Below are 72089 nucleotides of genomic sequence, written 5' to 3' on the forward strand. Positions count from 1 at the left end.
GCATAGCGTTTGATCGTATTAGTTTATTGCCACTGCTTTCTTCATGTCAAGTATCTATTCCTAAGACCATGAGATCATGCAACTCCCTGACACCGGAGGAATGCCTTGTGTGTATCAAATGTCCCTTCATAACTAAGTGATCATAAAGTTAATCTACAGGTATCTCCGAGGGTGTCTGTTGGGGTGGCATGGATCGAGATTGGGTTTTGTCACTCCGTATGACGAAGAGGTATCTCTAGGCCCTCTCGGTAATACAACATCATAAAAAGCTTGCAAGCAATGTGACTAAGGAGTTAGTCATAGTATCTTGTATTATGGAACGAGTAAAGAGACTTGCCGCTAATGAGATTGAACTAGGTATGGAGATACCAACGATCAAATCTCAGGCAAATAATATACCGCTAGACAAAGGGAACTGCATATGGGATTGATTGAATTAATCATTGGCATCGTGGTTCGACCGATAAATATCTTCATGGAATATGTGGGAACCAATATGGGCATCCAGGTCCCGCTATTGGTTATTGACTGGAGAGGTGTCTCAGTCATGTCCACATGATTCTCGAACCCGTAGGTCAGCATGCTTAACGTTCGGTGACGCTAGAGTAGTATTAGGATATTCATGTTGGTGACGGAATGTTGTTCGGAGTCCTAGATGAGATCCCGGATGTCACGAGGAGCTCCAGAATGGTCCGGAGGTAAAGATATATATATATATATATATATATATATATATATATGGGAAGTCATTGTTTGGCTACCGGAAAAGTTTCGGGTTTTACCGGTATTGTACCAGGAAGCTTCCAGAAGGTTCTAGAAGGTTTTGGAGGAGTCTGGAGGAGTCCGAAAGGATCCCTCCGGCACCTAGCGCGTGCATGGGCTATAGGGGGCGTCCTAGCCTTATTGGGTCAGGCGCACCAGCCCCCTAAGGCCCATCCGCCTAGGGGAAGGGAAACACTAAGGGAGAGGGTCGTCCACTTGGCTTGGAGGGCACTCATCCCCCTTTGGCCACCTCCCCTCCTTGGAGGAGGGGCTAGGGTTGCTCCCCTAGCCCTCCAACACCCCTATATATAGTAGGGAGGAGGCGCAAGGGCTGGAGACAACAATTCCCATGCCTTGCGGCCTCCCCTCTCTCCCGTTCTTCCTCGTTCGTAGTTTCGGAGGCGCTTGGCGAAGCCCTACTGGGATTGCTCCACCACCATCTCCACCATACGGTCGTGTTGGTTGAGATCCCATCTACTTCTCCTCCCTCTCTTGCTGGATTAAGAAGGAGGAGACTTCATCGAGCCGCACGTGTGCTGGACGCGGAGGTGTCGCCCGTTCGGCGCTAGATCGGATTGGATCGCGATTGAATCGTGAAGAGTATGACTACATCAATCGCGTTTCTTAAGGCTTCTTCTTAGCGATCTACAAGGGTATGTAGATCCAATATATCCTCTCGTAGATGGTCATCTCCTAGATTGATCTTAGTGAGCGTAGGAAAATTTTTGTTTCCCATGCAACGTTCCCCTACATTGCCATGAGGCCGCCCGGAACTGTCGATGTCGTGACACTGCTCGGCGCGCGTGACCTGAGATGGTCGGAGTGTGTGCACCGACGTGGGTGTCTTGGATGGCACCGCGTCATCCTTGGAGTTTGCCACACCGCCCGCAGGTAGCACGGTCCGTCCTTGGACCTCGTGGCGTGCGGGTTGCTGTCGTTCCCGCTCCGGATGATGTCGCTCATCTGGCTTGGATCGCCAGAATGTTGAGGAAGTTGGTCGCCGCCTCCGCCTCCTCCGTCACCACCTACGTCGTCGCCTGTCTGTGTTGGCATCGGTAACTTGGACGTAGATGGACCGGCCGCTGTGGCGCCCTTCTTCTTGGGAGCCAAGGCGATGAAGATTATGAAGTTGACGTGATGATTGCTAAATCAGGTTCGCGCAAGTGAACCCCCTGTCTGGCGCACCAAAGATGTCATGTGTATGTCTATGGGACCGACAAGGTCCCATCACAGTTCGACTAGGGAGATCAACGTGCACAAAGAGCAGATGTAGCAATCAACGCAAAGATTTACCTAGGTTCGGGCCGCTGTGAAGCGTAAAACCCTACTCCTTGTTTGTTGTATTGAGTGTATGAAGCTCAAGTATAAGGAGGCAACTTACCCGCAAGGTTGTGTGGGAAGTGCAGCTACGTGTGTAAATGAGCAAAGTTCCGACCTTTGTAAAGATAGCCATGGGCCTCCATTTATAAGGAAAGGGGTCACCACAGTGGCAAAATGGTCTTTACATAAGACGAACAGTGGCTATAGTGCCAAATACATAAATCTAACGGGTTAGGACAAATGCATTGAATGCGCCATGAGGTGTCACGCTGGTGAAGCTCCTAGGGAAGGATCGTCTCTCCTTTTCTGCCGTTCGCCCAACTACCTCGTATTATCTTGACACGCTCCTGGGACGAGTATCATTAAATTTGTATCTTCAGCAACGAGTTGACACGTGCCTATACAAAGCTCACCTAACTACCTGCCCGCTTGACACCTACTTGACAAGTGACAAGTTGGTCATTGAGGTGGAGCAGTGGCAAGGTAGTGGGATCTTGCCGCACAGAGCTTTCCAGGTCTTCATTTGCTTGCCAACAACTGCAACATTCATCTTCTGTACTCATTAGTACTTTTCAACTACCTGCTTGGATGTCTTATTTATGACTTTATCAACTAGTCTTCTGCTTGTCCTCGGCTACTCCCCGGCAAGCCCTGCCGTCGGGAAGGCTACTACTGCCTGTTCACAAGTCTGGGTACTAAAGGACCCAAACTTTAGTACACCGACAGTAACCATAGAAACCAACCATTCCCACGTTGTCCTTCTTCCAAACCAAGTAGTCATCATAGGGTCAGACGTCATAGTACAAACGATCGAAGACAGTCTTGCGCATCCGAAATCGTCAGCGAAAATGGTCAATTGGGAGTACATCCGGGGCAAAGAAGTCAGCCATCAGTGTCAAATGACCACTCGCCCTATTGCGATTGAGCACTTGATGACCCTTGATCAAGCCCTTAATTGAGAACATGCTCCTCTGCACGCTTCGCATCTTCAAGGATCGCCTGCATCATCGCTGTCTCATCCATGTAGTCCTCGTCAGACGAGCCATTGTATAACTCAACATAGTGCTTGTTGGCGAACGTAGTAATTCCAAAAAAATTCCTACGCACACACAAGATCATGGTGATGCATAGCAACGAGAGGGGAGAGTGTCGTCCACGTACCCTCGTAGACTGTAAGCGGAAGCGTTATGAGAACGCGGTTGATGTAGTCGTACGTATTCACGATCCGACCGATCCAAGTACCGAACATACGGCACCTCCGAGTTCAGCACATGTTCGGCTCGGTGACGTCCCACGAACTCCGATCTAGCAGAGCTTCGAGGGAGAGTTCCGTCAGCACGACGGCGTGATGACGGTGATGATGATGCTACCAACGCAGGGCTTCGCCTAAGCACCGCTACAATATGACCGAGGTGGATTATGGTGGAGGGGGGCACCGCACATGGCTAAAAGATCAATTGATTAACTTGTATGTCCATGGGGTGCCCCCTCCCCCGTATATAAAGGAGTGGAGGGGGGCGGCCCTCTACTATGGCGCGCCCTGGGGAGTCCTACTCCCTCCGGGAGTAGGATCCCCCCCTTCCATGTAGTAGGAGTAGGAGAGAAGGGAAGGGAAGAAGGAAGGAGGGGGGCGCCACCCCTCCCCCTAGTCCAATTCGGACTAGGCCTTGGGGGGCGCGCAACCTCCCCTCTCTCTTTCCCCTAAAGCCCAATAAGGCCCATATACTCCCCGGCGAATTCCGTAACTCTCCAGTACTCCGATAAATACCCGAACCACTCAGAACCTTTCCGATGTCCGAATATAGCCTTCCAATATATCAATCTTTACGTCTCGAACATTTAGAGACTCCTCGTCATGTCCCTGATCTCATCCGTGACTCCGAACAACCATCTGTACATCAAAACACATAAACTCATAATATCGATCGTCACTGAACGTTAAGCGTGCGGACCCTACGAGTTCGAGAACTATGTAGACATGACTGAGACTCATCTCCGGTCAATAACCAATAGCGGAACCTGGATGCTCATATTGGCTCATACATATTCTATGAAGATCTTTATCGATCAAACCGCATAACGGTATACGTTGTTCCCTTTGTCATCGGTATGTTACTTGCCCGAGATTCGATCATTGGTATCTCAATACCTAGTTCAATCTCGTTACCGGCATGTCTCTTTACTCGTTCCGTAATGCATCATCCCGCAACTAACTCATTAGTCACATTGCTTGCAAGGCTTATAGTGATGTGCATTACCGAGAGGGCCCAAAGATACCTCTCCAACAATCGGAGTGACAAATCCTAATCTCGATCTATGCCAACTCAAAAAGTACCATCGGAGACACCTGTAGAGCACCTTTATAATCACCTAGTTACATTGTGATGTTTGGTAGCACACAAAGTGTTCCTCCGGTATTTGGGAGTTGCATAATCTCATAGTCAGAGGAACATGTATAAGTCATGAAGGAAGAAGTAGCAACAAACTAAACGATCATCGTGCTAAGCTAACGGAATGGGTCAAGTCAATCACATCATTCTCTAATAATGTGATCCCATTAATCAAATGACAACTCATGTCTATGGCTAGGAAACTTAACCATCTTTGAATCAACGAGCTAGTCAAGTAGAGGCATACTAGTGATACTCTGTTTGTCTATGTATTCACACATGTACTAAGTTTCCGGTTAATACAATTCTAGCATGAATAATAAACTTTTATCATGATATAAGGAAATAAATAATAACTCTATTATTGCCTCTAGGGCATATTTCCTTCAATCTCCCACTTGCACTAGAGTCAATAATCTAGTTCACATCTTTATGTGATTAGTTCACATCTCCATGTGACTAATACCCAAAGGGTTTACTAGAGTCAATAATCTAGTTCACATCGCTATGTGATTAACACCCAAAGAGTGATCATGTTTTGCTTGTGAGAGAGGTTTAGCCTACGGGTCTGCAACATTCAGATCTGTATGTATTTCGCAAATTTCTATGTCTACAATGCTCTGCATGGAGCTACTCTAGCTAATTGCTACCTCTTTCAATATGTATCCAGATCGAGACTTAGAATCATCTAGATCGATGTAAAAAAGCTTGCATCGACGTAACTCTTTACGACGAACTCTTTTATCACCTCCATAACCGAGAAATATTTCCTTAGTCCTCTAAGGATAATTTTGACCGCTGTCCAGTGATCTACTCCTAGATCACTATTGTACTCCCTTGCCAGAAAGATGCTAAGGTATACAATAGGACTATAAACAACATAGCATACTTTATAGAACCTATGACTGAGGCATAGGGAATGACTTTTCGTTCTCTTTCTATTTTCTGCTGTGGTCGGGTTTTGAGTCTTTACTCAACTTCACACCTTGCAACACAGGCAAGAACTCCTTCTTTGAATGTTCCATTTTGAAGTACTTCAAAATCTTGTCAAGGTATGTACTCATTGAAAAAACTAATCAAGCGTCTTGATCTATCTCTATAGATCTTGATGCTCAATGTGTAAGCAACTTCATCGAGGTCTTTCTTTGAAAAACACTCCTTTATGCTTTCCAGAAAATTCTACATTATTTCCGATCAACAATATGTCATTCACATATACTTATCAGAAATGCTGTAGCGCTCCCACTCACTTTCTTGTAAATACAGGCTTCACCGCAAGTCTGTATAAAACCATATGCTTTGATCACTTTATCAAAGCATATATTCCAACTCCGAGATTCTTGCACCATTCCATAGATGGATCGCTGGATCTTGCTCACTTTGTTAGCACCTTTAGGATCGACAAAACCTTCTAGTTGCATCATATACAACTCTTCTTTTAAGAAATCTATGAAGGAATACTGTTTTGACATCCATTTGCCAGATTTCATAAAATGCGGCAACTGCTAACATGATTCGGACAGACTATTAAGCATCGATACGAGCGAGAAAATCTCATCGTAGTCAACACCTTGAACTTGTCGAAAACTTTTTGCGACAATTCGATCTTTGTAGATAGTAACACTACTATCAGCGTCCGTCTTCCTCTTGAAGATCCATTTATTCTTAATGACTCACCGATCATCGGGCAAGTTAATCAACGTCCATACTATGTTCTCATACATGGATCCCATCTCAGATTTCATGGCCTCAAGCCATTTCGCGGAATCTGGGCTCATCATCGCTTCCTCATAGTTCGTAGGTTTGTCATGGTTAAGTAACATGACATCCAGAACAGGACTACCATACCACTCTGGTGCGGATCTTCCTCTGCTTGACCTACGAGGTTTGGTAGTAACTTGATCTGAAGTTACATGATCATCATCATTAGCTTCCTCACTAATTGGTGTAGGAGTCACAGGAACATATTTCTGTGATGAACTACTTCCCAATAAGGGAGCAGGTACAGTTACCTCATCAAGTTCTACTTTCCTCCCACTCACTTCTTTCGAGAGAAACTCCTTCTCTAGAAAGGATCCATTCTTAGCAACGAATGTCTTGCCTTCGGATCTGTGATAGAGGGTGTACCCAACTGTCTCCTTTGGGTATCCTATGAAGACACATTTCTCCGATTTGGGTTCGAGCTTATCAGGATGAAACTTTTTCACATAAGCATCGCAACCCCAAACTTTAAGAAACGACAACTTTGGTTTCTTGCCAAACCACAATTCGTATGGCGTCGTCTCAATAGATTTAGATGGTGCCCTATTTAACGTGAATGCAGCTATCTCTAATGCATAACCCCAAAACGATAGTGGTAAATCGGTAAGAGACATCATAGATTGCACCATATCTAATAAAGTACGGTTACGATGTTCGTACACACCATTATGCTGTGGTGTTCCAGGTGGTGTGAGTTGTGAAACTATTCCGCATTGTTTCAAATGAAGACCAAACTTGTAACTCAAATATTCTCTTCCACGATCAGATCGTAGAAACTTTATTTTCTTGTTATGATGATTTTCCACTTCACTCTGAAATTATTTGAACTTTTCAAATGTTTCAGATTTATATTTCATCAAGAAGATATACCCATATCTTACTCAAATCATCTGTGAAGGTCAGAAAATAACGATACCTGCCACAAGCCTCAGCACTCATCGGACTGCATACATCAGTATGTATTATTTCTAACAAGTCTGTTGCTCGCTCCATTGTTCCGGAGAACGGAGTCTTAGTCATCTTGCCCATGAGGCATGGTTCGCAAGCATCAACTGATTCATAATCAAGTGATTCCAAAAGCCCATCCGCATGGATTTTCTTCATGCACTTTACACCAATATGACCTAAACGGCAGTGCCACAAATAAGTTGCACTATCATTATTAACTTTGCATCTTTTGGCTTCAATATTATGAATATGTGTATCACTAAAGATCGAGATTCAATAAACCATTCACCTTGGGTGTATGACCATTGAAGGTTTTATTCATGTAAACAGAACAACAATTATCCTCTAACTTTAAATGAATAACTGTATTGCAATAAACATGATCAAATCATATTCATGCTTAACGCAAACACCAAATAACATTTATTTAGGTTTAGCACTAATCCCGAAAGTATAGGGAGTGTCCGATGATGATCATATCAATCTTGGAACCACTTCCAACACACATCATCACTTCACCCTTAACTAGTCTCTGTTCATTCTGCAACTCCCGTTTCGAGTTACTAATCTCAGCAACTGAACTAGTATCAAATACTGAGGGGTTGCTATAAACACTAGTAAAGTACACATCAATAACATGTATATCAAATATACCTTTGTTCACTTTGCCATCCTTCTTATCCGCCAAATACTTGGGGCAGTTCTGCTTCCAGTGACCAGTCCCTTTGTAATAGAAGCACTTAGTCTCGGGCTTAGGTCTAGACTTGGGCTTCTTCACTTGAGCAGCAACTTGCTTGCCGTTCTTCTTGAAGTTCCCCTTCTTCCCTTTGCCCTTTTCTTGAAACTAGTGGTCTTGTCAACCATCAACACTTGATGCTTTTCTTGATTTCTACCTTCGTCGATTTCAGCATCACGAAGAGCTTGGGAATCGTTTCCGCTATCCCTTGCATATTATAGTTCATCACGAAGTTCCAGTAACTTGGTGATAGTGACTAGAGAACTCTTTCAATCACTATATTATCTGGAAGATTAACTCCCACTTGATTCAAGTGATTGTAGTACTCAGACATTCTGAGCACATGCTCACTAGCTGAGCTATTCTCCTCCATCTTGTAGGCAAAGTGCTTGTCAAAGGTCTCATACCTTTTGACATGGGCATGAGTCTGAAATACTAATTTTAACTCTTGGAACATCTCATATGCTCTGTGGCATTCAAAATGTCTTTGAAGTCCCGATTCTAAGCCGTAAAGCATGGTGCACTAAACTATCAAGTAGTCATCATATCGAGCTCGCCAAACGTTCATAACATCTGCATCTGCTCCTGCAACCGGTCTGTCACCTAGCGGTGCATCAAGGACATAATTCTTCTATGCAACAATGAGGATAATCCTCAGATCACGGATCCAATCCACATCATTGCTACTAACATCTTTCAACTTGGTTTTTCTCTAGGAACATATCAAAATAAACGGGGAGCTACATCGCGAGCTTTTGATCTACAACATAGTTATGCAAATACTATCAGGACTAAGTTCATGATAAATTAAAGTTCAATTAATCATATTACTCAAGAACTCGCACTTAGATAGACATCCCTCTAGTCATCTAAATGATCACGTGATCCAAATCAACTAAACCATGTCCGATCATCACGTGAGATGGAGTAGTTTTCAATGGTGAACATCCCTATGTTGATCATATCTACTATATGATTCACGCTCGACCTTTCGGTCTCCAGTGTTCCGAGGCCATATCTGCATATGCTAGGCTCGTCAAGTTTAACCCGAGTATTCCGCGTGTGCAAAACTGGCTTGCATCCATTGTATGTGAACGTAGAGCTTATCACACCCGATCATCACGTGGTGTCTCGGCACAACGAACTATCGCAACAGTGCATACTCAGGGACAACACTTATACCTTGAAATTTAGTTGTAACACCCCGGTTATGACTTTCCCAATATGTATTCCAACTCTTGCCGTTTCCGGCCTTAAGTTATTTTATTTTCTCGGGTTAGGGTTTTTGTCTCCGTGTGTTGTTGTCGTTGTCATGCATCTCATATCATGTCATCATGTGAATTGCATTTGCATACGTGTTCGTCTCATGCATTCGAGCATTTTCCCCGTTGTCCGTTTTGCATTCCGGCGCTTCGTTCTCCTCCGGTGGTCATTTCTACCTTTCTTTTCTATGTGGGGATTAAACATTTCCGGGTTGGACCGGGACTTGCCAAGCGGCCTTGGCTTACTACCGGTAGACCGCCTGTCAAGTTTCGTACCATTTGGACTTCGTTTGATGCTCCAACGGTTAACCGAGGGACCGAAAAAGCCTCGTGTGTGTTGCAGCCCAACACCCCTCCAAGTTGGCCCAAAACCCACCATAACCCTCTCCATCATCTAGAGCGTTCAATCATGATCGCGTGGCCGAAAACCGCACCTCATTTGGACTCTCCTAGCTCCCTCTATGCCTATATATACCTCCCCCATTCCAAATCCGGATCTCTCCTCTTCGAAACCCTAAAATCCCAGATCCGCCGCGAACCGGACATGTCCGGCCCGCGCCGGACAGTGTCCGCTCCCTCCGCGCCAATCCGCGCCTGCCACGTGGCACGTCCCCGCCGCCGCCGCTCCGGCCCGGGAGGCCCGTAGCCGGCCCCCGCGGCCCGGGATCCGCCGCCGCCGCCCGTGGTTTCGGCTACCTCCGCCCCGCCGCCTGGTTCTCCACCCCGTCACCTCCGGGAACCCGACGCTGGCGCCGCCACCTCGCCGTCGGAGACCCCGGCCGCCGCGCCGCCGCACGTCCTAGCCAGCCGCCTCCTATCCTCGGTGTCACGCGCCTCGCCTCCGACCGGATCCAGCCGCGGGAGGGCCGGATCCGGCGACCCCCACCTCGCGGGCAAACACCCCTCCAACTTCGGCCGTCAAGAGCTCCGGCGAGCTCGGATCCGCCGCCGCCTCGATCCGTGTGCAACCCTAGATCTGGGAGAGGTTGACTCCATTTTTCCCCCAAGTCTGCAGTCCAACTGCCCTTATTCATCGTGTCGTAACTTTGCATCCGTAGCTCCGTTTCGCGCATATAGCATATCAAAATGTTCGCCTCCGAGAGCACATCATTTCATTCCATTGCATCATTTTCATTTGAGTTCATCTTGATGCCCGAAATGCTGTTAGAAGAGTGCTACTTGAGATAATTGTCAGATCTACTACTCCATTTAGATATTTGTCATTTTTGCCATGATTATTGCGTGCATGTTATGCCCATGAGCTCTACATATGTTTTGTTAAGGGTTTTGCCATCTTTCCAGAGGTGTAACCCATGTATTTTTGTGATGTGTGTGGTGACTAGCACAAGCTTGCAAAGTGAGGCACTTGGTAATGCTGATTTCAGGGACTTAGCATTTCCACTGTCCTTGATCTGTTTATTTCATATGGCCATATGTTCATGTTGTTTTCTAGTGATCCGTGCCTCTTTTGAGGATGATCAGTAAGGATGTTTTGTTAATCTTGTAGTGCTCTATCCATCCATGTCTTTGTTTGCAATTATGGAGCACCCTAGCTTGAGTCAATCGAGCTCTACTTTTGCTACTTCGTAAATCTGGGCAGATTGTCTACTTGTTAGCGATTTTGCCGAGGATGTTGTAGTTGATCCGTGCATGCTATGGTGTTGTTCTTGCCATGTCTATCTTGCATTTTGTGTATTCTTGATGGATGTATGCTTAGATTATCATGACTTGGCCCGTAGTGAGTGCATCGAGCTCGTAACCATGCCTACTTGATATCTGTTTCAGCATGCTCCAGTTTTCACTAAGTCTGAGAACTGATTATGTTTTTGCCATGTTCACATGCTTGCAATTGTATTTTCTGATCCCTTTTGGCTCAAGGTCACTAAGAGACTTTTGTTAAGCTCTTTGAGTAGCTCCATGTCATGCTTTACTTTTCCCTGTTCGGGTCCTGTAGCATATAGTTTTGTTGCTCCGAAGTGTGCTACCTGATCTGAAATTCCAGACAAGTGTTAATTTCACTAAGTCTGAAATCTGTTTACCATATGCATTTTTGCCATGCTTGTTTGAACCTGTTAATGGATGAATTGGCCGTAGCTCAGTGCTAGACTTTTGTTAAGCATCTTGAATGCATCCCTACCATGTATTTTGTTGTCATGTTTGAATGCTTTAGCATGTTCATCTCATTGCATTTAGATGACTACTTGCTGTAAATCGCAGAACGTGGTCATATTTGAATCGCTTGCCATTTTCAAACCGTAACTCCGGTTCCGGTGTGCTTTATATCGTTTTCAAGCGATTTCATCTCATCTTTCCAGTGGAACACTTGGATTTCCAAGTTGAGGCCAGGTTCTTGCATCCCTTGTCAAATCTTGCATATGCATCCCGCATAGCATACCATCATTGCATCATATTGTTTGAGCCTCGCACGTGGTTGATTGTGTTCCGTTTGCTTGTTTGTCTTGTTTGGGTAGAGCCGGGAGACGAGTTCGCTAACGAGGAGCCCGTTGAGTTTGCTTTCGAGGATCCAGTCAACTCTGACAACTTTGCAGGCAAGATGATCATACCCTCGAAATCACTACTATCTTTGCTATGCTAGATTGCTCGCTCTTTTGCTATGCCAATGCTATGATGCCTACCACTTGCTTTTAAGCCTCCAAAATTGCCATGTCAAACCTCTAACCCACCATGTCCTAGCAAACCGTTGATTGGCTATGTTACCGCTTTGCTCAGCCCCTCTTATAGCTATGCTAGTTGCAGGTGAAGATTGGAGACCGTTCCCTGTTGGAACATTATTTACTTGTTGGGATATCATTATATTGCCATGTTATCTTAATGCATCTATATACCTGGTAAAGGGTGGAAGGCTCGGCCTCTCTCCTTGTGTTTTGTTCCACTCTTGCCGCCCTAGTTTCCGTCATATCGGTGTTATGTTCCCGGATTTTGCGTTCCTTACGCGGTTGGGTTATAATGGGAACCCCTTGATAGTTCGCCTTGATTAAAGCTTTTCCAGCAATGACCAACCTTGGTTTTACCATTTGCCACCTAGCCTCTTTTCCCTTGGGTTTCCGGAGCCCGAGGGTCATCTTATTTTAGCCCCCCCCCCCCCGGGCCAGTGCTCCTGTGTTGGTCCAACCGAGCGATGTCCGGGGCTACCAGGGGCAACTCTGGGCTGGCCTACCCGACGTCTTGCTCATCCGGTGTGCCCTGAGAACGAGATATGTGCAGATCCTATCGGGATTTGTTGGCACATCTGGGTGGTGTTGCTGGTCTTGTTTTAACCTGTCGAAGTGTCTTGAAGAACCGAGATACCGAGTCTGATCGGAACGTCTCGGGAGGAGGTCTATTCCTTCGTTGACCGTGAGAGCTTGTCATGGGCTAAGTTGGGACTCCCCTGCAGGGATTTGAACTTTCGAAAGTCGTGCCCGCAGTTATGGGCAGATGGGAATTTGTTAATGTCCGGTTGTAGATAACTTGAACCTTAACTTAATTAAAATGAATCAACAGTGTGAGTTATCGTGATGGTCTCTTCTCGGCGGAGTCCGGGAAGTGAAAACGGTGTTGGAGTAATGTTTGCGCAGGTTGCCCTCTAGTTTCTCGCTCATGCTTTGCCTCCTCTTCTCGCTCTCTTTTGCGAACAGGATAGCCACCATATTTGCTAGTCGCTTGCTGCAGCTCCACATATTTACCTTGCCTTACCTATAAGCTTAAATAGTCTTGATCGCGAGGGTGCGAGATTGCTGAGTCCCTGTGGCTCATAGATTACTATTACACCAGATGCAGGGCCTGATGATTCCGCTCCAGGTGACGCGCTTGAGCTCAAGTGGGAGTTCGACGAGGACTCTCACGATACTATGTTTCCTTTCCTGATGATCAGTAGTGGTGCCCAGTTGGGGGTGATCGGGACCGTGTCGCATGTTGGGTTATCTTTTATTTTTGGCGCCGTAGTCGGGCCATGAGTGTTTGGATGATGTAATGTTATTTATGTACTTGATTGACGTGGCGAGTGTAAGCCAACTATGTTATCTCCCCTTTTATTATCTATATTACATGGGATGTTGTGAAGATTGCCTAACTTGCGACATATGCCTTCAATGCGATTATGCCTCTAAGTCGTGCCTCGACACGTGGGAGATATAGTCGCATCGAGGGTGTTACATTAGTGAGAGATCATCTTATAATGCTACCGCCGAACTAAGCAAAATAAGATGCATAAAGGATAAATATCACATGCAATCAAAATATGTCACATGATATGGCCATGATCATCTTGCGCCTTTGATCTCCATCTCCAAAGTACCGTCATGATCTCTATCGTCACCGGCATGACACCATGATCTCCATCATCTTGATCTCTATCAATGTGTCGTCACATGGTCTTCTCGCCAAGTATTGCTTTTGCAACTATTGCTATCGCATAGCGATAAAGTAAAGCAATTACATGGCACTTGCATCTTATGCAATAAAGAGACAACCATAAGGCTTCTGCCGGTTGCCGATAACTTTAACAAAACATGATCATCTCATACAACAATTTATATCTCATCACGTCTTGACCATATCACATGACAGCATGCCCTGCAAAAACAAGTTAGACGTCCTCTACTTTGTTGTTGCAAGTTTTACGTGGCTACTACGGGCTGAGCAAAAACCGTTCTTACCTATGCATAAAAAACCATAACGTGGTATAGTGATTGCTTTTTGATCTTCAGAAAGAACCATGTTCATTGATTCCAATTCAACTAAAGCTGGAGAAACAGACACCCACTAGCCACCTGTGTGCGAAGCACATCGGTAGAACCAGTCTCGCGTAAGCGTACGCGTAATGTCGGTCTGGGCCGCTTCATCCAACAATGTCGCTGAATCAAGAATCAACTAGTGACAGCAAGCAATATGTATATACCCACACCCACAACTCCTTTGTGTTCCACTCGTGCATATGACATCTATGCATAAACCTGGCTCGGATGACACTGTTGGGGAATGTAGTAATTTCAAAAAAAATACCTACGCACACGCAAGATCATGTTGATGCATAGCAACGAGAGAGGATAATGTTGTCCACGTACCCTCGTAGACCGTAAGCGGAAGCGTTATGAGAACGTGGCTAATGTAGTTGTACGTCCTCACGATCCGACCGAATCAAGTACCGAACATACAGCACCTCCGAGTTCAGCACACGTTCAGCTCGGTGACGTCCCATGAACTCCGATCCAGTAGAGCTTCGAGGGAGAGTTCCGTCAGCACGACGGCATGATGATGGTGATGATGATGCTACCGACGCAGGGCTTCGCCTAAGCACCACTACGATATGACCAAGGTGGATTATGGTGGAGGGGGGCACCGCACATGGCTAAAAGATCAACTGATCAACTTGTATGTTCATGGGGTTCCCCCTCCCCCGTATATAAAGGAGTGAAGGAGGGGGGCCAGCCCTCTACTATGGCGCGCCCTGGGGAGTCCTACTCCCACTGGGAGTAGGATTCCCCCCTTCAATGTAGTAGGAGTAGGAGAGAAGGAAAGGGAAAAGAGAAGAGAAGGAAGGAGGGGGCGCCGCCCCTCCCCCTAGTCCAATTCAGACTAGGCCTTGGGGGCGCGCAGCCTCCCCTCTCTCTTTCCCCTAAAGCCCAATAAGGCCCATATACTCCCCGGCGAATTCCAGTAAGTCTCCGATACTCCGATAAATACCCGAACCACTCAGAACCTTTCCGATGTCCGAATATAGCCTTCCAATATATTGATCTTTATGTCTCGAACATTTCAAGACTCCTCGTCATGTCCCGGATCTCATCCAGGACTCCGAACAACCTTCTATACATCAAAACACATAAACTCATAATACCGATCATCACCGAACGTTAAGCGTGCGGACACTATGGGTTCGAGAACTATGTAGACATGACCGAGACTCATCTCCGGTCAATAACAAATAGCGGAACCTAGATGCTCATATTGGCTCCTACATATTCTACGAAGATCTTTATCGGTCAAACCGCATAACGGTATACGTTGTTCCCTTTGTCATAGGTATGTTACTTGCCCGAGATTCAATCGTTGGTATATCAGTTCAATCTCGTTACCGACAAGTCTCTTTACTCGTTCCGTAATGCATCATCCCGCAACTAACTCATTGGTCACATTGCTTGCAAGGCTTATAGTGATGTGCATTACCAGGAGGGCCCAGAGATACCTCTCCGACAATCGGAGTGACAAATCCTAATCTCGATCTATGCCAACTAAACAAGTACCATCGGAGACACCTGTAGAGCACCTTTATAATCACCCAGTTACGTTGTGACATTTGGTAGAACACAAAGTGTTCCTCTGGTATTCGGGAGTTCCATAATCTCATAGTCAGAGGAACATGTATAAGTCATGAAGAAAGCAGTAGGAACAAACTAAACTATCATCGTGCTAAGCTAACGGAATGGGTCAAATCAATCACATCATTCTCTAATGATGTGATCTCGTTAATCAAATGAAAACTCATGTCTATGGCTAGGAAACTTAACCATCTTTGATTCAACGATCTAGTCAAGTAGAGGCATACTAGTGATACTATGTTTGCCTATGTATTCACACATGTACTAAGTTTCCGGTTAATACAATTCTAGCATGAATAATAAACATTTATCATGATATAAGGAAATAAATAATAACTTTATTATTGCCTCTAGGGCATATTTCCTTCAGCGCTCGGATATGTACTCCAAATCAGAGTCCATTGCTAGAAAGAAGAAGGGAAAACTGTGGGATCAAAAGTAGGTCTAGAGGGGATGATTAGACTAATTGACCAAAAAAATCTAGCCTTTTCCCAATTTTAAGTCTTGGTAGATTTTAACAACTTAGCACAAGTCAAGCAATCAACCTATACATGCAATTATAAGAGTATAGCAACGGAATGTAAATCATTGCATATGAAGGTAAATGGAGGGGTTTGGAGTGGCAAACGCAATGTAGACACAGAGATTTTTGGCGTGGTTCCGATAGGTGGTGCTATCGTACATCCACGTTGATGGAGACTTCAACCCACAAAGGGTAACGGTTGCGCGAGTCCACGGAGGGCTCCACCCACGAAGGGTCCACGAAGAAGCAACCTTGTCTATCCCACCATGGCCATTGCCATGAAGAACTTGCCTCACTTGGGTAGAACTTCACGAAGTAGGCGATCTCCTTGCCCTTACAAACTCCTTGGTTCAACTCCACAATCTTGACGGAGGCTCCCAAGTGACACCTAACCAATCTAGGAGACACCACTCTCCAAAAGGTAATATATGGTGTGTTGATGATGAACTCCTTGCTCTTGTGTTTCAAATGATAGTATCCCCAACACTCAACTCTCTCTCATAGATTTGGCTATGGTGGAAAGATGATTTGAGTGGAAAGCAACTTGTGGAAGGTTAGAGATCAAGATTCTTGTGGTTGGATTGAAATGTCTTGGTCTCAACACATGAGTAGGTGGTTCTCTCTCAGAAAATGAATGCTGGAAGTGTAGGCACATTTTGATGGCTCTCTCACAAATGGAGAGGAGGGTGGAGGGGTATATATAGCCCCCACACAAAACCTAACTCTTACACACAAAGGAGCCAACTCGGTCAGACCGAATATGTGAACTCAGTGAGACCGATTCAGTTCAAAATGTGAATGTTAGGGTTTTCGGTGGGACCAGCATGATCAACTCGGTGGGACCGATGAGCTAGGGTTAGGGAAAAACTTGATCTCGGTTTGACCGATTACTTCAACTCGATGAGAGTGTTTTCAGTAACAAGCAAACAAAGAGTTGGTTAGGCAAAGTCGGTGGGACCGATCGCTCCTTTTGGTAAGACTGAAACGTTAAAAAAGGGAAACAAAGAGTTTGCATTGCGAACTCGGTGGGACCGATCACTCATTTTGGTGAGACCGAAACGTTACAAAGGGAAACAGAGAGTTTACAATCCCATCTCGGTGAGACTGAGATCCCTATCGGTGAGACCGAACTGATTAGGGTTTCTGGCTATGCTATGTCAAGTGAACTCGATGGCGCCGGATGAATCAAATCGGTGGGGCCGAGTTTGACTTTAGGTTTAGGACATATTTGGATTTGAGGGCTTTGGAGCATATCACTAAGCATTTTGAGCAAGTAGACCATTAAGGAACACCTCATCCCCTTTTAATAGTATTGGCTTTCCTATGGACTCAATGTGATCTTGGATCACTAAAATATTAATGAAGAGTCTTGAGCTTTTGCCAATATTTGTCCTTATCATTTTGAGGGATCCACATCTCTAGTCCATGCCATGCCAATCATTGAACTTTCTAAAATAATCATCTTGAAAGGATATTAGTTCAATGAGCTATATGTTGTTATGAATTACCAAAACCACCCAGGGATTAGTTGCACTTTCAATCTCCCCCTTTTTGGTAATTGATGACAACAAATAGATCAAAGCTTCGACAAATGATAATAAGAATGAAATACATCATCACTTTGAGAAGTATATGATAAGCAAGAGCTCCCCCTAAATTTGTGCATTATTTATGATTTGCTTTTGAATGCAAATGCACAATCTATTAGGTTCATGGGTTACTCTTCCATGTCACATACATCTTGGTGGTGCGCTCAAAATGACATAATAAGAATAACATGCACTCATCACCAAGATAAATATGATAGATCATACATAAGAGATATAAGATAGCATCATTCAAGCATAGCATAATAAAGCATAGTATGATCAACCACATGATCATAGAAGTATCTCACACACAAGCACAAATATTGTAGCAAACACAAGCAAATAAGTAGCAAGAGAGACCAAAAGGAAGCAAAACACGCACTCTCTCTCGAAGCCTATGATCTATACACTTTCTCCCCCTTTGGCAAGAAGTTACCAAAAAGCTTGAAAATGCATGGTGCTATATGGCACTCTAAGCACGATCTCTGGGAGCTACGGAGTGCAAAGATGGCATGGAGAGAACAACATCTACAAAGACTTCGGCTAACATCCGAGGAACTGGAGGATTTGGCACTAGAGGGGCAACTGAGGCTGTGGCTGCAGGAGCTGAAGTTGTGGCCCTAGTGTCACTCATTGGCACTGCAGCAGACCTCTGACCTCTTGGCACCCTATGATAAGCATCTGTGGTTGTCCTGTCACTCCTGTCCTCGAGGTCTTCTTGTATCTTCTCAACTGAAGTCTGAATCTCAGTGACTTTGATGTCCAAGTCATGCAGCTTTGTCTCAAAGATCCTCTCAAGGATCTCTTGATTTCGGGTGAGGGTAGATAGTCCTTTCTCTATTCTCACTGTAGCCTCAAGCAGATAGCTGAGCTGGTCCTGCTTGGTCTTGAGATTGACTGCTGAGGGATCTAGAGTCTTTGAAGCTTTCTCAGCCTTAGCCTTCTCTCTTTTCTATTGAGCCTCAACTGAAGTAGGATGTGAAGCATCCATCACAACAGTGTTATCCTCAAAGTCTAGCCTCAAGGGAAGGTGCTCTTTGTCCAACAAATATGTGCTTGTGCCCATCTTGGAATTTATGAGCATCTGAATATGTGGAGCATGGCCATATGATCTCTTCTGGTCAGCTGTAGTCCTCTTTACTGTCTCTACTATCAAGGACATCACCTTGAACTTCTCTGGCACATCAAACATATGCAGCAAGTTGATGGAGTGCCCTCTAATCATCCTGTGATCTCTAGACTTGGGAAACAAAGTGTGCCTGAGGATAGTGTTGATTGTTGGCAGCCCTGACATCAGATAATAAACAGAGCCAAACTTGTGAGTTTCCAAGGCATCATCTGGAATTTCCTTATACATGTGTGCCATGGATTTGTGGTCTTTCCTGGGCTTGGCATACACATCAGTATCATCTTCTGCCTCTTCGGGAGCATGGATCAACTCAGCCCACTCAGTAATAGTAGATTGGTACCTTGTACCCTCTGTCACCCAGACAATGCCATCTGGGTAGAAGTGAGGTGTTGAGTAGAACCGCATCACCATGTCATCATTCCACTTTGTTAGTTTCTGACCCACAAACTTGTCAACTCCATTCATTCTGAAGCTCTCATGAACTTCAGGAAAGTGGTCTTCATTGTTGTCAATGAACTTCCAATCGACCCATCTCATGTCACTGACAATGGGCTTCTTGTCTAGGAGGACAGTCTCATAGAAATCTTGTTCTTCCTTGGTGTGGAACATGTAGTCTACATCAGTCCTTCTTCTTGTAGCATAAGGATCTGTCTGCCTCCATAATCTGAGACCAACATCTTTCCTTATTTTCATGATCTCGGCAATAGGTTGAGTGTCATCATGGTCTGGAATCTTGGGATTGAGCTTTCTAAGCACTTGGGCCTCTTCATCTTCTTCAATTTCAGGCACTTGAGCCTTGTTCTTCTCAGCAGCAGGTATGTTCCTAGTGCTTCTCTTTGGTGCAAACTGCTTTGGAGCTTGTGCAGAGGACTTGGCAGCAGTCTTGGGCTTGGATGGGGCAGCCCCTGACTTGATTGCATCTCCCATGAGCTTCTGAGCTTTGGAAGCTGGTGCAACAACCTCTTCTTCTTCATCTTCCTCTTACTCATCAGATTGCATCATCATAGATGGCTTTCCAATAACTCTAGCCATGGTCTTCTTGACCCTTTCCTTTCTCTTTTTACCCCCAGCAGCCTCTTCTTCTGTTGATTTGGTGGTTTCAAGAGTGGAGGCTCTGGCTTTGGACATGGGCTTCCTCTGAGCAGGAGCCTTCTTCTTCATGCCTGGCTTGATGCCAGCAGCAGCAACAACAGCAGTTTGCTCTTTCTTGATCAACTTCTTCTTGGAAGTGACCTCTTCATCAACTACAAAGTCTTCATCCTCAGAATCTGAATTTATCTTTCTCCTTGTCCTTGTTGCTGCCTTGGGCAGGTTGCTTGGAGTGCTTCTGCTGCCCTCATCATAACTGCTATTGGAGGGACTAGTGCCCTCACTGAGATTTTGGTGCTCCTCAAACTTGTTCTGGCTGTCACTCTGGTCTGACATCTCTGACACTGAAAGCTGACCCTATGAATAGATAGGTTGAGATGGAGTAGATGAGTATCACAATGAATAGCCATTTTTGCAAAACAAATGAGTCAAAAACTTAGTTTTAGTTTTCTACTGAAAGCATTTCGAAGCTACCGATATTACAAACTCGGCGACACCGAAGCAGCTTTAGAGTCTAAACTAGTGAAATTGGTCAGACCGAGACACAGTTCAATGACTCTGAGATGCTAGGGTTTCACAGAGGAAGTAAATTCGGTCACACCGATTCGTACACTTCGGTCAGACCGAGTAGTACATGTGCAATGGCCTGGGCCAAATCGGTGAGACCGAAATCCTAATATTGGTCGGTCCGAGATGAGTTCGGCGGAAATCTAAACCTAAATTTTTGCATCAAATCTAATCTAACGGAGTTTTGCAGTGGATAGAGTCGTTTCAATCATGGCAAGAATATTGGCATTAATCTTTGTGCTAAGAATCGGAGAGGGGGAAGCACAAAGGGTCAACTTCATGCCCTAGCTTGGTGATGAACCCGCTATGGCGACAACGGCGGCGAAGATTCCCGTTGACGGCGGAGGACACTAGCGGCAGGAGGTCACGGGCGATGAGGAGATGATCCTAAGACCAGGAGTCGGCAGAGCTGGACAAGCGCGGGCAAAGGGTTTGGAGAAATTTCCAAATTTTCGACCCGGGTATATATATCCAGTCACTGTCGGTGTGACCGAGTGGAACGACTCGGTGGCACCGAGATGCAGAATCGCAAGCGGTTGCTGCGACTCGATGTGACTGAACTGTTCTAATTGGTTGCACTGGGATCAAAAACCTAGATCAACTTAATGAACTCGGTATGACTGAATGGGATGAATCGGTCAGACCGAAATGCACTAAGAGGTTTTGGAAGTTAAGCCCTTGATGGATCGGTGACTCCGAGTGCTCCTCACCCAGAGGGTCCGAATTCGACTTGTTCAAACTTTGTGATGTAGCATGAATAGAGCTTGAGACGAGAAAATATAGATAGCTAGAGGGAGTACTTAGGCATTATTGTCCATCCATTTGGCCAAAAGAAAAAGGCAAACAACCAAAGCAACAAATGGATGTCCTCAAATGAGAGAAATATGCAATCAACATGCTCACACAATAAGATAGCAAATAAAATATGTGACAAAGCATGCACAAACACTCTAGCATCTATCAAGCAATTGGTGATGACTAGGCCATCTATATATGAGTATATTGAATGAGGAGTCAAATGAGAACATTTGATCGTAGGTCATACTCATCGCTTAAGCACAAGTGGGGTTACCACTTTTACATAAAGCATTGTTGTATCCACACCATTAGAGTTACTTTAGCTCAATTCTTAGATCAAAGCTCCACCTAGATGTGATATCCTGATGAGGACATCAATACCATTGTTACACCCACAACCCCTGCTGCTATATATACTGAACCAATTACTAGAGCTCGCGCACGCCAATTGAATTATCAGGTACTTTCGTTTCTTGGTAACGATTCTAATGTTCATGAGAATATGATGCTGCCTAAATTGGATACATTTGTTTTGCTTACAAATGAAGGGCCTAGCTTGGACAAGAAAGATGAACCTTGGAGCAATTTCAAGCATGGAGATGATGGCATGCGCAAGGGGAACAAGAACGGAGTTACAAGTGATGATTCCAGGACTCTGAAGCCACCATAATGAGTGCATGAAGCATGGGACGAAATATACAAGATGTCACTTCATAAATTTCGTCCAGAGGCTATTCTAGGTGCTGCGTCACCTTATTATTGGGTCAGGCCCATGTATTTTCGAAGTACTTAAGTATAGGCTGTTTTTAGAGTCCGTATGTGTGGGGAAACAAGAGTTAGGGTTGGTTTCGGACCCCTCCAACAAGGTCCACGAAATTCCTCCTCTCTCATCCATATATACAGCCCTTAGGGCATCATTTAGACTTTGGGTTTTGTTTAGATTAAAAGTTCGCCATAGCTGCAACTTCTCGTACTTCGTTTGTGTCCAACAATCAGACCAAGACATCACAGAACCCCACCTTGATCAATAAACCTTTCATCTTATATTCACAATATCCAGATTGCAATCTCAGTTTCTTGCTTGTTCTTCGTTTGCTTGCAGGAAACAGACCCTCGTGGTCAGGTTGATCGTGCTCCGGCGTGGTCAATAACCCCTCGGAAGTTGGTTTAGTGATTGCTAAGGCGCGACGTCTCGCACCTTCGTAGTCAGATTGTCAAGATCGACTCCCACAGAAACGATAGCCACCATCTCATCGAAACATCGGGACACCTTAGCCTCTATCATATCCCTCCTAAGAGGGATGAACTAACCTTGGGTTTTGTCGATGATGACTTCATGTAGGTGTTGAAGATGTAGATGCTCAATGTTGATGTAGATCATTTGGAGCAATCCATTGAAGTGAGTTGCACTTTCAATACCTACATGGGTTAGTCCCACAAGGAACATACAAGGACATCCATAGACATAGAGTGAAATCCACATGTGATGTTTTCCATGAAAGCATTAGGTTACCTTGTCCCTTGTCTTACCAACAAGAGGGTTTGTGACTCCTTGAACTAGTGCAAGATGTGAAAGTTGATTGCACTTGTCCTTGCCAAATGAATATGAGTGAAGTTTGTTAGCGGAGTCACCCTCAAGAACTCTCTAGTTCTTCTTCTTCGGGATCCACATCATCTTGATGGGAATCCTTGGAGGTGTAGTCATACTTTATGAAGTAGAACCTGACCATGACGAACCTACGAACTATGAGGAAGCGATGATGAGCCCAGATTCCACAAAATGGCTTGAGGCCATGAAATCTGAGATGGGATCCATGTATGAGAACAAAGTATGGACTTTGGTTGACTTGCCCGATGATCGGCAAGCCATCGAGAATAAATGGATCTTCAAAAAGAATACTGACGCTGACGATAATGTTACTGTCTACAAAGCTCGACTTGTTGCGAAAGGTTTTCGACAAGTTCAAGGAGTTGACTACGATGAGACCTTCTCACCCGTAGCGATGCTTAAGTCCGTCCGAATCATGTTAGCAATTGCCGCATTTTATGATTATGAAATTTGGAAAATGGATGTGAAGACTGCATTCCTGAATGGATTTCTGTAAGAAGAGTTGTATATGATGCAACATGAAGGTTTTATCAATCCAAAGGGTGCTAACAAAGTGTGCAAGCTCCAGCGATCCATCTATGGACTGGTGCAAGCATCTCGGAGTTGGAATAAACGTTTTGATAGTGTGATCAAAGCATATGGTTTTATACAAACTTTTGGAGAAGCTTGTATTTACAAGAAAGTGAGTGGTAGCTCTGTAGCATTTCTAATATTATATGTGGATGACATATTGTTGATTGGAAATGATATAGAATTTCTGGATAGCATAAAAGGATACTTGAATAAGAGTTTTTCAATGAAAGACCTCGGTGAAGTTGCTTATATATTTGGCATCAAGATCTATAGAGATAGATCAAGACGCTTAATTGGACTTTCACAAAGCACATACCTTGATAAAGTTTTGAAGAAGTTCAAAATGGATCAAGCAAAGAAAGGGTTCTTGCATGTGTTACAAGGTGTGAAGTTGAGTCAGACTCAATGCCCGACCACTGCAGAAGATAGAGAGAAAATGAAAGGTCTTCCCTATGCTTCAGCCATAGGCTCTATCATGTATGCAATGCTGTGTACCAGACCTGATGTGTGCCTTGCTATTAGCTTAGCAGGGAGGTACCAAAGTAATCCAGGAGTAGATCACTGGACAGCGGTCAAGAACATCCTAAAATACCTGAAAAGGACTAAGGATATGTTTCTCGTTTATGGAGGTGACAAAGAGCTCGTCGTAAATGGTTACGTCGATGCAAGCTTTGACACTGATCCGGATGACTCTAAGTCACAAACCGGATACGTGTTTTTATTGAACGGTGGAGCTGTCAGTTGGTGCAATTCTAAGCAAAGCGTCGTGGCGGGATCTACGTGTGAAGCGGAGTACATAGCTGCTTCGGAAGTAGCAAATGAAGGAGTCTAGATGAAGGAGTTCATATCTGATTTAGGTGTCATACCTAGTGCATCGGGTCCAATGAAAATCTTTTGTGACAATACTGGTGCAATTGCCTTGGCAAAGGAATCCAGATTTCACAAAAGAACCAAGCACATCAAGAGACGCTTCAATTCCATCCGTGATCAAGTCAAGGAGGGAGACATAGAGATTTGCATGATACATACGGATCTGAATGTTGCAGAACCGTTGACTAAGCCTCTCTCACGAGCAAAACATGATCAGCACCAAGACTCCATGGGTGTTAGAATCATTACTGTATAATCTAGATTATTGACTCTAGTGCAAGTGGGAGACTGAAGGAAATATGCCCTAGAGGCAATAATAAAGTTGTTATTTATATTTCCTTACATCATGATAAATGTTTATTATTCATGCTAGAATTGTATTAACCGGGAACTTAGTACATGTGTGAATACATAGGCAAACATAGTGTCACTAGTATGCCTCTACCTGACTAGCTCGTTGAATCAAAGATGGTTAAGTTTCCTAGTCATATACATGAGTTGTCATTTGATTAACAGGAACACATCATTAGAGAATGATGTGATTGACTTGACCCATTCCGTTAGCTTAGCATGATGATCATTTAGTTTGTTGCTACTGCTTTCTTCATGACTTATACATGTTCCTCTGACTATGAGATTATGCAACTCCCGAGTACCGGAGGAACACTTTGTGTGCTACCAAACGTCACAACGTAACTGGGTGATCATAAAGGTGCTCTACAGGTGTCTCCGATGGTACTTGTTGAGTTGGCATAGATCGAGATTAGGATTTGTCACTTCGATTGTCGGAGAGGTATCTCTGGGCCCTCTCGGTAATGCACATCACTATAAGCCTTGCAAGCAATGTAAATAATGAGTTAGTTGCGGGATGATGCATTACGGAATGAGTAAAGAGACTTGCCGATAACGAGATTGAACTAGGTATTGAGATACCGATGATCGAATCTCGGGCAAGTAACATACCGATGACAAAGGGAACAACGTATGTTGTTATGCAGTTTGACCGATAAAGATCTTCGTAGAATATGTAGGAACCAATATGAGCATCCAGGTTCCGCTATTGGTTATTGACCGGAGATGAGTCTCGATCATGTCTACATAGTTCTCGAACCCGTAGGGTCCGCACGCTTAACGTTCGGTGACGATCGGTAATATGAGTTTATGTGTTTTGATGTATCGAAGGTAGTTCGGAGTCCCGGATATGATCACGGACATGACGAGGAGTCTCGAAATAGTCGAGACATAAAGATCGATATATTGGATGACTATGTTTGAACTTCGGAAGGGTTCCGGGCAAGTTTGGACAAATACCGGAGTACCGGGGGGTTACCGGAACCCCCGGGGAGTGTAATGGGCCTATTGGGCCTTAGTGGAGAAGAGGAGGGGCGGCCAGGACAGGCCGCGCGCCCCCTCCCCCTCTAGTCCGAATTGGACGAGGGGGGGCGGCGCCCCCCTTTCCTTCCCCCTCTCTCCTGCTCCTACTCTTGGAAGGGTTGGAATCCTACTCCCGATGGGAGTAGGACTCCCCTTGGGGCGCGCCTAGGAGGGCCGGCCCCTCGCCCTCCTCCACTCCTTTATATAGGGGGAGGAGGGCACCCTATAGACACACAGGTTGATCATTGATCTTTTAGCCGTGTGCGGTGCCCTCCACCATAATCCACCTCAGTTATATCGTAGCGGTGCTTAGGCGAAGCCCTGTTCCGGTAGCATCATCATCACCGTCATCACGCCGTCGTGCTGACGAAACTCTCCCTCGAAGCTCTACTGGATCGTGAGTTCGCGGGATGTCACCGAGCTGAACGTGTGCAGATCGCGGAGGTGTCGTACCTTCGGTGCTAGATCGGTCGATCGTGAAGACGTATGACTACATCAACCGCGTTGTCATAACGCTTCCGCTTACGGTCTACGAGGGTACGTAGATGATACTCTCCCCTCTCGTTGCTATGCATCACCATGATTTTGCGTGTGCGTAGAATTTTTTTTGAAATTACTGCGTTCCTCAACAGTATGTAGGCGGTTTACGTGTCTGCTGTCTGCACTCTTGCAAAGCTCCCCCACATTTGTCTCGGATTTGCTGAAAAATTCCATCTGGATCGCTCAGCGGATCAATACAGGCTCATTTTTTTATATCAAACCATGTCCGAACAGCTCAGCCCGGATGTATGCAGACGGTTTAAGCGTTCTCTTTTGAGATGCACTAATCGGTCACTGTTCGCGGATACGCATGTACACGTGCGTGGATGTTTGGAGGCTCACATTTGCTATATGTGGTTGTAGATGTTCTAAGTGTATTCTTGGGTTTTATTCATGTGGCAGCAAATTCACCACATTTCCCTCCCGTCTATGCTGCGTCCTAGACCTCGTGGTTGCATAAAGAGCGGTTCTTGACCTGTTTGCCACTAGCTATATGTGTACTACGAGATATCCAGAGAAGGCACTTTTATTGGCCCTTGCATGGAGAAATTGGCGCACAGCCAGTCAACCACAAGAACTGCACATGTAATTTCTGCCACATATTTGCTTCATTCTTTTTTATATAGTATAAAAAAGAGCTACGCAGGAGAGAAAGCATGAAAAGAATGACAAGAAAAAGAAACACACACACGCGGACACGGTGGAGAATCCCCGGTGTGTGCACCTGCGAGCAGTTGGTTCTACTGTACCACGCGTCGACGTCGCAGCACGTACGCACGGGACGATACGGAATCTCCCGCGCACTCGCGCTCCACTTGCAACGAACTGGCCACAACACGCACCCAATCAGCCCACGGCGGCATGGCGTATCGCGGCACATCACAGGGAAACGGCACTTTCGTGGCGATCGGCAGCGGATACGACGCGATCCTGGGCAGTACTACTGTACTAAGGCCATCTCCACCGCGACCCTATCTTGTCCGTCGGACACAGTTTAGATAAAAGCAGACACATGCAACGACCCAGCAGCAGACCACATCCTACTTTTTCGTCCGTTTCCTGTCCGTTTCACCCCATCTCTAGATCAAAGTTGGTCTCGTTTTGAAGCCAAAGCGGACACAGACGAACACCCTCCGGCCGCTCCTCGTCCGCCTCGGTCCGCTTGCATGTGCAGTATGGCCCACCTGTCATACAAATAAAAAGGGCCCATCTGCCCACCCATCCCCTCTCTCCTCCTTTATCTCTTTTTCCCCGGGCCATGGATGCGCAGGCTAGCACGGGTGAGGCGAGCGGGGCCCCGGCGACGGCAAGGCCGCACCCGGCGACGGTGCGCAGCGGCATGCGTGCACAGCACGGCGCGGCGGAGGGGCACGACGGCGCGCGCGGCTGCGGGCGTGACGGCGAGGGCGACGGACAAGGGCGAGGTGCGGCGCGGCCGGCGCGACGAGCTGGCGAGCTTCGGCGTGATGGCGCGGGCGAGGACGGCGGACGAGGGCGAGCGCGAGCTGCTGCGCGGGCGAGCTTCGGCGCGAGGGCGCGGACGAGGGCGAGCGCGAGCTGCTGCGCGGCCGGCGCGGCGTGCGGGCGAGGGCGCGCGCAAGCATGGGGGCGCGCGCGGTGGTAGGCGGAGGCACGGGCCGGCGCTGCGGGCGCGGCGGCGCAGGCCGGCGCTACTGCAGGCTCGGCGCGGCGGGCTAGGCGACGGCGGGGCTGGGCGGCGCAGGCTACCGCGCGGCAGGCTCGGCAACGGCGGGGCTGGCGAGCGCGGGCGGCCGGCGAGCGCAGGCGGACGCGCGGCCACAGCTGCGCGTGCTAGCAGGCGCCGTGTGCTAGCAGGCGTGCGTGTGCTAGCTAGCTAGCTTAGCTAGCCAGCCGCCGTCGCTGCTGCATGTGCCGCAACTTCGCGCGTGGGCGAGCGCCCCGGCAAGGCGCGGAGCGCGTGGGCTGCGGGCGGGTGCGGCTGTTGCTGCAGCCTCCGCGCTGGCGAGCAGGCGAAGCACGGGGCGAGCAGCTGCGGCATCTGTGCCAGCGAGCGCGGCGTGACCGGGCAGTTGGGTGGGCAGGTACGGGCGCGCGGGCGAGCTCGGGTGTTGTTACTACACCCCGGCAAGCACTGATGCGGCGCGGCGAGAGCGAGAGCGCGAGCTTGTGGGCGGATGAGGCGCAGACGTGGGCCGAAGTGCAGGCGGACGTTTTGGGATAGTCAGCTGCGCTGGGTGCCTCCAACACGAGCCGGTGCTACCCATTGCTATCTCAAACGAACGAAATCTGAACAAAGCGGACGTTTGTTTAGGGTCGTACGGTGAAGTTGGCCTAAGAAGCAGATCGTCGGGGGGTGGAAAGCGACGCGATATCACGAGGCCCACGCGCCCGGATCCTCGAAGCCGCTTCGGCCTCCGATCATGGGATGCGATCGGGGGGGCGTCGATCGTCGGGTTGCGACATGGATGGCAGCTCCTAATCCGAGGATGTGCAGGTTGCCAAGCCGATTTTTTATCTTCTATCTACTCCAGGCGGTGGCTACCTCAGCTCAGCTCACATATGCTGACTTCAGTTAACCAGCTGCATGCAGTACAGCTGCGAGGATTTTACACAAACAGAATCATGGAAGATATGATCAACTCCCACGAGGAGAATCTTCTTTCATTTACGGTTTGGCTATTCGTTGGTACCTGAAAACGTGATTTGCCCTGGTCCATTTTTTGTTATTAGTTAGGGACGCGTTTAGTTGCATACAGCCCAACCAAGTCCGGGCGGGATGAAAACAGTCTGTTTGGTTGCGTACACGGAGGTCTGGCTCGCATCGGCATAATGCTTAAAGCACCACGGAGTCTGGCTCGCTGGAAACACTTCAATCGGCCGTTTTCAGCGCAAAACCTCATCCCGGCGTAGGGCACGATGCAGGAGAGATTCGGACGGAGATGGCTGGAGACGAAAATTGACGGAAGCGGGATGGCACAAAATATAGCCTCGCCCCCTCCCCCATTTACTCACTCAACTTGGCTCTCGGACAAGCCCTTCCTCTATTCTGGGCATCGGTGGCGATGACGACTCAGATCCATCGAAGCGGCAGCGGCGGCGTTGGTGGAAGCTTGTAGTCCCCTTCTTCTTTGACTCCGCCCGGCTATCCTCGTCTCAGCCATACCCCCTCCCCCCACCTCGACCCTGAGCTGGTAAGTAGCATACAACCCCCCTCCTCTGTTAGGTCATTTCTTAGGACCGTTTAGGGTCGGTTGCACCATTGTTGACCGCACAATGGATGTCGCTTAGGTTGTGGATGAACGGATGAAGCTTGTAGTCCAGGCAGCATCGTTGATAGCTGTGGTTCGGGCCTGGATCTTGTTGGTCCATAAGAGAGTTGGTCGTCAGAATGACAAACTTGTCATCTAGTATGGTCCATGTTAATCCGAGATCGGGAGAGGATAGTGAATATGAACTACATCTACAACCGTAACGACACATAGGCCCGTGGATGCTTCGAATGAAAAGAGCATATTTCGCCAGGCTTGTGCAAACGTTCAGGAGCAGGGGGTTGCTACAAGATAGCATCCACACCACTATGGAAGAGCAAGTTGCCATGTTCCTGCATGTTGTAGGTCATAGCCAGAGGTTCAGGGTTATGCACAACACATTCAGGAGATCAATGGAGACCATTTCCAGGTACTTTAGGCAAGTGTTGTATGTTGTTGGGGAACTCGGAGGAGAGATGATCAGGTCACAAACCGGTCGGACTCCTAACAAGATTCGCACTAGCCCAAGATGGTATCTATACTTCAAGGTGAGCACAATACGTAGTTGATGCCTTGATATGCTTGTATTGTTCTGTTATAGCCATAACACCATCTTGCAATGCCATTTCAGAATTGCATTGGGGCAATAGATGGTACTTATGTCACTCTCAGAGTGTCGAGGTCATAATCTGCAGCATGCAGGGGGAGCAAGCACTATACAAGCCAAAATGTGCTTGCTGCTGTTGACTTCGATTTGAAGTTCACATATGTGCTGGCTGGCTGGGGAGGATTAGCACATGATGCCAACATTCTAAGTGACAACATGATTAGACCCGATGGCAAGTTCTACCTAGGAGATGCTGGTTATGCATGTCGACATGTGTTCTTCCACCCTTCAGGAAAACCAGTACCATCTGAGCGATTCCTCTGGTGGGAAATATCCTAGGACTCCTCAGGAACTGTTCAATCTCAGAGACTACAACCTTAGAGTTAGGGTTGAGAGGGCATTTGGACCTCTGAAGAATGGGTTTAAGATCCTGCATCAAAAGCCATTCCACCCTTACCCGACCCAATTTAAGCTTGTTCTTTCATGTTCAATCCTTTATAACTAGATCCTACAATGGGGTTGTGATGAACTTGTGCCGGGCGAGGAAGATATGATGCCCGATGATGTGGTCAGCTCTGGCCATGGTGTGGAGACGTTTAACAATGAAGCGTGGAGAACAAAACATTGGAGTGGGCTCAGACAATGTAGGATAGTAGAGGTCAGACGAAGAAGAAGAAGAAGAAGAAGAAGAAGAAGAAGAAGAAGAAGAAGAAGAAGAAGAAGAAGAGGATGGACTGCCACCTAGTTAGCATCGATGAACTTTCTCCTATTCAGCCATATGGCTCTTAATAATTTATACTGCCATTTGTTAATAGTTAAGATAAACTGTCATTTGTTTCCTAGCTAGAACAAGACGTTGTTCAACTAGTGTGTGTGGTAAGGTCACCACTAGTGTGAAGTCACACCTTATGCCGTTTGCAACCAAACAACATGCTATTTGTCTAACAACAGCGACACGGGCAACCAAAAAACGTAGTAGAAATTGCTTCCTTGATGCAGGAAGCCTAATGCAGGCAACCAAACTACATGCAGATGTTGAATTTTAGCCCTATGTTTAGGGTGAGGGGAGGGGGGAGGGTTGCGGGCTTGGCGGATTTTTTTTTGCTCGAGACCTTTAAGGGATGGCCAGGGGTGGAGGCAGCACCGCGGGTTAAGGGAGGGCGGGGTAATGAGAAGCGCGACCGGCTACATGTGAAGGTTGAACAGGAATAGTTCCACGCACGATCTTGGTCGTTAGATGGTCATCTAACGATTGACACTGGTTTTTTTCCCGGGTGCCCGATGAATAGGCACTCGTTTTTTTATTAAGGGGTAATGACCTCTAATTTCTATCGGAAATATTAAAAATCTAACGGTGGACTTTTAAGCATGTCAAATATGATGCTCGGAATGACAAATTATATTGTCGTGAGCATGACAATTTTCTTCAGCAAGCATATCAAGTCCTGGCAAAAAAGACTAAGCACATCAGGGATTTGTCATGCTAAAAAATCCAACGTCAGATTTGTAGCAAAACATCATCGCCCACAACCTTTCAAGACACAATCTACCGAAGGAAATTGCCATACTCGCAACATCATAAATTAATACCCAAAGCCGTCAGATTTGCTATGTTTGTTCACTGCAGAGAGTTAAAAAAGAAACATCATCGCCCACACCCTTTCAAGTGAACTGCCACTGATTGGCAACACCGCATACTATTATGTGGAGCCACATAACTCGCAGCTGGTCGTAACACGTCTGTACTGCAGACTCGACGTCCCGGGTAGGAACCAACTAGTGATGCACCACCAACAGATTTTATACAGGGAAGGGAAAGGAAGGGGAAAAAACCAACAGATGAGATGGACGCGCATCAAACCGCAAGGTCACACCTGTGGAAGATCTCCTCATCTTTTCTCCGCTTTACCAAATCGCCAGAAGCGACCCCAAATCTTCCTTTCAGGTCAGCCGAGCAAGAGGACAGGCCAGGAAACGAGAAAGAAAGGGAAGGGAACAAGAGAAAATGGTGGACCATGGCTTTGCTGTGGCTGATGGGCCTGCCAGGTCTATTCTATGGTGGAGTCAATTCATGGCAAGATTTGGGGGAAATCTGGCCCGGATCTTGCTTTCCATGAGGCGGGATTTCCTTTGGTCATCACACTTGTTTTCTCCACCCACCTTTTCCCCACCCCATATCTCCCTGGAATCCTTTCTCATGTGCTTCCGGTGCATATAAACTCGACTCCACCCACACGCTCCTGGAAAGCCCCCCCCTCTCTCTCTCTCTCTCTCTCTCTCTCTCTCTCATGCCAAGCGCACACACCTCCTGCCTTAACTCTACCATCCTTGCTTTCTCCTCATAGCATCCTCCTCCATCACACAAAACACACGCTCTCTCTTTCTTCTCCGATGGCGGTGGCGATCGCGGAGGCTCCGTTCCATGTCTTGGCCGTGGATGACAGCGTCCTCGACAGGAAGCTCATTGAGAGGCTCCTCAAGACATCTTCTTTCCAAGGTATCAATCAATTTCATTTGCAGCATACGAAGTTGTGTTCCTGCTATGCCATGGCATCTGAGGCAGAGTCTCTGTTTCCGCAGTTACCACCGTGGATTCTGGGACCAAGGCTCTCGAGTTCTTGGGGCTCCATGGCGAGGACGCCTCCATTTCTTCTGTCCATGCGGACCAACTGGTAAGAAGACAGATGGTCTATCATGTGCGCAGCCACAGTACTAGTGCTCTGAAACTGTTTCTGATTGATTAATTTTGGGTTTGGTCCTAAGCAGGACGTCGAGGTGAACGTGAACCTCATCATCACCGACTACTGCATGCCTGGGATGACAGGGTACGATCTGCTCAAGAAGATCAAGGTACCAGCCCTTTTTTTTTAGTTTGATTTGGTCTGCTCAAGCCTGAAGAGCATGGTGGCTAATGGTCTCCATCTGGCTTTTGTTGAATCAGGAGTCGTCGTCTTTCAGGGACATCCCGGTTGTGATCATGTCATCGGAGAACATACCTTCCAGAATCAACAGGTGAGCACGGTTACGGACCCAAAATCTTGTTTGTTTTGGAAACCAGATTGATTATTGATGGTGCTGATTTAGAAACTTTATAGCTGAACCACCGTTAGAAAAGATTCAGATAGTCTCATCTGTTATTACTACATGTTTGATAGACCTTGATCTAAATTTAGACACCAAGATCTCTTGGAATCCTTTATTGATTTGGGGTCACATGCCTTCTAATAAAGGAACAACCCCCACCCAGCTCACGTCGTGCTAATATTCTATCATGAAATATTTAGTGTCAAATAAATAGTAAAGATATGGAATGATACGGTTGTCGATCTTTCGAGTCGATTATCTCTATATAAAAAGGGTTATAGTAGCAGACAACTCACCAGTGCCACTTGTCTATTTCTATCGGCGCATATGGAGTAAAAACCCAAATATATGGACATAAATAAAGCTGTAAAGAAATATAGTAGTAGGATCTTAGAATGAACTCTGACAATTACGGTTTTGTTTGTTCTGAATCAGATGCCTGGAGGAAGGAGCAAATGAGTTCTTCCTAAAACCAGTACGGCTATCAGACATGAGCAAGCTCAAGCCCCACATAATGAAAAGCAGATGCAAGGAGCACTGCCACCAGGACGAAGACCTGCTAAGCAACAGCGAGACCAACCTCACAAACAACAGCAGCAGCAGCGATACCGTCACCATTAGCGGCAGTAACCCCACAAACAACAGCAGCAGCGATACCATCAGCAGCAGTAACCCCACAGATAACAGCACTGGTGATAGCAGCAACATCCGCAAGAGAAAGGCGGCAGATGACGAAATTTTACCCAAGACAAGCAGACCAAACCACAGTTGTTAGCTGAAGAAAGATTGTTTGACAGTCAATCTTTTTTCCTTTCTTGGTTCTTCATCTTAATCAGGTTTCTGACATCTGATTTGTATGTAAAACCTATGCTAGCTCTAGTAAACGGATACGGCTTGAATCCAGTCGACCATGCTCGGTGTAACACGCCTGAAGTCCCAAATACCTTCAGGCCAATGAATCAGCATAGAGCTAACACGATTTTACAAACAGCTTGCTACACCTTTCATCCATGGAAACACATGCAGCCCTCAGAAAATACATCGGTATGTCACATGGTTCCCAGTAAGCTCACTGTCATATGTAACTTTAAGCACGGTTCCCTTGCCGAGGCCATAGTAGCGAGCAACAGGATCGGTCTCTAGCATGCGAGGGAGCTGAAAGATAAAAGCACCATTTTCAGCAAACTGTGGTTAAAAATAACTATATAACAACTTGATGAGGATTTTAAGAAATTGAAGGTTCATGCAAAAAGAACTTGATGAGGAGTAATAACAAATGCAGTTTGGCATTTTAGGCATGTGAAAAATCCAACAGGCAGACAAAAGGATAATGAGCTATGCCCCACAGCGACTAAGACATTAATATACTTATCTTCAATTCTTTTATGGTAACAGCACAATCAGTTAGTGTGTGGAAATACTAAATGTCTTAAACTGGGTAATACATCAAAGTTCTAGTTTAAACAAAACCAAATAAGAACACAAATAATATGGCAACCTCACAAAAAAATTATGGCAAATCAGAAAATTATCAGCATGATATGTCTATGAGACGCAAGTGGTCAGGATGGTAAAATGTATCAATGATGGTCTCCATCATCGCATCCAAGCACAACAAGGGATTGTGATCTTCCTTCAGCCACATTCATGTTGCAAACACAATCAAGCACATACTAGGAACTAACATGCAGACCAATAGGCAACAGCCAGGCTGATCTGTGAAGGAAATAGTGACATCCAGCAGGATGTAACAAAAAAAAGGTTACATAGTTCACATAGCGACTTGCAATATCGTTCCCGCAGGGGAAAAAACTTGCAACGCCAGCAAGACTGGAAAAATAACATCACAGTTCTAGCATGAAACACTTGATCCCACAAAAAATGGGGAAAATAGATAGTGATCGATGATTTGCCGTTTGCAGATTCGCAATTGAAGATTTGACACTACAAAGAGAGAAGATGAGATACAATTTCCAACGTTTTATCCTCTTCCACCTCCAACTGGCCTACACCCTCCTTTCCTCTAGCCCCATCGTTCATTCTCCAAGCCAGCTCCCAACATCACCCACCCGATAGCCTGTTCAACCCCATTTTTGCCCAACTCATTACATAAAAGAGCTCTTAACTCATGTACCTTCTCTTCTTGTCATTCTTGCATCTTCAACTGGGAGTTAACCAGCTGGCGAACCCGGCTATGAATAGCCCTACAGCCTGCATATAGTATGACACATTGACCACGGAAATGCCCTGCCGCCTGCCGTATTAGTATTGACACGTTTATCACTGAACAGCCTGCTGTCTGCTATATATTATGCCACATTGATCGCCGTGGCTTAAGAAAGGACCAGGTCAGCCACAAGAGGTGAAAATGGGGGTACAATTGATGACATTGACATCATTTCATAGTTGCTGAAATTGCAGGGCTTGCTGGACGAGTCATGGCACAGCAGGAGACGCCAACAAAGTTGAGGCCAAGGGAGTTTTTTCAGAATATGATAGCGGTGGCTCCTTTTTTTTTGAGGGCCTGGCTCCATAATGAGTAAAGTTCCTTCCCAAGCTTGGGGGTCACAAACTTGACAGGGAGTGGAGCTTCGTAACAAACAAGGGTAGGGGAAGCTGTTGGGCACCTTGGCATTCCAATGTATATGAAGGTTTGCCATGTCCATGAACAAGTACACCGTCGCCTCTGTGCAGCCTCCTGCTGTGGCAGCGGTGGGATTGTATAGCACTAGGAGAGTGGGGTTGAGGACAGAGTATGGAGGAGAATAATCCAATCAGGATTTGGAGATTCCAAGGCGGGGATTTGACACAGGGGATGAAAGGGAGATATCAAGCCCTCCTTGGTATTCAAGCATGGGGACAGGAGGGGAGCTACCTTAGGAGAAAATGTGGAGGTAGGGAAGAAGCAAAGGTAGGAGAGGACAAAGAGAAATATTGTATTCTTACATTCATATCTTGAGCAAAAGAAAAAGGAAGATAGAATAACAGAGAAGGTGCAAATTTTCATCTATTTCTCTCTTCCCAGTGGAAAATCATCAATGCACTTGCAGATTTGAAAAACGGCAAATCCTCAGTCACCACTCTTTGGAGTGGCAAATGACTAATTTTTCCACATGGAAAATAGTCAATTAGTTCTGCGGACGTAGCATGAGTTCCAGTAAATAATACTCAAAAACATGATCGTACAAGTCGCCAAAGTTTTAACTCTACTGGTAATATAGATAAACCATAAATCAAACAAGAAGATCATCTAAAAAATGCAAAGCACCAACTCAATGTTGCTAGAACATTTTTTGTAATACCCATTTGTGAAGAGAGACACTGTATCTCTGACAGGCATATGACCCCTAGACTGTACGTGCAGACTGTTTTGTCACTCTTTGTTTTAACAATTAGAAAATATTTTCTCCATAATAGATATTGGTTCAACCTGGTAACTGTTCTCATCTGGCTAAAGAATCCAGAAAAAAATAAATAGAAACTGCATGTTCTTCAATAAACAGAAATATAGAAACTTTTAAAGCTTAAAGCTGGACCAAATATTTCAATCTATGAAAACATATTTTAAATGTGTTTCCATCTTAAGAATTCTTGTTTGGCAATATAATTATAACAAATAAATGATATATACTTCTGACTCTCCAAAAAGAAACTTCTTGGATATTGTAACAATTTAGAATAAATATATTCAGTACTGTCACCTAATTGAAATTAGTAATCAGTAATAAATTATAGATAGACGTACCTGTGAATCCTGCACATTGTACTTCTTCAGGAGCCTGGCCTTTTCTTCTGCAGTCAACACTTCATGCTTGGGCTTCAGGGCATGCTTACTAATGTTAACCAGTAACTCATTGACCTTCAGTTGGAGGAGCACATCAGTTTGAATATAAAGTGTATAATGTAGAATATATAGATAACATATCATATATGTATAGTAAAGCATCAACTGTACACGACTAAAGTGATGAAACTACAAGGGATTAAGCATTTGCTGTACATGACAGAAGTCGTGAAACTACAAATAAGTATTCAAGGTTTTTTTGCGAATAAGTATTCAAGGTTGAGAGCATAACTTGCAGAAACTTGTACACTGGATTCTGATTCAAACCAATAGAGTATGCTACACTACGTCAAGCATTCAAGCATCAATATTGAATGCACAAAAATGTACATACAAATTAGTTGATGTGCTTTACTTAGTGGCATGTCGTTTATTTACATAATTTTAATTTCAACACAGTCAATGCTGTTGTTCATTTACATAATTTTAATTCCAACAAAGCCATGAATAATTATACAAAACTAACCTGAAAAATATCTACTTTAAATGTGAATTTCTCCTTAACAGACTCTTTAGCTCTAGGCATTATCTTTCCCTGCAATATCAAAATAAGTCTGGACAAGTTCTCTCCTTCGATCTGGTCATATATCTCCTGGATAGTTGCGATTTTGACAGGTTCTGGTCCACAGAATAGAATTTTCACCTGAGATAAGAGTTAAACCATAGTTAAATCTATATGATATGCAAAAAAAGGCTAATTTATGTTCGGGTGAACGAGCTCCGAGCACACGGCTCCACCCTCGACTGCATTAACACTGGACGCCAACACCACCTCTGTCGTCGCCCTTTTATGTTCTCTCCTTATTTATCCCGCGTGTTTCTTTCCCTTTCCTGCAGAGCAGCGCCACCACAGTTACTTGCCGCCTCCTTCCGCTGCGCCGCATCCTCCTCTACTGTCGAGTCCCTCCCCGTTCACGCTGCCATTCTCACTGGTGTCTGCGCTGGGAGTTGGTGAGGCGAGGGGCAGATCTGGGCTTTCTTTTCCCAGCAATTGCTGCTGACACCATGAGGTAGAGTGCTGTATATAGTTATTTTTGTGTTTATAGTCCGCCTTTTTAGTTGAATTTTGTAGTGACTGAAAGCTTCACGGAGGAGGGGGGTTGGAGGTGCCATTTTAAAAAGTTGAGAGTTTGTCTTCACCAGGTAAGAGATTGTGATTCATTCGGTTGATATTTTTGTGTGAGAGTTCAAAATTGATTCTCTCGTGGAGATTATACGAGTGAAAGCCCTTGGTTGAAACTTGTTTCTTACTTAGGTTAAAGTTGCCGATCACCAAATTGAAAACCGATCTTTTTTCTCTTCTCCGGCTCAGGCGCTGACGACGGCAATGCCGCCACTCATGGCCCAAAGCTAGGGCCAGAATGTGGGGACATGGTGGGGTGTGTTCCGACAGCACAAGGTAGCTGTCGAAACTCAATGAACTATCACTAATTAGACCCCCACCCCCACCCCACACAAACGTTATGTAAACATTGAACTTCAGTACATACATGCTAAATTGAGCCATCCATTTGCAGAGTGATGTTTAGATAGAGGGGGTATATTAGTATCAAGAAGATATCAATTGCACCCGTTTTGCAGAGTGATGATAACCGTAAACATTCTGAACCACAAGAACAACAATCTGCAACTGCTATTGGAAACCTAGTAACATCATCATGCACCTGACACAAGTCGAAAAAAGTTGAGGTGGCGCCGGAAGGATGAGGATGACACTGCGTCGAATAAAGTTGCCTAGGCTTGCTCCTCACACGACGACGATCTCCATGACGGCATCGAGAAGCTGATGGCCTGGTCTTCTCACCATCCGGCCGGGACGGTGAGATTAGGTCTTCTTTTAATCTCCGATAGTTGCTGTTTTTTTTTGCGCAGTGGTGTCGGAGGCTAGCCGAGCCTAGGAGGATTCGCTTAGGTAGCTGGAACGTAGGGTCTCTGACAAGGAAGCTTCGGGAGCTAGTTGATGCAGCGGTGAGGAGAAGTGTTGATATCCTTTGCGTCCAAGAAACCAAATGGAGGGGACAGAAGGCGAAGGAGGTGGAGGATACTGGCTTCAAGCTGTGGTACATGGGGACGGCTGCAAACAGAAATGGCATAGGCATCTTGATCAACAAGAGCCTCAAGTATGGAGTGGTAGACGTCAAGAGACGTGGGGACCGGATTATCCTGGTCAAGCTGGTAGTTGGGGACTTAGTTCTCAATGTTATCAGCGTGTATGCCCCACAAGTAGGCCACAATGAGAACACCAAGAGGGAGTTCTGGGAAGGCCTGGAAGACATGGTTAGGAGTGTACCAATTGGCGAGAAGCTCTTCATAGGAGGAGACCTCAATGGCCACGTGGGTACATCTAACACAGGTTTTGAAGGGGCGCATGGGGGCTTTGGCTATGGCATTAAGAATCAAGGAGAAGATGTCTTAAACTTTGCTCTAGCCTACGACATGATTGTAGCTAACACCCTCTTTAGAAAGAGAGAATCACATCTGATGACTTCTAGTAGTGGCCAACACTCTAGCCAGATCGATTTCATCCTCTCGAGAAGAGAAGATAGGCGTGAGTGCCTAGACTGTAAGGTGATACCTGGAGAGAGTGTTGTACCCCAGCATAAGCTGGTGGTTGCTGACTTCCGCTTTCGGATTCGTGTCCAGTGGGATAAGCGTGCCAAAGTCGCTAGAACGAAGTGGTGGAAGCTCAAGTGGGAGGTAGCTCAGGCGTTCAAGGAGAGGGTCATTAAGGAGGGCCATTGGGAGGAAGGAGGGGATGCGGACAATGTGTGGATGAAGATGGCAACTTGCATTCGTAAGGTGGGCTCGGAGGAGTTTGGGGTGTCCAGGGGAAGGAGAAGCGAAGATAAGGATACCTGGTGGTGGAATGATGATGTCCAGAAGGCGATTAAAGAGAAGAAAGATTGCTTCAGACGCCTATACTTGGATAGGAGTGCAGACAACATAGAGAGGTACAAGATGGCGAAGAAGGCCACAAAGCGAGCTGTCAGTGAAGCAAGGGGTCCGGCATATGAGAACCTCTACCAACAGTTAGGCACGAAGGAAGGCGAAAAGGACATCTATAAGATGGCCAAGATCCGAGAGAGGAAGACGAGGGATATTGGCCAAGTCAAATGCATCAAGGACGGAGCAGACCAACTCTTGATGAAGGACGAGGAGATTAAGCATAGATGGCGGAAGTACTTCGACAAGTTGTTCAATGGAGAGAATGAGAGTTCTACCATTGACCTGGATGACTCCTTTGATGAGACCAGCATGTGTTTTGTGCGGCGAATCCAGGAGTTTGAGGTCAAGGAAGCTTTAAAAAGGATGAAAGGAGGCAAGGCGATAGGCCCTGATTGTATCCCCATTGAGGTGTGGAAAGGCCTCGGGGACATAGCGATAGTATGGCGAACCAAGCTTTTCAACCTCATTTTTCGGGCAAACAAGATGCCAGAAGAATGGAGACGGAGTATATTAGTACCAATCTTCAAGAACAAGGGGAATGTTCAGAGTTGTACTAATTACCGTGGAATTAAGTTGATTAGCCATACAATGAAGCTATGGAAGAGAGTCATTGAGCACCGCTTAAGAAGAATGACAAGCGTGACCAAAAATCAGTTTGTTTTCATGCCTGGGAGGTCGACAATGGAAGCCATTTTCTTGGTACGACAACTTATGGAGAGTTACAGGGACAAAAGAAAGGCTTGCATATGGTGTTCATTGACTTGGAGAAGGCCTGTGATAAGATACCATAGAGTGTCATGTGGTGGGCCTTGGAGAAACACAAAGTCCCAGCAAAGTACATTACCCTCATCAAGGACATGTACGATAATGTTGTGACAAGTGTTCAAACAAGTGATGTCGACACTGATGACTTCCCGATTAAGATAGGACTGCATCAAGGGTCAGCTTTGAGCCCTTACCTTTTTGCCTTGGTGATGGATGAGGTCGCAAGGGACATACAAGGAGATATCCCATTGTGTATGCTCTTTGCGGATGATGTGGTGCTAGTTGACGATAGTCGGACGGGGTAAATAGGAAGTTAGAGTTATGGAGACAAACCTTGGAATCGAAAGGGTTTAGGCTTAGTAGAACTAAAACCGAGTACATGATGACATGATGTGCGGCTTCGGTACTACTAGGTGTGAGGAGGAGGTTAGCCTTGATGGGTAGGTGGTACCTGAGAAGAACACCTTTCGATATTTGGGGTCAATGTTGCAGGAGGATGGGGGTATTGATGAAGATGTGAACCATCGAATCAAAGCCGGATGGACGAAGTGGCACCAAGCTTTTGGAATTCGCTGTGACAAGAGAGTGCCACAAAAGCTAAAAGGCAAGTTCTACAGGACGACGGTTCGACCCGCAATGTTGTATGGCGCTGAGTGCTGGCTGACTAAAAGGCGACATGTTCAACAGCTAGGGGTGGCGGAGATGCGTATGTTGAGATGGATGTGTGGCCACACGAGGAAGGATCGAGTCCGGAATAATGATATACGAGATAGAGTTGGGGTAGCACCAATTGAAGAGAAGCTTGTCCAACATCGTCTGAGATGGTTTGGGCATATTCAGTGCAGGCCTCCAGAAGCTCCAGTGCATAGCGGACGACTAAAGCGTGCGCAAAATGTCAAGAGAGGGCGGGGTAAACCGAATTTGACATGGGAGGAGTCCGTTAAGAGAGCCCTGAAGGATTGGAGTATCACCAAAGAACTAGCTATGGACAGGGGTGCGTGGAAGCTTGCTATCCATGTGCCAGAGTGTTATGACCGGGGTAACTTATACCCGAAGGAGGCCCACTGGGCAGGTTTAGTTAGGGGCTTAGCCCAAAAGTTAACTTATTTTTATTAGCATCGTGGTTATATAAACAACTGTAAGATTCTTTTAGAAATTAAGCAATAAGACTATTCCTACTGCCCGGCTCCCAGAGGAGCCGGAACCCTAACCTAGCCGCCGCCTCCTGCATCGCCGCCGCCCCTCCCTTCGCACGAGACGGCGCCAGCACGCCGGCCGCCGCGGTCCAAGCCTCGCCCCGCTCCCTCCTTCCCCTACAATCTCCGGCCTAGACCCGGTAGAGCCCTGCTCCTTCCCCTACAATCTCCGGCCTAGACCCGGTAGAGCCCTAGCTCCTACCACCTTGGTATCAGCTAGCTCGGTTGCGATCATGTCTTCGCCGCCACCCACCCCATCCCTCCCGCTGCCGACCTCCACCACCATCAGTGCCCCCATCGCCCAGATGCCGGTTCCCTCCACCGCGCCGCCAGCCGCCGTCTACAACCCGGAGGAGGTCACCGGGGTCCTCCACGACCTCGTCACAGTGGTCCAGGGGATTCAGTTGTACTTGGCAGGCCCCTACGGGCCACCGCCGCCGGCCCTGCCGTGGTACCCGCCGCACTTGGCGGCCTCCGCGACGTTTGCCGGGCCGCTGCAGCCCCAGCTGCAGCTGCAGCCGCCCCCCGCCGCCACCCCGCCATGGCCACAGTGGCCGTCGTCGGCTGTCAGGGCTCCTGCCGCGCCAATCGCCCCCATGCAGCAGCCGCTGGCAGAGCTGCAGCCCCCCCCCCCCCCGCCGCGCTCAGCAACCGGGCCGGCCCCGACCGCGCTAGAAGGCGTTCCGATTCAGCAGGTCCGCTTCCCACCTTCGTCGTCACCGCTCCCGGCCTGGCTGTCCGCGTCGTCGCCACCGCCGGTCTACACTACGGCCGGCGAACAGCCGGCGCCCACCCTGCAGTACGGCGGGCCCTCCGGCTCCGCGGGTCACTACGCGGGCCCCGGCGAACCATCGTTCCACGAGGGACCCCCGGTGTCCACCAACCGGGCGTTTGCCCCCTCGCTGCTTCGTACCGCTGAGCCATACAGCCACGACGGTCATACCCAGACGCCGCCACGGTTCGCCAAGATCGACTTCGCCACCTACGACGGCACCGAGGACCCCCTCAACTGGCTCAACCAGTGCGAGCAGTTCTTTCGGGGGCAACACACGCTCCGCGTCGGACCACACCTGGCTCGCCTCTTATCACCTCCGGGGCGCCGCACAGACGTGGTATTACGCCCTCGAGCAGGACGAGGGCGGCATGCCCCCTTGGGAGTGCTTTCGCGAGGTATGTCTCCTTCGCTTTGGGCCGCCGATACGCGGGAGCCGGCTGGCGGAGCTCGGCCACCTCCCCTTCACCTCCACGGTGCAGGACTTTGCCAACCGCTTCCAGGCCCTGGCATGCCACGCGCCGGGCGTGACGGCGCAGCAGTGGGCCGAGCTCTTCGTCAGCGGTCTTCCGGATCACATGCGCGTGGGCGTGGAGCTTCGGGGACCCCAGGACCTCCAGACGGCCATGTACTAAGTAGCGCCTTCGAGCGTCGCGCGCAGGCCTTGCAGCAGGCGGCACCGGCTAGAGGTGGCCAAGAGCACCTCTGTCGGGCCGGATGCCCCCGGCCGCTCCAGCAACTACCGCTCCGACTGCGACGCGGCCCTTCCGTCGGCTCTCTTAGGCCGAGCAGCTCGAGCGACGTCGCCAGGGGCTTTGCTATAACTGCGATGAGCCCTACGTGTCGGGCCACGTCTGCCCGCGCCTCTTCTACTTGGAGACGGTCGACTACGTCGAGGAGGACACACCCGCCGACGGGCTCGGCGAGTTGCCGCCACCAGTTCCTGCGGAGGCCACCACCGTGCCCGCTCCGGCGACGGCGCTCGTGGTCTCGCTCCGTGCGCTTGCCGGCATCCGCGACGAGCGGACTATGCTTTTGCCGGTGATGATTCACGACGAGCGCCTGGTAGCCCTCCTGGATACAGGCTCCACGCATAACTTCCTGCCCGAGGCTACCATGCGCCGCTTAGTGCTTCAGCCGACAGTCGGGGAGCAACTTCGGGTCACGGTGGCTAACGGCGACCGCCTCCGGTGCCATGGGTTGGCGCGGAACGTGCCCATCACCATCGGCGACGAGCACTTCACCATCACGTGCGCTGGCATCAACTTGGGCTGCTTTGACTTCATCCTCGGCGTCGACTTCTTGCGGACCCTCGGTCCCATCCTCTGGGACTTCGACGCCCTGACGATGACCTGGCGCATAGGTCGCCGGGTCCGGTTGGAAGGCGTTGGGGGCGCCTCACCAGCGACGCCGCAGCTTCAGCTGGCCGCGACCGCCACCGAGCCCGAGCACCCACTGTTGGATCACCTCTTGCAGCAGCACGGCGACCTCTTCGACGAGCCTCAGGGTCTTCCGCCAGCACAGGTGTATGGTCATGTTATGGCGCTGCTAGAAGGAGGGCGCGAGAGGGCCGGCCGAGGGCCTTTCTGCCCACGGCCGGGCAAGAGGGAAGGGATTTCCTTCTTAATTCTTGCTTGATTAGATTGATACATCTCCTCTCTTTATATAGAGAGGTTTACTTGACTCCCAAGCAAGGCTTACTTGACCCCTAAGCAAGCGACCCTTATCTCTAATTAACCCTAAGACTAATGGGCTCATTAGGCCCATTACGTACTCTAACACTACACCCCACCTGGACATGCAGCTTGTCCTCGAGCTGCAGCCTAACCAACTTATAACCATGACTTGACGCAACAAAAACCTAACACCTAAAAAGAAGCCTTTTACATCTCGGCTTGTTTTATTATTCTCAACCTGAAATGGACTGGGACGCTTTATTTTGGACCCCTTAACAAAAAGTGGACACCATCCGCACGTCGGACGTGCACGTGTACAGCCACCTGGATCCCATGGACACCACCTAGACAAAAGGAGTGCATGTGTATGACCACCTGGAAGTGGTCGCAAGAGTGACCAGCAGAGGCGCCCTCGCGGCGGCCGGTGGCGGAATGCAGTGGTGCTACGCGGTGCGCTGCTGTCGGTGACACCATGCCTTCTCCCTGCCGGACGGCTGTTGGTTTGCACCGCACAGGGAAGAGTGGAGGGCTTGCGATGGAGAATGACGAGGAGGGGTGCGCCCCCCCCCCCCCAACCGCTGATGTCGCAGACTTTGAGGTCGTTGCCTGCGGGGAAAACAGCATGCCCGCCGCCCGTGGGGGAAACCGCATGCCCAAGATCCCCGACGCAGCGGACGAGATCGAGGTCCTTTACGCAGCGAAGCGCAACTGGGAGGAGCGGCAGCTGCAGACCACGCAACTCCCGCACACGCCGACGCGCTAGGAGGCCGCGTGCAGCAGCCTGCAGCCTCACCGTCGCCGACACGTGGCGGGTAGTGATCCAAGCTGGAAGCGGTGACGGCGACGGCGGAAGCTTGATCTGCTGGATGGGGACGCCCTGGGGAAGCGGTGATGGCGACGGCGGGAACTTGATCTGGTGGATCGGGACTCCCGTCAGCGCGGTCGATGCGGGGCCGGAGCTGACCGGTGATGGCTGCTGCAGTTGCAGCGGCTGCTGCGGAGGAGCGCCGGGCGCGGCGGAGGTCGCCAGGAGCGGTGGCTGCCACTGCAGCCAGGGCGGGGCGATGGATGGTAGCTGCTGCAGCGGCCTGATGAGCGCGGCGGAGGCCACCTGGTGCGGCGGCTGCCACGGCAACCAGGACGGGGCGGTGGTGGCGGTGGATGGCAGTTGCAGCGGCTGCTGCAGCAGCCCGACGAGCGCGGCGAAGGCCGCCTGGTGCGGCGGCTGCCACGGCAACCAGGACGGGGCGATGGATGGCAGCTGCAGCGGCTGCTGCAGCAGCCCGACGAGCGCGGCGGGGGCCGCTTGGTGCGGCGGCTGCCACGGCGGCGCGGTGGCGGTGATGGGCGGCGCAGCCGGGTGCGGCCCATAGGACCCGGCCAAGAACAGATGGATCTCCTGGACCGCCTGTGTTAGGTCCCGCAGCACCCCGGACACCTCCGGGGTGAGGACGACGAGGGCGGGCGCGACGGAAGATCCCGGCGCGGGCAGGAGTGGGGCGACGGTCGTGACCGGCAGCAGAAGAGACGGGTTGGGCGGTGGTGAAGACATGATCGAACCGAAGCTAGCTGATACCAAATTGTTATGGCGCTGCTAGAAGGAGGGCGCGAGAGGGCCGGCCGGGGGCCTTTCTGCCCACGGCCGGGTAAGAGGGAAGGGATTTCCTTCTTAATTCTTGCTTGATTAGATTGATACATCTCCTCTCTTTATATAGAGAGGTTTACTTGACTCCCAAGCAAGGCTTACTTGACCCCTAAGCAAGCGACCCTTATCTCTAATTAACCCTAAGACTAATGGGCCCATTAGGCCCATTACGTACTCTAACAGGTCACCGCATTCATCTCCTGCCAGGCACGGCGCCAGTTGCAGTGCGCCCCTACCGCTATCCCCAGCTACAGAAGGACGAGCTGGAGCGGCAATGTGCGCTCATGCTCACCTTGGGCATCATCCGGATCTCCACGTCGCCATTTTCGACGCTGGTCCTCCTCATCCGCAAGTCGGATGGCACGTGGCTCTTCTGCATCGACTACCGCGCCCTTAATGCCCTGATGCTCAAGGACAAGTTTCCTATCCCGATGGTCGACGAGCTCCTAGACGAGCTACATGGGGCACGTTTCTTCACCAAGATTGACCTCCGGTCGGGTTACCACAAGGTGCGGATGCACCCGGACGATGTCGCCAAGACGGCGTTTCGGACTCATCACGGCCACTTCGTGTTCTTGGTGATGCCTTTTGGCCTCTCCAACGCCCCAGCGACCTTCCAGGCTCTGATGAACGACGTCCTCCGCCCCTACTTGCGTCGGTTTGTGCTCGTTTTCTTTGATGACGTTCTTATCTACAGCGCCTCATGGGCGGAGCACCTTCAGCACGTCGCCATCGTCTTCAACGAGATTCGAGTGCACCATCTTCATCTTAAGCGCTCGAAGTGCTCGTTCGGGACGCCTTCAGTCGCCTACCTCGGCCACGTCATCTCGGCCAAGGGGGTTGCTATGGACGCTGACAAGGTGGCGGCCGTCGCGGCCTGGCCAACACCGCACTCACTGCGGGCTCTTCGCGGCTTCCTGGGCCTCGCGGGGTACTACCGAAAATTTATCCGGGAGTTCGGCCTCATCGCATCCCCGCTCACGCGCCTGCTGCGTCGCGAGGCCTTTGCTTGGGATGAAGAGGCGACAGCAGCGTTCGAGGCTCTCAAGGGGGCCCTCACAACAGGTCCCGTTCTTCAGATGCCTGACTTCGACCGCCCGTTCGTCGTGGACTGCGACGCCTCCGGTGTGGGGTTCGGCGCCGTCCTTCATCAGGGCGATGGACTCCTCGCGTTCTTCAGCAGGCCTTTTGTCGCGCGCCATCTTTAGCTCGCGGCTTATGAGCGGGAGCTCATTGGCTTGGTGCAGGCGGTGCGCCATTGGCGGCCCTATCTTTGGGGCCGGTCGTTCCGGATTCACACGGATCACTACAGCCTCAAGTTCTTATTGGACCAAAGGTTGTCTACCGTGGCACAGCACCAGTGGATCAGCAAGGTCTTTGGCTGCGACTTCAACATCGAGTATCGTCCGGGCCGCCTTAACACCGTGGCCGACGCCCTGTCCCACCGCGACGCCGACCACGACGCAGCCGTCGGCGACTCCGATGGGGCGGCACTCTGCATCCGTTCGGGGCCCTCTTTCACCCTCTTTGCCGACATCCGTCGGGCCACCGCGGACGCGTCGGACGCTCAGCTCCTTCGGCAGCGACTTGCTGCTGGTGACCTGGAGGAGCCGTGGCGCCTAGCGGATGGATAGCTCCTGCATGGGCGCCGGCTCTTCGTGCCGGACCACGACGACCTCTGTCACCAGGTTCTGCTGCTGGCACACTCGGCCGGCCACGAGGGTGTGCAGAAGACCCTACACCGTCTCTGCGCCGACTTCTACATCCCGGTGATCGGGCCCTGGTCCGGGACTGGGTGCGGTCTTGTGTGACATGCCAGCGCAACAAGACGGAGACACTACGGCCGGCTGGTCTGCTATAGTCCTTGGAGGTGCCCTCTCAGGTCTGGACTGATATCTCCATGGACTTCATCGAGGGCCTTCCCAAGGTGGGGGGCAAGTCCGTCATCCTCACGGTGGTCAACCGCTTCTCCAAGTACGCTCACTTCATCGCGCTTGGCCATCCCTACACTGCCACGTCTGTGGCCCGTGCCTTCTTCGACAGCATCGTCCGCCTCCACGGGTTTCCCTCCTCGATCGTCAGCGACCAGGACCCGGTGTTCACGGGGCATGTCTAGTGTGATCTCTTCCGGATGGCGGGCGTGAAGCTCTGCCTGAGCACGGCCTTCCATCCTCAGACGGACGGCCAATCCGAGGTGGTAAATAAGGTGATCGCCATGTATTTGTGTTGTGTCACAGGTGATCGTCCTCGCGCTTGGGTGGACTGGCTCGCATGGGCGGAGTACTGCTACAACACCTCTTATCACTCCGCCCTTCACGCCACGCCATTAGAGGTGGTTTACGGCCGCCCGCCCCCGCCCATCCTGCCGGTTGACCCGGCGACGGCTCGGACGGAGGCGGCGGGCGATCTTCGCAGTCGCGACGAGATGCTTGCGGAGGTGCGGCAACGCCTCATTCAGGCCCAGCAGCTTGCTAAGCACTACTATGACGGCCACCATCGTGAGGCGGAGTTCGCGGTGGGTGACTGGGTGTGGTTGCGCCTTCTTCACCGCTCTACGCAGTTCCTGGACCCGCGCGCGAAGCGCAAGCTGGGCCCTCGCTACGCTGGGCCATTTTCCGTGTTGGAGCGCATTGGGAAGGTGGCCTACCGCCTTCAGCTTTCGGCCGGTGCTCGCATCCACGACGTCTTCCATGTGGGGCTGCTGAAGCCCTTCCGTGGGGAGCCACCGGCGGCCACACTCGTGCTTCCTCCGACCTCTGACGGGCGTCTCCTTCCCGGACCAGCGAAGGTGTTGCAGGCCCAGCTACGTCGCGGGGTGTGGTACTTGTTGTTCCAGTGGGATGGTGGAGATGTTCCCCGGTCGACGTGCACTTGGGAGCAGCGCGACGAGTTCCGCCAACACCCAGACTTCCAGCTCGAGGACGAGTTGTTTGTGCAGGCGAGGAGAGATGTTATGACCAGGGTAACTTATACCCGGAGGAGGCCCACTGGGCAGGTTTAGTTAGGGGCTTAGCCCAAAAGTTATCTTATTTTTATTAGCATCGTGGTTATATAAACAGTTGTAAGACTCTTTTAGAAATTAAGCAATAAGACTATTCCTATTGCCCGGCTCCCAGAGGTACCAGAACCCTAACCTAGCCGCCGCCTCCTGCATCGCCGCCGCCCCTCCCTCCGCGCGAGACGGCGCCAGCACGCCGGCCGCCGCGGTCCAAGCCTCGCCCCGCTCCCTCCTTCCCCTACAATCTTCGGCCTAGACCCAGTAGAGCCCTAGCTCCTACCACAGAGCCATGAGTTGGTCGCAAGATCTTATGGGTTTCACCTCTAGCCTACCCCAACTTGTTTGGGACTAAAGGCTTTGTTGTTGTTGTTGTTGTCGGAGGCTGGGATGAGATGGATTTCCTGATGCGGGATTGATGGTACAACGGCTGTGGATCTGGCGCTCTTTCCCAACTACGTCAATGGGATGCGGCGGATTCGGGTCCAGGTTACCATGGGGATGTTCCCCGGTCGACGTGCCACAGCGACATGTGCCTTGCTGCTTGCAGCAGGCCTGTTCATCGACTCAGAAAGCCATTATGGCGATGGTGGAGATTGTGCTTCTTCTCCGGCGACCGCCTCCGCGGCGGTGGATATTGGCTGCAATTGTTAGCTTCGGTGTGTGCAGGGATCCTTATGGACCTTCTTGTATTTTTCCATGTCTCAGGATCCTCTCTGCATGGTTTTCAGGACGTCTGTCAACTCCTAGTTTCTATAGATGTTGTCGCGTGTGTTTGTACATGTATTCTGATTGTTGATTAATGATATGCGCGGTTTAATGAAAAAAAGTCAATGAAGAAAGGTGAGCAAAACACTGAAATCCTCTCTTTGTTCCTCCTATATTTCTCAAATTTGCAATGCTTCGTCTATCCCAGCCCAATTGGACTGTGGCGCGCTAACGAGCAATAATGCTGTAAGACGGTCCTTAATTGCTAGTACTATTGACGATGAATATGGATGCACAGAGCCGGGGAAGGAGCAGTAAACTCACCTTGTCGGAATGGTCGGAGGCGAGGAAGGTGGAAAAGGTGAGGCGCTCGACCTCGGGCTCCGGAGCCCACCACGCACGGAACTCCGGGAGCGTGCGGGCGAGCTCGGACTCCGGCACGCTGTACCCGCGGTCCCGCAGCATCTCGAGCGCCGTGCGCCGCGCCAGGAACAGCCGGTGGCTCTCCTGGCTCGCGCGGCCGCCGCGGTCGACCATCGACGACATCCAGCCGACGACCTCGGGGACGTCATCGAACGAGGGTTCCATCACGAGGGCGGGGGCTTCGAAGGCGGCGGCGGCGGCGGCACCGTTGGGCGTGCTGTTCGCCGCGTTCAGCTAGGATGGCAACCGCGGGGAGCGCATCAACCATTCCACCTACTCCCTCGGGTCCGGGTTTAGTAGACCCTTTAATTTGACCTGTAAATTTAGCTAATACTCCCTCCTTTCCTAATATAAGACGATTTTAAAATATTAACTACATATATACTAAAATAAGTGAATACACATACTAAAATATGTTTAGATACATACAAATGAAGAAAAAAACTAAAAGGTTTTATATTAGGGAACGGACGGAGTAAAATATAATACTCTCTCCGTCTGAAAATACTTGTCATCAAAATAAATAAAAGGGGATGTATCTATATGTATTTTAGTTCTAGATACATCCCTTTTATCCATTTTGATGACAAGTATTTTCGGACGGAGGGAGTAGTAATTTATACTGTATATCACAAAAAAAGACCGTAAAGATCTATTTTGAACTACAAATAAAATTATATACTTTTTTGGAATATACTTTATATTTTACTTGTAGTCATATAGATAGTCGAAGTCTAGCCCAAATATGAATGGGCCTAATAAATTTGGACGAGGAGAGTAACAGTGACATAAGGGTAAGACAAAAGGAAAAATATCAAAGTATATACAAAATAAAATTGGGTAAATAATCTAATTCTCTAGGGTTTTAGTGTTTTAAACTCGCTTGAACAAACATGAACTAGTTCATCAAACGACCTGCTTAAATCTCTAAACAAGATCTTTTTTGTAAGAAGAAAAATAAAATATTGACCCATATATCAATTGATGCACATAGTCTGGATAGCTTATAATACTTCTTTCCCAAACCATGCAAGAGAACTGCACGTTGTTAATAGATTTTTTTAGGCAAACACAAGCTTTATTAATTCTCAATGTGAATGTTTACAGGTACTATGACTCGATGATGTAGGCACAACCCTAATCGGTGAGATTTGTCCCGGTGTTCATGAACTGAAGGTGGATTCAAGTAGGAATACGAAAAACATGAGGGAAAAACATGGAGAAATCAAAGGGGGGAAACACTATTGCTGTGGTGGAGCTAGCGAGGGATAGTTGAGGGGACAAAGTGTGAAATATATTTTTCTGTAGGGGCCAAACACTATATTTCTATCAATTTGTGACACCCAAAACAAACTTTCTTCACAAAAGATCCATGGGTTGGGGGGTGACCCTTGTAGCAACACACATAGCTCAGCTAGTGCTTTATTGGACAAGATTCACACCAATTACTCATCAAATCACACGCAATACAAGGGATGCATTAAGATCCAAGATCAGCAAGGAAAATAAAGATACAAGGTAGTTCATCCAAATCTCTAGGAGAGATGGGTCTTTAATTCCATAGAGGAATCTTCCCCTAAGGGCCTTGGCAATCATAGATGGTCACTACTGAAATCAAGATCTTTGCCGTCAGCCAGCTATTTGCCATCAGCTACAGGAAAGCTGACAGCAAAGATAATGTTTGTCGTCAGCCAGCTCTTTGCCTTCAGCTAGCGGACGACATAGCAGCTTTGCCGTCCGCTAGCAGACAGCAAAGAGGGAGGGTGGTCCACTAGCGAGAACCACCTAATGGCCACTTTCTTTGTCGTCTGCTAGCTGACGGCAAAGAAAGTGGCCAACCTAACGTCCGTTAGCTAAGGCTCTTTACAGTCTGCTAGCAGACGGCTGTCGGTGTCAAAACCGGCCAATCTCGGGTAGGGGGTCCCGAACTATGCGTCTGAGGATCGAAGGTAACAGGAGACAAGGGGGACACGATGTTTACCCAGGTTCGGGCCCTCTTAATGGAGGTAAAACCCTACGTCCTGCTTGATTGTATTTGATGAGTATAGGGGTTACAAGAGTTGATCTACCTCGAAATCGTAATGGCTAAACCCTAGATGTCTAGCCTATATGAATTTTGATAGCCTCTATGGACTAACCCCTTCAGTTTATATAGATACCGGAGAGGCCTAGGATTGTACAGAGTCGGTTTACAGAGAAAGGAAACTATGCATCCGGACGCCAAACTTGCCATCCACAGAAAGGAGAGTCCCATCCAGGCACGGGGGAAGGCCTTCTACCTTGTATCTTCACGGCCCATCAGTCCGGCTCACAACACATGGCCGGACTCTCGAGGACCCCTTAGTCCAGGACTCCCTCAGTAGCCCCTAAACCAGTCTTCAATGGCGATGTGTTCGGCTCACAGATTGTCTTCGGCATTGCAAGGCGGGTTCCTTCTCCGCATACTTCAAAGTAGTCTTCTGAGCAAGAGAACTGTATCCGGCTCTGTATAATAGTTACAACCCTCAACCACAAGGGTACAATACTTAATCAAAATAAGGTATGTCTACTGACAGCTTTTCGGCTAAACGTTACGTCTGGCCTTTTTATTATTTTGAACTTTTTTTGGCCTCCCGTTTCGTGTTTTGAGGCACAGCCTCCATTGACACGTCTTGTCAAAACAGAGCTCGTGTCCCCTTATTGTGGGATTTTCATCAATACGGGTTTGGGTAATTCAACCGTGCCATTCGCACGACCCCTTGGGAATAGGCAAGTTTTAAGGCTCGTGGGGGTGCTTGATATTCACTGCCTATATAAGCGGATAAAGATCCATCTTTTTACCACACGCCTTCTTCCTTCCTCAGCCTTCCCATCCTCGAGCTCCAGCACCCAAGCTTCAATCTTTCCCACCGCCCAACCTCTCCAGCCATGTCCGGATCTGGCTCACAGGGCAAGTGGATGGCCTCCGCCGTCACGGAGAAGGACGTCAAGGAGCTCCGGGAGGCGAGGTACTTGACCGCGGAAATCGCACATAGACTCCCCGCCAAAGAGCAGGTCATCCCCACTCCAGAACCCGGCGAGAGGGTTGTGTTCATCCCTCACTTTCTCCGTGGGTTAGGGTTTCCCCTCCACCCCTTCGTCCGTGGCTTGATGTTCTACTATGGGCTAGATTTCCAGGATCTAGCCCCGAATTCATTCCTCCACATCTCGGTGTTCATCGTCATATGCGAGGAGCTACTCCGCATCCCCCCACACTTCGGCCTCTGGCTAAAAGTCTTTAATGTGAAGCCAAAGGTGGTCGATGGGTAGCATGCGGACTGCGGCGGCGCCATGATGAGCAAACTCCCCAACACCACTTGGCCCAAAGGAGCCTTCGTGGAGACCGTGAAGGTTTGGCAACAGGAGTGGTTCTACATCACCGAATCCCGCGATACCAAATGGGCGGCCGCTCCTGAATTTAGATCTGGGCCCCCCATGCGGCTCGCGTCATGGAACAACAAGGGTCTGGACTGGGGGTCGACCGACGAAGTGATGATGCTACAAAAGCGCATCAAGAGTATGATAAACAGAACACCTGTCTCACCGACGTGATTCAGGTGATGCTCTTCCGCCAGATCCCCCATGCCAACGCCGGCCTCTCCGCATGTGGGAGTTCAACCCGAAGGCCCCCGGACCCTGCAACGCTTCTTCGGCACAACGCACGAAGAGATCTGGAAACTGCTTTTCAAGGCCCGGAAGACATGGCCGGAGAAGACCGAAGACATCGGTCTTGACAGCGCGAATCCGGCTACTGAGGTGAGCATTTTACTTCTGAACATAATTTCGGTCCATAAGTCAAAGGGTATACTGAGATGCCCCTTCCTCATTTAGGGCTGGACAGCGAAGGCGGAGCAGATCAGGTGTCCGGCGCCGCTACCCGAAAATCCAGCCACTCCTCTGTTAACGAGGATGCTGGTTCCGACGCCTTATCAGGCACCGAGAAGAAGACCAAGAAGAAGATCAAGGAGGCCAGGGGTGGCCTCCGCCGTAAAGGCACTTCAGACACTATGTCCGGAGAAACCGAGGCTCCCTTCTCCCATGAGGGAGATGAAGACGAAGAGGAGGAGGAGGCCGAAAATGATTCTCCCCTTAAGGGGAGGAAGAAGAAAAGGTCGGCCTCCGTAGACCCAGAGGCGAAGGCGTCCAAGAGGGGGAAGATATCCCTCTCGGATGACTCGGATTCGGATGCCGAAGCCATCCCTGAGTGGCGCCCCAGGTCGAAGCCCATGGCTGCATCATAAGTATCCAAGGATACTATACATATATCCGGCTTTTATGATTGTAGTTCTAACACATTGTATTGTGTGCTTCGGTCCGGCCCGCGATCTCCCCCAATTATCATCATCTTCTGGGAACTCGCTAGAGCCGGGGATGGTGGAGAGCGAGATGCCTCCGTGAGCCTCTCCGCCAACCGCTACGGATGACACCGAAGTGTTATCCCTAAGAGCCTCTCCGGTCCATGGAGAGGTGCGGGAGGCCGCCAAGACGGCACCAGAGGGTAACACCTCGGCTGCCGAGAACATGGGGGAACCAACCCCCATGGAGATTGATGGCGGGGGCCATGACCAATCTGGCCCTCAGCCGAACACCATTCCGGAGACCCACATGGCTTCGGAATCGAGCGAGCAACCCCCGTTGAAGGAGGGGGGAGCATCGACTCCACCGGCGACCTCCACTAATCCGGAGGCGCTGAATTCTCTGGTGGACGCACTACAATGTGCTTCCGTCGTGGAGGAGCATCGTACCCTTATGGGTACGGTGGTTGAGAAGGTTCATTCCGCCAAAAGCGGGCTGAACGAAGCCTTCACCAGCCTATTAACAGGCTTTAAGGTATGCGATGTAATACTCTTAGCCGCTTTGCATATGCAAAAAATATGCCTGTGTATAGATAGTAGCCCCTAAGACTATGTTCGACTTTTGATAAAAAAAAGGCCGAACAAGGGATCAAGTAATACTTGCAGGAGATAACATACTTGTCTATTTTGATAAACAGGCTTCACCGTTAGCGGCGACCGCCCAGGCCGCTGAAGTTTCTGAACTCAAGCGGAAGCTGAAGCTGGCCGATGATGACCTCGACCCCATTAACAAGTGGTTCAATGAGGCACAAGGTATGGTTTTTGAAAGGGTTGTTTATACGATTGAAATTATATGTGAATGCGGAGTTTAAAGTCACACACTTTGTCATGTATATGACTGTAGGTAGTGCAACCGAGGTCGAGACCCTTAAGGGCGCCCTGTCGCAAGCCAAAGAGCAGGCGAGGGTCAGCAAAGCGGCCACTGATAGAGCGGCTGCAGACTTAAAGGCCGAGTAGGCCACCCGCCGCCAGTATGAGGAGAGGGTGACCGAAGTCGAGCAAGAGCTCAAGGACGAAGGCAATTGCACCAGTATTGTCACAAAAGATTTTCATTGGACCCGATGCACTAGGTATGACACCTAGATCGGATATGAACTCCTTCATCCAGACTCCTTCGTTCGCTGCTTCCGAAGCAGCTATGTACTCCGCTTCAGATGTAGATCCCGCTACGACGCTTTGTTTAGAACTGCACCAACTGACAGCTCCATCGTTTAAAGTAAACACGTATCCAGTTTGCGATTTAGAATCGTTCGGATCAGTGTCAAAGCTTGCATCAACGTAACCTCTTACGGTGAGCTCTTTTTCACCTCCATATACGAGAAACATATCCTTAGTCCTTTTCAGGTATTTCAGGATGTTCTTGACTGCTGTCCAGTGATCCACTCCTGGATTACTTTGGTACCTCCCTGCTAAACTTATAGCAAGGCACACATCAGGTCTGGTACACAGCATTGCATACATGATAGAGCCTATGGCTGAAGCATAGGGAACATCTTTCATTTTTCTCTATCTTCTGCAGTGGTCGGGCATTGAGTCTGACTCAACTTCACACCTTGTAACACAGGCAAGAACCCTTTCTTTGCTTGATCCATTTTGAACTTCTTCAAAATCTTGTCAAGGTATGTGCTTTGTGAAAGTCCAATTAAGCGTCTTGATCTATCTCTATAGATCTTTATGCCTAATATGTAAGCAGCTTCACCGAGGTCTTTCATTGAAAAACTCTTATTCAAGTATCCCTTTATGCTATCCAGAAATTCTATATCATTTCCAATCAGTAATATGTCATCCACATATAATATCAGAAATGCTACAGAGTTCCCACTCACTTTCTTGTAAATACAGGCTTCTCCGAAAGTCTGTATAAAACCAAATGCTTTGATCACACTATCAAAGCGTTTATTCCAACTCCGAGAGGCTTGCACCAGTCCATAAATGGATCGCTGGAGCTTGCACACTTTGTTAGCTCCCTTTGGATCGACAAAACCTTCCGGTTGCATCATATACAACTCTTCTTCCAGAAATCCATTCAAGAATGCAGTTTTGACATCCATCTGCCAAATTTCATAATCATAAAATGCGGCTATCGCTAACATGATTCGGACAGACTTAAGCATCGCTACGGGTGAGAAGGTCTCATTGTAGTCAACCCCTTGAACTTGTCGAAAACCTTTTGCGACAAGTCGAGCTTTGTAGACAGTAATATTACCGTCAGTGTCAATCTTCTTCTTGAAGATCCATTTATTCTCAATTGCTTGCCGATCAACGCGCAAGTCAACCAAAGTCCATACTTTGTTCTCATACATGGATCCCATCTCAGATTTCATGGCTTCAAGCCATTTTGCGGAATCTGGGCTCACCATCGCTTCTTCATAGTTCGTAGGTTCATCATGATCTAGTAGCATGACTTCCAGAACAGGATTACCGTACCACTCTGGTGCGGATCTCGCTCTGGTTGATCTACGAGGTTCAGTAGTATCTTGTCTTGAAGTTTCATGATCATCATCATTAACTTCCTCACTAATTGGTATAGGCGTCGCAGAAACAGTTTTCTGTGATGTACTACTTTCCAATAAGGGAGCAGGTACAGTTACCTCGTCAAGTTCTACTTTCCTCCCACTCACTTCTTTCGAGAGAAACTCCTTCTCTAGAAAGGATCCATTCTTAGCAACGAATGTCTTGCCTTCGGATCTGTGATAGAAGGTGTACCCAACAGTCTCCTTTGGGTATCCTATGAAGACACATTTCTCCGATTTGGGTTCGAGCTTATCAGGTTGAAGCTTTTTCACATAAGCATCGCAGCCCCAAACTTTAAGAAACGGCAACTTTGGTTTCTTGCCAAACCACAGTTCATAAGGCGTCGTCTCAACGGATTTTGATGGTGCCCTATTTAACGTGAATGCGGCCGTCTCTAAAGCATAACCCCAAAACGATAGCGGTAAATCAGTAAGAGACATCATAGATCGCACCATATCCAGTAAAGTACGATTACGACGTTCGGACACACCATTACGCTGTGGTGTTCCGGGTGACGTGAGTTGCGAAACTATTCCACAATTTTTCAAATGTACACCAAATTCGTAACTCAAATATTCTCCTCCATGATCAGATCGTAGAAATTTTATTTTCTTGTTACGATGATTTTCAACTTCACTCTGAAATTCTTTGAACTTTTCAAATGTCTCAGACTTATGTTTCATTAAGTAGATATACCCATATCTGCTTAAGTCATCTGTGAAGGTGAGAAAATAACAATATCCGCCACGAGCCTCAATATTCATCGGACCACATACATCGGTATGTATGATTTCCAACAAATTTGTTGCTCTCTCCATAGTACTGGAGAATGGTGTTTTAGTCATCTTGCCCATGAGGCACGGTTCGCAAGTACCAAGTGATTCATAATTGAAAGTGCGTTATATCGACTAGAGGGGGGGGTGAATAGGCGATTTTTATGAAAGTCTTCAAAACTTGGAAGTTATGAAGACAAACAGTGAAGATTATGCCTATTACTATGCAGCGGAAGTTAGATTACACTAGGCAAACCATGGTCAAGTATTCAATATAGTGAAGGCACAGTGACAAACAGCTTCAGTGTAATAAGGATCAGGTGGGAAGAAGTTATGAAGCCAAACAACTCATACAGTCACGTTGTGAAGACAAAAGATAGAGCAAGCATGCAATGGCTTCACAATGTGCAATAGTAAGAAGAGTAAGTGAAGAAGAAACCAGTGACTCGTTGAAGACAATGATATGTTGGACCAGTTCTAGTTGCTGTGACAACTGTACGTCTGGTTGGAGCGGCTAGGTATTTAAACCTTAGGACACACAGTCCCGGACACCCAGTCCTGAACACACAGTTCAGGACACCCAGTCCTCACCGTATTCTCCTTGAGCTAAGGTCACTTAGTCCTCGCCCAATCACTCTGGTAAGTCTTCAAGGTAGACTCCCAAACCTTCACAGACTTCGTTCACTGGCAATCCACAATGTCTCTTGGATGCTCTGAACGCGACGCCTAACCGTCTGGAGGATTCACAGTCCTCAAGTGTAATAAGTCTTCAGATCACACAGACAAGAAGACTTAAGTGATGCCCAATTTACTCTGGCTCTGGGTGGTTAGGGCTTTTCTCCTCACTAGGAATTTTATCTCAAAGGCTTCGAGGTGGGTTGCTCTCAAACGACAAAAGCCGTGCACTGAAATCTGAGCAGCCAACCGTTTATGGTTGTGGGGGTGGGCTATTTATAGCCACTTGGCAACCCGACCTCATTTGTCCGAAATGACCCTGGGTCACTAAGGAACTGACACGTGTCTCAACGGTCAGATTTTGAACTCTCATGGCAACTTTACTTGGGCTACAAGCAAAGCTGACTTGTCCGGCTCTGGACAAGATTTGCTCTCATTGTCTTCACTCGAAGACATAGGTTTTTGATTTAGGCATCACTTCAGTCATTCTGACTTGTTCTCCTGGACCCCACTTAACAGTACGGTGGTTCCTATGACTCAACACAAAATAAAAGGAACTACAAAAGATCTAAGCCTTCGAGTTTCCATAAGCTTCATAGGGAGTCTTCTCATGTCATTGTCTTCAATATGAATATCTTCATAAACCACCATTGTCTTCAATGTCTTCGTACATTTTTAGGGGTCATCTCTGGTAGTGAAACCGAATCAATGAGGGACTTCTACCTGTGTTATCCTGCAATTCTCACAAACACATTAGTCCCTCAACTAGGTTTGTCGTCAATACTCCAAAACCAACTAGGGGTGGCACTAGATGCACTTACAATCTCCCCCTTTTTGGTGATTGATGACAAACTAGTTGAAGATTTCAACGGGGAATATAATTTGTGAAATTGTAAAGGGATTGTCTTCATAAGTTGCAAGGGCTCCCCCTGAAGATGTGCATATAATTAATTAGCTTCTTGAATGCAAATGCACATGGCAGGTTGTACTTGTGGAGATCCACTTCAACTTATGATGACAATCCACTATGCATGTAAGAATATACGAAGATAATGACATGCGTAATGGAAAATGGACGTCTGCAGAGTGATCTAAGTGCGGAATTTATCGTCGCACATGCGGAATTTATCTTCGCATGACAGAGTGACAAACAGGTAGTAGACGGCCATCGAGTCTAAGTGTTACAACTCAAAGAGGCAAATGTAGCAGAACGGGAGTTGTAAGCACGAAGCAAAATGTAGCAAAATATAAAGGCACCCACCCATATTGACCCACTTGAAGACTTTAAACATCATATGCTTCTCCCCTTTTGTCAGTCATGACCAAAAAGGTTTGAAGACATAGAGTTTTCTACGCGTTCCCAGGCGCAGCAGGGGCGGTGGAGTTTGGTGGCGGTGCAGACGAGCTTGGTGCAGATTCGACGCGCGTTGAAGCAGGTGGAGATGATGTTGCGTCGTCTTCTTCTTCAATAATCCGGGCAGACACGGTGGCAGCAGAAGAAGAGAACTCCGACTCTTCAAGTGATGGTGTGCTTCGCATCACAGCTCTTCTTGGAGGCGTGGAGTCAAATTTGAAGCTCTCTTTGAAGCCATCCTCTTGCAGTTCAGCTTCAGTGCACATCATGGTGAGGCCTTTCCAAGTGCGGCGACAGGTCTCGTGTGCGACAAATGCATTCTTGGTTACCAGATTTCTGATGCGATTGACGTCTTGCATGATGCTTCTCATCTGCCTCTTGAGCCTGTCGTGATGCCTATCTTGCTTTTGGTGAAGAGCCACTAGAAGCTCTCGGTCATTGAGTGCACGAGCGCGCTTCTTGGGTCTCTTTGCAGCTGTGCTGTCAGTGGCTTCAGTTGATGCAGGGGCACGTGTGGTGCCAGCCATTGGATACACTCGGGAGAGAGCTTCAACACCTTCAATATTTTGAGTGAAGCTCTGGTGTTCTGCATTCTGAAGACTTAATGGTTGCTTGGCAGGCTCTGGATATATTGCTTCAGCAGATGTGTCCACATCTGGCAAAAATATCCTATGGTTGCGGGCTGAGGGTTGATAGGAGATTGCAGAGTGAAGCTTGATCAGCCTCATAACCCAAGGAGCATAGAACTTCAATCCAAACAATTCTGAGGCAGATGCTGCGAGTTGACGGATGAAGAGATCCTGTGCATTGAAGCATTTGCCATGAAGAATGCAGAAGATGAGAGTCTTCATTGCACCTTCAATCGTTGCATATCGAGAGTGTCCCTTAACGGGCCAGAGAGTCCGCCTTATGATGTGATATATTGTTCTGGGCAGGTACTCTAAGTCTTCAACGAAGAACTTAGTTGGATAGGGTGCATTAGGAGACAATGGCTTCATCATTGAGAGCATTTGACTCATATCTGGCTCAGGACGCTGAAATATGCTCTCAATTGCTTCAGCATGGAGTTGGCAGCCTTCTTCAAAGAATTCGCCAGGAGTGGGAAGGCCGGTAAGCTCAATGATGTCGAAAGCATTAGCTTCATGATGGACATTGCCGGTCATCCACTCCAGGACCCATGTCTTCGGATCTCTGTTGTAGCCTTTGATATGCAGGGTGGCATAGAATTGAAGCAGAAGCTCTTCGTTCCAGTGCTCTTCATCGGTGATGAACGGCAGCAGACCCACTTGCTTGAAGCAATCTAGTGCTTCTTCCAGACCGGGCAGACCAGCAACAGCTTCAACCTCAAGGCGCTTGTGAGGGAAGATGCGACCTTGGTTGTATAAGATGCACGAATAATAGCTGCGCTGTGAATAGCTCCAGAACCTGTCTGATACAATCCTTTCCCTTAAATAGGGGTTCTTGGAGCTATCGAAGAATGAGTTGTCTGCCCTGAAGCTATTGATGTTGAAGGAGCCAGGAGCTGATGCAGGACCTGGGAACCTTGGCAGTCGTGGGATCGGCTTCTGGACCTGGGGCCTGTGCGCTATATGATAGTTGAATTGGGGACCGGCAGCAGACTCAGGCACAGAAGGTTCAGGAGCAGTAGCTTCAGTGTCTTCTGAAGCTGTTGTTGGGGAGGGCTCCACATTTGCTTCGGCGTTGTTTGTGGTAGCCTCAACATTTGCAGCCTCCAGACGTGTAGTGGGAGGGACGAACTCAGGCACGTTCTCCTTGAGAACTGCTTCTTGTTGGTGCGGGGGAGTTGGAGCTTGTGGTATTTCTGCATGCTCTTCGGCTGATGCAGCCGGAATGTCGTCAGCAGCCTGAGCCCTTGGCCCTTTGCGAAGCCTACGGAATGTTGCAGTGGGCTGGGGCTCATTATCTTCCTCCTGTGGGCGATCTGCCCACGATGCATCTTGTGTGATTGGCGTCAATGGACGACCAATGCTGATCAGTTTGCTTGTCTCAAGCTGAGGAAGGGCTGCATCACCTTGGACATTGTCTTGGAGACCAATGTCTTCAGCAGCGTTGGGGTCGGCTGCTGGAATGTCTTCAGCGTGCAGAGCCTCTATGAAAGCAGGCTCATGCACTGTTAACTGACGATCTGCGTCAAGATAGCGGACGGAGAGGGGTTCAACTATCAAGGGCTCTGTGGGAGCAGCCCGAGATTTCTTGGTCTTGCGCTTCTTGATGGTGGGGTCAGAAGGAGATGCTTCAGAGTGTTTCCTCTTCCTAGCTTCAGCCTCTGCAGTCCGTGTCTTCTTGAGCTCTGAGGCAGTTGATCGACTCTTTGGCTTCGAGCCAGTCGTTGCAGTGGGGAAGACATTTGGAGCAGTTTCTGACCTTGGCGCCTCTGGTTCAGACACAGCAGGCTTCTTTTTCTTCTTCGCGGCCATCCTGGGGTCAATGCCGGGACGCCCAAGTGCCTTGCGCTTCTCGGCCTCATTGTAGGCCTGCACGCAGCGATCAGCCAGAGTCTTCATGCGCTCTCGCGAGCCTTGAGCTTCGGCACACGTCTTCAGAAAGTTCTCTTTCAGCTCGTGCATCATGATCTTGAAGTTTTTCACTTCTTGCACGCTGAGCTTGGCCACGTGCTTCTTGAACTGAGCCTTTTCAAAATCAATTTTCTGCTTCAGTTCAACAATGCGCTGGGCTATTGCAAGTTCTGAAGCAATTGCGCCTTGAAAGGCAACGCTGAGGCCTATGGGCAGCTGCAGATCGTTGAAGCTGATGTCCGGTGAGGCAAACCATTCATCGATGAAGTTGTGGATGATGGCGACATCAAACAGAGGCAGATTGTTGAAGATTTCAACCTCCTCCTTGCTCTTGATGAGCTGCTCAAGAGCATCATCTCCAAGATCTTCATCGCTTGATAGATCAATGGTTTCGCAGCGCAGAATGGCAGCAGCTGTGAGCTCTTTGCCTATGTGTGTGTGAGGCTTCTTGGCTTCTTGGGGCTTGGAGACGCGGGATACGTCTTCTGACTGCACACTGACTTCAGGAGGTGCAGTTTTCAATGGCTTCACTCTTGAGATTTTGGGAGAAGCGGCTGGCTTTGAAGCTTTTGACTTTTTCTAGTTTGGCCTCGGCGCAGCAGGGGCGTCATCAGACTCAGTATCTGCTGGAGGGTCATTCACGGCAGTCCCTTGGACTAGGATGCGGGTGATGAGGCTTGCAAGATTGGCATATGGCCCGATGATATTGGGATCGGCGTCGCGTGTGCCATCTGCCCTTGGTTCAGAGGGACCAGGGTTGAAGTCTAATCCCAGCTTCTTCTTGTTTTGCTTTGCAGAGTTCTGAGCAAATTGGAAGTTGCGCTTGAACAGATTGTCATCGCGACACCAGAGAAGTGATGACGGATGTGCTTCAGCTGGCTATGGTCCTCTCACCATGCATGGATAGAAGCCTTGAGCAATGGCTTCGTCTCTGGACCTGGGTACGAGATTTTTGTATAATACGTCTCCCCACGGTCTCCTGATGGCGCACTTTTCGGCATACTCCTGAGTGACGAAGCGGTATTGAAACCATTGCTCTGCCCAATATCTTCGAATCCATTGGATTCGTGTCTTGCGCTGACCATAGCTTTCTTCAGGATCAGTTTTGTACATCTCTGCCAATTCATCAGGCAGATCTTTGGACGTTCCACCCCGTCTCTGTCTGCCTCCCTTCCTTGCTGCTGTTTCTGAAGCCATGAATCTTAACTTGGAAGGCTTCAAGATGTTCAAAGTCTTCAAAGGCTTCCTTTTGCTTGACCAACAAGAACTGGCTTCAGGAGAGTTGATGTGATGCTGCAAGTACTCTTCAAATGAATGCAGACTATGAGAACCGAAGGATTCTCCCATGGACATGTACCTGTGACAGCATTAAGGTGCGAGGGAAGGGGAAGAGGTCATATGCATTCTCAGAAGATTTTGAAGATAAATTGGTTTAGAAGACATTGACCTCATCGTGCGAAGACATTCACTTATAGATAAGAAGTTGGTTCCAGATTTGTACGAACCCATAGATCAGTACAAGTGAGGAATCTAACTACTTTATGAAGCACAAGTGAATATACTAGGCATGTTATGAGATGCAGACTGAGAGAGATGTAACTTGTGTGAGCAGAAACTTCTTATGGCAGAAAGTGACTGAACTATAGGATCAAGAGAGGCTATAAAAAGAAGTTTTTATTTACCACACTGGAACTGCTAGACGGAAGGAAGTTGATGCCGAGCAGTTCAGTCCTCCGTGCCCTAACTTGGCGACGGAAAACACCTACGGCGACGGCGGAGAGGACGATGTACGCGGTCGGCGTGAGGACGGCGTTGGAGAGGTTGCGGCAGCGAAGCGCTTCGTCTCCGGCGTCGTCGAGTGCTAGCGGTGGCGCTAGGGTTCATGCGAGGATGGAAGAAGGAGATAATGACCGCGGTAAGTGTGAGTTTATAGACTCAGAGGCGGCACTGTGCTATTACGCAGGTGCCCCTGGCGGTTCGCATTTGAGGCACGCGTCGCCAGTTAGCGGAAGTTTGGGATTTGTTCCACGACCGACGCACGCCTAAATTGTCGGGCGGTCGTTCCTGCTTCTCCGGATCTTATGTGGAGGAATGAGCATTAAAAACGGACTTTTGTGGTTGTCTCTATGTCTTCAGCTGACAAGGACACAGTGAAGACATTCGACAGTTTCAACAGAATGCATATGACTTGGAGAGATAGAGTTTGAGATAGAAAGCATAGAGAGGTTAGGGTCCGATCACATTCACTTAGTTCAAAAGATTCAACCAAGAAGATATAGCTATAAGTGAATGCTGTAGAGGACAGAACACTTTGAGCATATATATATATAATCATTGTAGTGAAGATAATCATGAAGACATGTTAAGTTCGAAGCCAAACCAATGTGAAGATATTGCAAGGTAACGCCAAGAGTTAAACACTTCAAAATGGAACATTTGGTGGTGGCGTTACCCGCCGTATAGGAAGTATTAGACCCAGACACGGCGCACAATTATCGTGGCGCTCCGAAGTCAAATTCCACATTGATGTATTCACACTTGGAATGTATGTCTTCATTGATTGAAGATATACTTTACTTTGTGTGTTGCACATCTAAGTCATCAATATGCATAAGTGTTAGGATGTGTGCCTGATCACAGGGCATTTGAGGATTCCAGGATATTTAGCTCACACCGTAACTTGCAAAACCTCTTCTCATCCAAGGGCTTGGTGAAGATATCTGCCAATTGTTCTTCAGTGTTGACGTGTATGATATCAATGTCTTCCTTCACAACATGATCTCTGAGAAAGTGATGACGAATTTCAATGTGCTTTGTCTTCGAGTGCTGAACTGGGTTGTTGGCAATCTTGATGGCGCTTTCGTTGTCGCAGTAAAGTGGCACTTGCTTCAGATGAATGCCATAATCCTTGAGTGTTTGCTTCATCCACAGAAGCTGAGTGCAGCAAGATCCAGCAGCAATGTATTCAGATTCAGCAGTGGAGAGAGATACACAGTTCTACTTCTTTGAAGACCAACATACAAGTGATCATCCCAGAAAGTGACATGTGCCTGATGTAGACTTGCGATCAACTTTGTCACCAGCATAATCAGCATCCGAAAATCCAACCAAGTCAAACTCTGAGCCCTTTGGATACCATAGTCCTAGAGTTGGGGTGTGAGCCAAATATCGAAGAATTCGCTTCACAGCTAAGTGATGCAACTCCTTTGGTGCCGCTTGAAATCGAGCACACATGCAAACACTAAGCATGATATCTGGCCTAGATGCACATAAATAAAGCAAAGACCCAATCATGGAGCGGTATACCTTTTGATCGAACTCTTTACCATTGTCGTCAGGACCTAGATGATGTTTGGCTGGCATCGGTGTTGTGAAGCCTTTGCAGTCTTGCATACCGAACTTCTTCAGGCAATCTTTGAGATACTTCTCTTGAGATATGAAGATGCCATTGCGCTGTTGTCGTATTTGAAGACCAAGGAAGAACTTCAGCTCCCCCATCATGGACATTCGATATTGCTCTTGCATCATATATTCAAACTCTTCACTGTACTTCTGATTGGTGCAGCCGAAGATAATGTCATCCACATATATTTGGCACACAAACAGTTCACCATCATATGTCTTCGTGAAAAGAGTGGGATCCAGGGAACCAGGTATGAAGCCTTTGCTCTTCAGAAAGTACTTGAGTGTATCATACCAGGCCCTAGGGGCTTGTTTGAGGCCATATAGTGCCTTGTTGAGCTTGTATACCATATCAGGATGTTTTGGATTTTCAAAGCCAGGTGGTTGTGTAACATACACTTCTTCTTCAATCTTGCCATTGAGAAAGGCACTTTTCACATCCATTTGATATAGAAGTATGTTATGATGATTTGCATAGGCCAGCAGTATGCGTATGGCTTCAAGCCTTGCCACAGGAGCAAAAGTTTCATCGAAGTCAATGCCCTCCACTTGAGTATATCCTTGAGCAACAAGACGAGCTTTGTTTCTGACAACTTGACCATGCTCATCTTGCTTGTTGCGGTATATCCATTTGGTACCTATTATGTTGTGCTTCTGTGGATCAGGACGCTTAACCAGTTCCCATACATTATTCAGCTCAAACTGTTGAAGCTCTTCTTGCATAGCTTGAATCCATTCAGGTTCCATGAAGGCTTCTTCAACTTTCTTGGGTTCTGATATTGAGACAAATGCAAAATGCCCACAGAAGTTTGCTAGCTGAGTTGCCCTTGAACGAGTGAGTGGACCAGGTGCATTGATGCTGTCAAGTATTCTGTCAATCTGCACTTCATTTGCAACACGAGGATGTATAGGGCGAAGACTTTGCTCTTGCTGATCTGCGTTGTTGTTTGGAGGAATGTCTTCATGCTGAGCATTGTCTTCATGTTGATCAGGTGCTGAGATGATGAGTTCTTCTTCAGGATGAGCTTCAGAAGGCATAATCTCTCCAGTTCCCATAAGCTTGATTGATTCACTAGCTGGGACTTCATCTAGCACATTTGGCAATTGCTCTCTTTGTGATCCATTGGTTTCATCGAACCGCACATCCACTGTTTCAACCACTTTGTAGTGGAAGAGATTGAAGACTCTGTAGGAGTGCGAATCCTTTCCATATCCAAGCATGAAGCCCTCATGAGCTTTTGGCGCAAACTTTGAGGTGTGGTGTGGGTCCTTGATCCAGCACTTTGCGCCAAATACTCTGAAGTAACTGACATTTGGCTTCTTGCCAGTTAGGAGTTCATAAGATATCTTGTTCAGAAGCTTGTGAAGATAAACACGATTGATTGTATGGCATGCAGTATCAATGGCTTCAGTCCAGAATTTTCTTGGAGTCTTGTATTCATCTAGCATTGTTCTGGCCATTTCAATAAGTGTTCTGTTCTTGCGTTCGACGACGCCATTCTGCTGTGGCGTGTACGGGGCTGAGAATTCATGTGTGATGCCCAAGGTATCAAGATATGTATCAAGGCCAGTGTTCTTGAATTCAGTGCCATTGTCACTTCTGATGTGCTTTAACTTGGCGCCAAAATTGTTCATAGCTCGATTGGCGAAGCGTCTGAAGACATCCCGCACTTCAGTCTTGTAAAGGATTATGTGTACCCAAGTATATCTAGAGTAATCATCAACAATGACGAAGCCATAGAGGCAAGCAGAAGTAGTAAAGGTTGAGTAGTGAGTGGGACCGAAAAGATCCATGTGGAGCAGTTCGAAGGGTTGTGTAGTAGTCATGATTGTCTTCGAAGGATGTTTTGCCCTTGTCATCTTCCCTGCTTCACAGGCACCGCATAAATGATCTTTCTTGAACTTGCCACCCTCGATGCCTATGACATGCTTCTTCTTCGCAAGGGTGTGCAGGTTCCTCATGCCAGCATGCCCAAGCCTCCGATCCCAAAGCCAGCATTCTGAAGCTTTTGCAAGAAGACATACTGCAAGTTGTGGTCCTGCTGAGAAATCTACCACGTACAAATCACCTTTCCGATACCCTTCAAACACTAGAGATTTGTCAGATTCCATTAGTACCAGGCAACGATATTTTCCAAACATTACGATCATATTCAAATCGCAAAGCATTGAGACAGACATTAAGTTGAAGCCAAGGGATTCAACAAGCATGACTTTATCCATGTGTTGATCCTTTGAGATTGCAACTCTACCTAGACCCAATACCTTACTTTTACCAGTGTCAGCAAATGTGATGTGGCTCTTGTCGGATGGACGTAATGTTGAGTCCATAAGAAGGCTTCTTTTGCCAGTCATGTGATTTGTACACCCACTGTCAATAATCCATTCTGAAGACTTTGAAGCCACTGGTGTCGTACCCTACAGTGCAGTTAGGGGGATAGGCTTCACGAAGGGTATTGTGAAGCATAAACATTTGACGAACCAGTGGGTTATGAAAACTTAGATCCAGATTAGGACTAATAGGGAGAGTAGCATGCGATTCAGGAACGAAGTACATAATGATGCCATTCGGGCATTTTATCTTGCGCCCTACAAGATTTTTAAGGTCCCCAGCAATAGCATCAGAAGATTTTGTTTTTCTGCTGGAGACCTTTCCCTGCAAAAGAGAGTTAAGCTTTCTTAACCACCCACATCTTCAAGGGTGGATTAGAAGCAATAAGTCTAAGTGCAGCATCTGAGAATTTTGGCTTTGAAGCCTTAGCAAACAGTCTAGCAGGTGGACAATAGTACTCATAAGAATAAGCAGAATAATTTTTGGTCATATGAACATGTCGGTTCGATGAACCGCTCTCATATTCATATGCCTGAGTACGGTTTCCCTGCAAAACATTTGCATTAGTGTGACTCAGGTGAGTCCTCAGATTGTATGAAGCCATTGGACCGTATGAAGCCTTTGGTCTGAGGTTTGTCTTCTTCAAGTGAGGTGTCATGAAGACATTCACAGGAAGATTTTCCAGACACTTTTTCGGAACCCAGATCTTCTTCATAGGCGGTCCATTCCTGCAGTTAGTACCAATGTACCTGGCAAACACTTCACCATTCTGATTCTTAAACAGTTTATAGTTTGCATCAAAGGATTCATCAATGATAATGGGGTTAGCACAAGTGAAGCCAGATAAGTTGGATGGATCTGCTGAAAGTTCCTTCGCAGCAACCCATGTGGTTTTGGGGTACTGCTCAGGTTTCCAGTAAGAGCCATCTGCATTGATTTTCCTCACAAATCCAACACTCTCTTTCCTAGGGTTTCGATTCAGGATCTGCTTCTTGAGGACATCACATAGTGTCTGATGTCCTTTAAGACTTTTGTACATCCCTGTTTCAAGCAATGTCTTCAACCTAGCATTCTCATCAGCAATAGCAGTGGTATCCTCAGCAGAGGGGTTAGTTACCACATCAACAGTTGAAGATATTGGAACAGTAGTAGCAGTGGAACATTCAGCAACAGAAGTAGCATTATCACGCTCAATGCATTTAAGACATGGTGGTTCAAATCCTTCTTGAGCGGGACTGATCTGTTCGGCGCGAAGTGACTTGTTTTCCTTTTGAAGATCTTCATGAGCCGCTCTCAATTTCTCAAGTTCTTGCTTCCTTTGAAGATAATCATAGGAAAGCTTTTCATGAGTTGTTGAGAGAGTATCAAGACGATCTTCAAGTTCCTGATACTTAACGTGAAGGTTTTTTATGTCTTCAATTAAGGATTCAGATCGAGTCATTTCAGCACCCAATAGATCATCGCTTCTGTCTAACAGTTTTTGAATATGTTCCATAGCTTTCTGTTGTTCAGTTGCAATTTTAGCAAGTGTTTTGTAGCTAGGTTTTGAATCACATTCAGAGTCATCGTCACTAGATGTTTCATAGCGAGTAGTGCATGTGTTTACCTTGGCACCGCATGCCATGAAGTAGTAGGTAGGAGTGGAGTCGTTCTTGTCATTTGCGTCGGTGTCGGTGATGCAGTCATTGTCTTCATGTTGAAGATGGACTTGGCGACATATGCTGTAGCCAGACTCGCAATGCCAGAATCAGACTCCTCCTCAGATTCCACCTCTGCCTCCTCAGATGCGGACTCCTCCTCTGAATCCATCTCCTTGCCAACAAATGCACGTGCCTTGCCAGATGAGCTCTTCTTGTGTGATGAAGACTTTGAAGAAGACTTGGAAGAAGACTTTGAGTATTTCTTCTTCTTCTTGTCATCAGAATCATATTCCTTGCTCTTCTTCTTCCTTCTATTCTCATTGTCCCACTGTGGACACTCAGAGATGAAGTGTCCAGTTTTCTTGCACTTGTGACATGTTTTCTTCTTGTAGTCATGAGCAGAAGCTTCATCATTCCTTGAGCTTGATCGTGAAGATTTTCTAAAGCCTTTCTTCTTGGTGAATTTTTGGAACTTCTTCACTAGCATTGCAAGTTCTCTTCCAATGTCTTCAGGATCATCAGAACTGCAGTCAGATTCTTCTTCAGATGAGGAAACAGCTTTTGCCTTCAAGGCACGAGTTCGCCCATAGTTTGGACCGTAGATATCTCTTTTCTCAGATAGCTGAAACTCATGTGTGTTGAGCCTCTCAAGTATGTCAGACGGATCGAGTGTCTTGAAATCAGGACGTTCTTGAATCATCAGGGCCAGAATGTCAAACGAACTATCAAGTGATCTCAGCAGCGTCTTGACGATTTCATGTTTGGTGATTTCAGTGGCGCCGAGGGCTTGAAGCTCATTTGTGATGTCAGTGAGTCTATCAAATGTGTGCTGGACATTCTCATTGTCATTTCGCTTGAAGCGGTTGAAGAGATTGCGAAGGACACTGATTCGTTGATCTCTCTAGGTTGAGATGCCTTCATTGACCTTGGAGAGCCAATCCCAAACCAGCTTGGATGTCTTCAAAGCACTCACACGGCCATACTGTCCTTTGGTCAGATGACCACAGATGATGTTCTTGGCAGTAGAGTCCAGTTGAGTGAACTTCTTGACATCAGCGGCAGTGACACCTTCTCCAGCCTTGGGAACGCCGTTCTCGACGACAAACCATAGGTCGACGTCAATGGCTTCAAGATGCATGCGCATCTTATTCTTCCAGTAGGGATATTCAGTTCCATCGAAGACGGGGCACGCAGCGGAGACTTTGATTATCCCTGCAGTCGACATAGCTAACACTCCAGGTGGTTAAACCGAATCACACAGAACAAGGGAGCACCTTGCTCTGATACCAATTGAAAGTGCGTTATATCGACTAGAGGGGGGGGTGAATAGGCGATTTTTATGAAAGTCTTCAAAACTTGGAAGTTATGAAGACAAACAGTGAAGATTATGCCTATTACTATGCAGCGGAAGTTAGATTACACTAGGCAAGCCATGGTCAAGTATTCAATATAGTGAAGGAACAGTGACAAATAGCTTCATTGTAATAAGGATCAGGTGGAAGAAGTTATGAAGCCAAACAACTCATACAGTCACGTTGTGAAGACAAAAGATAGAGCAAGCATGCAATGGCTTCACAATGTGCAACAGTAAGAAGAGTAAGTGAAGAAGAAACCAGTGACTCGTTGAAGACAATGATATGTTGGACCAGTTCCAGTTGCTGTGACAACTGTACGTCTGGTTGGAGCGGCTAGGGATTTAAACCTTAGGACACACAGTCCCGGACACCCAGTCCTGAACACACAGTTCAGGACACCCAGTCCTCACCGTATTCTCCTTGAGCTAAGGTCACTTAGTCCTCGCCCAATCACTCTGGTAAGTCTTCAAGGTAGACTCCCAAACCTTCACAGACTTCGTTCACTGGCAATCCACAATGTCTCTTGGATGCTCTGAACGCGACGCCTAACCGTCTGGAGGATTCACAGTCCTCAAGTGTAATAAGTCTTCAGATCACACAGACAAGAAGACTTAAGTGATGCCCAATTTACTCTGGCTCTGGGTGGTTAGGGCTTTTCTCCTCACTAGGAATTTTATCTCAAAGGCTTCGAGGTGGGTTGCTCTCAAACGACAAAAGCCGTGCACTGAAATCTGAGCAGCCAACCGTTTATGGTTGTGGGGGTGGCCTATTTATAGCCACTTGGCAACCCGACCTCATTTGTCCGAAATGACCCTGGGTCACTAAGGAACTGACACGTGTCTCAACGGTCAGATTTTGAACTCTCATGGCAACTTTACTTGGGCTACAAGCAAAGCTGACTTGTCCGGCTCTGGACAAGATTTGCTCTCATTTTCTTCACTCGAAGACATAGGTTTTTGATTTAGGCATCACTTCAGTCATTCTAACTTGTTCTCCTGGACCCCACTTAACAGTACGGTGGTTCCTATGACTCAACACAAAATAAAAGGAACTACGAAAGATCTAAGCCTTCAAGTTTCCATA

The 72089-nt window shown here is 47.9% G+C and overlaps 2 protein-coding genes across 3 annotated transcripts; one reads left to right on the top strand and one right to left on the bottom strand.

Annotated features, from left to right (window-relative positions):
* Positions 1-32225: 32225 nt before the first annotated feature.
* LOC125508679 (two-component response regulator ORR9-like) lies at positions 32226-34088 on the top strand. 2 transcript variants are annotated; one of them, XM_048673447.1, is made up of 5 exons: positions 32226-32494; positions 32578-32669; positions 32761-32847; positions 32939-33009; positions 33517-34088. In XM_048673447.1, the coding sequence occupies exons 1-5, from the start codon at positions 32389-32391 to the stop codon at positions 33854-33856; spliced, it is 696 nt and encodes a 231-aa protein (XP_048529404.1). In that variant the 5' UTR covers positions 32226-32388; the 3' UTR covers positions 33857-34088. The 2 variants fall into 2 exon arrangements, with proteins under 2 accessions (XP_048529404.1, XP_048529405.1); XM_048673448.1 differs by having other exon boundaries at positions 32764-32847.
* Positions 33853-50344, bottom strand: LOC125508680 (DNA-directed RNA polymerases IV and V subunit 5B-like). Its single transcript, XM_048673449.1, has 4 exons — positions 49953-50344; positions 37392-37568; positions 36827-36940; positions 33853-34236 (listed from the first exon to the last, which is right to left on the bottom strand). Exons 1-4 carry the CDS (start codon positions 50214-50216, stop codon positions 34111-34113), a joined length of 681 nt encoding a protein of 226 aa, XP_048529406.1. The 5' UTR covers positions 50217-50344; the 3' UTR covers positions 33853-34110.
* Positions 50345-72089: the final 21745 nt, after the last annotated feature.

Source organism: Triticum urartu, chromosome 5 (genome assembly GCF_003073215.2).
Source record: "Triticum urartu cultivar G1812 chromosome 5, Tu2.1, whole genome shotgun sequence".
In the NCBI taxonomy this organism is placed as follows: Eukaryota; Viridiplantae; Streptophyta; class Magnoliopsida; order Poales; family Poaceae; genus Triticum; species Triticum urartu.

What these genes read in the sequence shown, in the direction of transcription:
- LOC125508680 (XM_048673449.1), bottom strand. Translation starts at nt 50,216, where the DNA reads ATGGAACCCTCGTTCGATGACGTCCCCGAGGTCGTCGGCTGGATGTCG. An exon ending in CCTCCGACCATTCCGACAAG is followed by an intron (nt 37,569 to 49,952) that starts GTGAGTTTACTG and finishes CTCTTATCTCAG; the next exon opens with GTGAAAATTCTATTCTGTGG. An exon ending in ACAATGTGCAGGATTCACAG is followed by an intron (nt 34,237 to 36,826) that starts GTACGTCTATCT and finishes TTTATCTTTCAG; the next exon opens with CTCCCTCGCATGCTAGAGAC.
- LOC125508679 (XM_048673447.1), top strand. Translation starts at nt 32,389, where the DNA reads ATGGCGGTGGCGATCGCGGAGGCTCCGTTCCATGTCTTGGCCGTGGAT. An exon ending in CAAGACATCTTCTTTCCAAG is followed by an intron (nt 32,495 to 32,577) that starts GTATCAATCAAT and finishes CTGTTTCCGCAG; the next exon opens with TTACCACCGTGGATTCTGGG. An exon ending in CTGTCCATGCGGACCAACTG is followed by an intron (nt 32,670 to 32,760) that starts GTAAGAAGACAG and finishes TTTGGTCCTAAG; the next exon opens with CAGGACGTCGAGGTGAACGT.